Genomic DNA, 72,089 nt, shown 5'->3' with positions numbered 1-72,089 from the left:
GAAATTACACTCGGTACACAACTATTGTAATTTACTCACATAATTGGCTTTTTCAACTGGAAGCTACTGGCTGGAAAATTCAAGTGTTCCACCAGAGAAGTGCGCCAAGCGCATATTTAAAAGGATAAATATTGGATTGAACATGTTGAAGCAATTTGTTCGACAAAAACACTGCACTCGTATCAGAAATTAGCATACCGGCGCTGCTCCTATTTCCTCTGTCCTATATCATTAATTCTACATTTATCTGAAAGTCACAGAATGCTTACAAAATCAGTATCAGGATCGGACAATTAGCGGCCAGAGTATGCTGTATTTTCCTGCCGGCTACCCAGCTATGTATGTGGGTGAGGGATGTGTGTATTATAATCATTCTGCCTGGAGAAGAATGATCCCCAGCTGGGTTCCGCAATAAGGGGACGGGGGTACTTGTGTCGCATAACATCTTCTGCTCTTCATTATAGTCTGACTTTAGCAGGAGCCCACTCCCAGCCGGGGCCCACGTTGCCGCAGCCACGATGGGACCCAAGGGGCTTACGTCACGCAGCGAAAGTGGCGGATGCTGGTGTACCACGAGTGCTCCTCCTCGCCCATGATATGTACATACATATGTATGTATGTTGTATGTATGTATGTACAATGGCGGGTGTGCACCCTAAGTGTGAGGACATGTTTGTGCCTCTGCTCTGGATGTTCACTCAGTCATTAGGAGCATGTAACGAATAAATTGCGTCTAATAGCCTTCTGCATTTAAATATGGCGCTAGAACAATATCTCGTCGTCTCCTTTCCGGCGCTGTGTCGCTGTGGCTCTCGGGCAGGAAGCAAATGCCTAATTTTCGTATTTTATGTCAGCCGGCTGAAGACTGAGCACATGTCTGAAATAACCATAAAACATAACACTCTCCCCATGAAGCAGTCCTAGGCACCAGCTAGCAGACCATATAAAGCGTAGGAAAACTTACCGGAAAGTAATCGGTGGAGTTTGTCCATTTACACCCCAGCAGGGGGTAATCAAATATTGGTCAGATTTTCGCAATGCACAACCATTAAAAGAAGAATCTGGATTCTGACATTGGAATGATCGGTCGAACAACTTTTTTGACTCTAAAGGTAATTCAGGAAAGTTACAGAAACTTCAGAAACTTCTGGTTGGAAGTAACTATTACGAATCAGACATACAATAATCCAAATCGAATGAATACATTATGTATATACATATGTATGTATAACTGTAAATAGGAATCCTCGTGGCAATAGCGCTGAAGTAGTCAAATCTGGAAATATTCTAAGAGCAAGCTTCAGAGTTTAAGCAATTTTTGGTGAAAATATTTTTTGCGCAATTTTACATTTCTTCTCTTAACACAGGAAAAAACACATATGTAAAATGTACATAGTATGTACTCATAAAAAATGGCATATGAAGGTGTTTTTTCGGCAGTATGTATGTACATATGAATGTCCATATATATGTATGTAAATTCGTTGTTCCCCTATTTATTTATGCAATACCCGCATTCTGAGGGGAGGCCTAAATATGTACATATGTATGTATGTACATCTCCCAGATCGACTAATGCTCTAGTTAATTCTTTGCATCCAACGAATCTGCTCCCTCATGGATAGCCACTGTGAATGGGAATGCAACCCCAGGGCGACACCGCTCGAATTCAACCTTTCGGCTCACAAGTTTATGTATGTACATATGTATGTACATATTACACACAAACATACATACTTATGTATGTATGTAAGACTTTTTGTGTCCCTCATATGCTTATGGGTACGAGTATCTGTACATAAGTACATACATACATACATACATACATATGTACATATGAATATAAACATAGCCGTAGGAACGTGCAAAATGCTTGGGCTGGCAGGAACTGGAGTCCCGCCTAAGGGTTCAGTTCAGGATGATTGCAGGCTATTTTTGTTTTTCCCACTGGTGTTAAATTGGATTTATCGCTTGACCAACATGATTTTCCGCTTTTGCCGTTCCGGCTAGGATGCCTTAATTAAATTTCACAGTATAGTTTATTTTTAAACGAAGTTGACAACGAAAACAGGTCATTAGGAGCATTATCGCATCATAATTCTGTCAGAGCGATAACAAAGCTCTCAATTCAATTTAACTTCCACGCCGGGGCCCACAGGCGTCCGACGAGGGCTGCTCCTCGTGTGGACTTTGGGGCCAGTCTTTCTATCTAAAAGAACGAAACTGGGGAACGAACTGTATGTACATATGTGTGTACGTGTGTACGTGAGTACGTGTTCGGGTGTCCCTGCTTCTACGAGTGGCGAGATTTTTTGAAGCCGTACTACAAAGGCTGTTTCGAGATTGCCACCCCTCTGGGACTTTGGTGCGGTGCGACGAGTGATATTGGGGGATTGGATGTCCGCATTTAAATGCAGGCACAAACCTATGTACATTGTGTCGTGCTGGGACACTGTCTGGCGGTGCCACTGTTGCTGGTTGCTGTTTCTGTTTCTGTGTCTGTTGCTTTTGCTGTAATGCAATGTTAACAGAAAGAGAATCAAACATCTGTCAAGTGTTTTACTAAATTGGGGTTTTGTTCGCATTTTTATCATTGTTGCCATAAATGAACCCTCCCGACTCCCGACTGGAGAATATGTTTCTCTGCATACTCGTAAATGGCAAGTTTTGAATATATTAGTGGCATCGTTGGGAGCAATCAGTGTTGCGGCTGCCACTCACAGTGTCTGCCTGTCCGTCTGTCTGTCTTTTTTGTCTGCCCAGCCGCTCTTAGTCCACTGCCCCTGGCTGACTCTCCCTGTCACTTGGCTGTCTCCTTGCCGTCCTTCTCCGATTTCTGGTTCGTTTGCTGCGTTCACATTTCAAATGTAAACTGCCAAGTAGGCATTCGGCCCTAGGAATTTGCATAATTTACTTACGAGTATGTCGCCCCGCCTTCACCCCCTCCTGTAGACGACATCAGCACTGAGCACGATTCACTTTCAAGTTGTTTTCGAGGGTGTCTGAGGCGGCAACTATGCTGATGAAGTTGTCAAACTTTAAGTTCCGTTCTTGCCGCCAAAGTCGAAAGAGTACCTCAACTGTAAGGGTATAGTGCGCTTCTTCCTCATGTTGATGTATATATATTATTGGATAACCCAGAAAGCAGGACAATTTGTATCGTTAACCTCAAGTATTTGATGGCTAAATCAAATAAAACATACAATAAAGAAGCCAAGTTTCCATTAAGTAGAATGACATTTCCTGTCGAATAACTCATTAAGAAAGAAATCCGAGAAGCAGGTATCGAATAGTCGGAAGGGCTGCGATAGCGTCTCACTTGTTTGAATTCCCATTAAACGTGTCAACGCTCTCCCTGCCCCCTCCTGCTGGTTCTTCTCAGGGAGGTTGTTGGGGTAGTAAGTAATCACTGTGTGTGCTGTCGCTTGTCATATCAGGCTACATTGTCAGGAGTTGTCCGCTTTGTTCTCGGATAGTGCAACAATTGATTGCTACTTTTAGACACGTTGCAAACGGCCTGGCCCTGACAATGGGCGGTCTGACTGCTTTGCCTTGATAAATTTACTCTAATCACCTGCCTAATAACAAATCAATTCCCTTTCTCTGTCAGCAGGTTGGAAAATACACATGAACATATGTACATGCATATATGTATGTATGTACATATGTTTATGGGCGTTTCAGGCTTCAGATAACTGTTTCCGATCGATTGCCTATGTCCATAATAGGTGCATCAACAGTCTTTCAATGGTAGTTGATCCTCTAAGTTACAGCTCTAAACAAATAGTCGTGCGCCTTTGTTAAACCTGCCTCAAATTGTCGCCAGGCTCTCAATTGTTGTGTTGCGGCCCCCTGAAGCAACTCGAGTTTAGGTTAATGGAACCAAATGGAAATTGCCTAAACTATTGTCTACATTTTAATGTGATGCGGCGGGAGTTTTGACAGTCTTTTTGCGTTGATTTATGCCTACATAAGAACACACCATCTGCCATGGTCTATCGACCGTCCCTAATTGCTGGGGACATTCCTCATGGCCTAGTGTTTGGTCTGTCTGATGTTCCCGCCTTTGGGGTGCACTCCAGCTCGTGTGCGAACGCTTCCTGGGCTCACACTCAGATCAGTGATTGATTTTATGGACGCTCGCACGCACCCCTCCTCTGGTATTTCGCTTCCCGGAATATTTGTTTTCATGACACTTATTTCCAGTGTGCGACCGACGGACCGCCTCCCTCCAGGGCTACCTGGTGCCTTTGAATAATTTGAAAATGAAGCGTACCTAGAATTTCAAGCGATATGGATTCGAGGGAAGTTCTGTTCCGAGAGGAAGGAGCTATCCCATTCCATATGTACATACACATGTGCGTAGTCAATAAGAGCGGTGGCATTGCTGTAGCTGGCGCCTCACACCACTCGGATGTCGGAGCAGAGCTGCGACGAAGTGCTATGCGGCATTTTCCCTCTGTCTGTGTTTGCAGCACGTGAGCAGAGTCATTGTCACCATGGAACGCACGGCGCCACCCAAGCCCATAAATATTATCCAAGGCAACCGAAGACACGTGTAAATGAGGGAACGCGCCTAGCCGTACGAGGAGAGATGCAAATTGTATCTTTGAACACACAGAACTCTATTCCAAAAGGTCGAAAAAAGCGATTCGATGCTCTCACATGTTGAGTTCAAAGAAAATAAAACTAAATTAAGATTAGGAGTGACATTTAATCGAGCTTTGGGCTCAGTACTCACAGCTGAAGGAACTACTTGCAAAGTAAATTTTACCCAATAATTGTCACTATTTGTCACACAGATTGAATTTGGAAAAATTGAAAGGTAACAGTAACAGGTAACAGTCAGTAAACGGTTATTATTCTGTCGAACCCCCCACATATGAAGACTCCTGATATTTTTACTACTTCGTACTTTATTGTCCAAATTTGGCTGACCGAAGATAGAAAATTTAAGTTGTTCTTAAAGTTTCCCTCTGCGAGTATATTATAATACCTCTTGAGCTAAATCCATATCCAAATAAACACAAATGACTCCTTTATGAGCCAAATTGGAATCCCATATGGAATGGGATAGCTCCTTCCATAAGTGCCGCCACATCAGCCATTTCTATGTTTGACCTTCCTCTGGCTAACAGGATAACCGAAAAGCTTTTCTGTTCTGTTCGACTTTCATTTAAACTGTGAAGCTCACCAAGCTTTTTCTTCAACATAACGGAAAGTTTGAGCACATTTCACCACCAACACCTAAAGCTCAGCAACTTTCATTTGGGAATCAGGGCAGCCATACCCTGATTGGTACACTTGAAAAAATCAAGGAAAAAATCATTTATGTTTAGAATTGAGGAGAAATGCAACAAATATAAAATTGATTACAATTTCGTACAACTTATTTTTGATACTTGTTTCGTTGTTGAGCTTTTGTAGCGCAGCTTACGAATAAATGATCAAAGTCGATAGGATGGCCCCTGTCCTAACCGGGACTTGGGCTAGGGCGCAACAGATCGAGATAGCGATAACAAAAGAGAAAGAAAGAAAGGTGCGAGATTAAGACGCGACAGATCAGCAGAACTCATAGTACACAGAACACTGAACAGAACAAATAACTGATGTGATAATTGGAAAGGTGGCAGTCGACTACCGCCAAAGGGACAATGCCTATAGGGCACACCACGTTGAAAAAGAGTACGCCTTTAACTTTGCTTCCGCTCGTGGAGTTACAACGATACAATACACGAGCGAAACCGGAGTATATATGTACATATGTTTATAAGTTTTTCAGCAGACTGATTCACCGGTGTGCACAAACTTGTGTAAGTAAACTCCACAATTAAAAGATGTGTTAAATTGTGTAATAAGGAAATACATGTACATTTGTTCCTTGTCCTTGTTTTTAACCAACACACTTTGCAATTTCAAACAGCAATGAACTTTTGAAATGAGATACGATTTAAAGATCCAGAAATAATTCATGCTGGGCTTAAGTTAATTATGTTCAACTCACCAGTATTTTCGTGAACATATTGAAGCCCAAATGCGCTGAGTACAGAGAGTCCTCCGGTAATCCAAAGAAACAGCGACAACATAGTTCTGCAATAAGTATTTTGAATTTAATTTAACCTTTAAATTTAACGATACGCTGCCTTATTACTTACTTGTCCACAGGTAAATGGCAGGTCTGTACCGTTTGACACTGGCTGAAGAAATGAGCAGCTGCACCAGCTTTCCAGCGCTCTGAGGAGAGCAGCGACGTGTGTGTTTGCGTGCCGGCACCTGCAGCTATCTTCGTGTCCGCATTTGTGTGAAAGGACAATTGCCCCCGTGATTCGTTCGTCTAGACGAGACCAAGAGGGCCCCAGAAGGTTGTCCAACCATGGTAATGGGTGCACACGTGAGCTTTTGCATATGTTGCAAGGGTCTCGTCCTGTCCTGCCACACAACTCCCCCTATAAATGTCCGAGTCATCAAAGGATACGGCGGCAAAGAGAGACAGGAAAAGGTGCAGCAACTTTCGGCCTTTCAATCGCCAGTCCCAGTCCCAGTCCCAAACAAGCCCATATTTTTAAACGTATGCTATTTTTCGTATTTAAACCGTTTTACACGTCTTGGGTACAGTGAGTTTCATCCCTTAAGCTACATATAATTGTGCTCACAATTACTATTGTGAGTTACGAGGAGTCGAATTGTGCAAATACTAATGTCTAATTTCTGGATCAGATCACTATATAGCTGGATCAGCAATACGAACTATATCTTAAAACACAGGAAAACGTGCTTGTGTATATTATCCGTAGGAGGCTGATTGAGGTGCACCATCCTACGGCCCCACCGAGCAACAACGACAAAAATGTCGGTATAAACATAACTTTTGTTGGGATAAATATTTTAATGCGGTTTAAATTGTTTAATTCCTTAGTAACCAACCAACGTACATAAGTGTGTACTTTTGTACATATGGCAAAGTGAGTCAAGGTTCAAGGTAAATGTTATAAAATAGAATGGAATTGTTTTAATAATTTTTGTATGTCTTTTTGCTTTATCCGAAAATATTACTTTTTACAGATGTTTATGACTTAACGCATGCAGCGTTTCCTTACGTGTTCAATAGAAAGATGTTGCTCAGGAATCTTCTACGAAAACTGTCTAACTAAAGACCATTGAAATTTCAAGCAAAAAATTTATTTTTGTTTTGTTGAAAATGTTTTAAAAGTTTTGTTGATTGTTTGTCATTTTTATTCCCGGTACTTGAAGCGTAAATAGGGTATATTGGATTTGTGGTCGAAAAATGTAACAGACAGAAAGAAGGAAACGTTTCCGAGATTAACTAAATTTTGTGTGAAGACATGTAATATCACATCGCATCAAGTTTGTTTGAAAGGGCGAAAATCTCCTATACCCAAAAACGTAAAGATAAGAGAAAACTAAAAACGCAGTTCCGTAGAGAATGGCCATATCTGTCAGATTAAAGATCAGATTGTATCATTTTTATAGCCAGAATGACGAAATTCATGTCCAGTGCCCCCACCCCCCTTAGAGATTAAAGTTTGATGCTGAAAAGATGTTACAAGGGTCGGATGCAGTTTGGGGGTGTAAACACATGCTTATAACATACAATTTCTATATGGCAGCACACTGCACGAGGCAGGGTGTGCGAGAGAGATAGTATGAGCAACAAAAATAAACAAAGCTGCTGGAAGGGGTGGTGGCAGGCACTAGAAATGAATTTCATTGTAAAAATAAAATAATTCGTTTTTTAAACTCCTAAATAAAATTAACTATGTTCAAAGACTATCTAATCTCCATAACTTCTTCAATGTCTTACTCTAATTATGAGCTATTTGAACATAAAATAATAAAAAATTAAATACAATTCAGAATACAAATAATATTAAATGGTGCGATGGTGCTTGTGGATTGAGCTGCTTGTGCACCACTGCCTCTGCGGTTCGAATCGAGGCGGAAGCCTAGATCAAGGCAGATCTGTTGATGCTTTCGTTTATCCTCGTGAGAGTCGTCCATGGTGCTGCATGAGTCGATTTGCTGAAACATTCGAGTGCCATGGCATGGAATGAAAATGAAACGAGAAGGGACGTGTGAGACGCTTCTTACGCGTCTCAGTACTACATCTGCAACTTAGCGGTTATTTGTCAAATTTTACATTTTTTCTTCATCTGTCATCTACATCAACAACACTACTCACGCCAACACGCTCCTTTAGCTCGCCACCCTCCCCTAGAAACACACTTTGCAGAGTCAGGGCAGAGTCGCAGCAGAGACACGGCAGAGGCAGAGACGTGTCAGGGGCAGAGGACATAAGCTGCGCGAAGCAGAGTGTGCTGCTATAAGCTGCGGGACCGGGTGGGTTTGGCCACTGAAAATGAATTTCTCCATTGTGGCTATAATAATGATCCAATCGGATCCCAATTTGGTGATAGATATGGTCATTCCCTACGGAATGGCGTTTTTAGTTTTCTGTTATCTTCAAAATTGTAGATTTGGGAGGTTTTCGCCCTTGTGCGGGGGCGGAAGTGGGCGGGGCTCATTTTTGAAATACACTGGTTTCAGTGTGAGCATACAGCAGTCTGGTGCCAAAATTTGGAGGCTCTAGCTCTTATAGTCTCTGAGAACTAGCCGACAAACAAGACGGACGGACAGACAGACGGACAGACAGACATGGCTCAATCGACTCGACTATTGATGCTGATCAAGAATATATATACTTTATGGGGTCGGAAACGTTTCCTTCTGTGCGTTACATACAACCGTTATGTGCACAAATACAATATACCCTGTTTACTCTTCGAGTACCGGGTATAATGAAGGCCCAAGGCCCATCCAATGGCTTGTGAATGAATTGTGTCTTAGATTCTTATTGGCATCTAAATCGCACAAACACATTTATGGCAGGGCCTACCTAGACCCAAATTAGTGAGAATTTTGTGAATATTTAAAATATGTTGCACTTACTGGTTTTCTCTGATCCTTTTTATAAAATATATCTGATAAAGACATATATCTAGATAAAATATATCATCATCTGGATGCTCGAGATGTTGCTCACACTGAAGGTAGGCCATTTATAAAGTGTGTAAAAAGTGCACTAGAGATGCTTTGGAAAGATGTGTGAATCCATAATCCAACAATATTTGTACAATCGATTGGGTATTTTTTCTTCTGATGAATTCAATTGTGGGTCTTGAAAGGGAACTAGTAGGTAGTACAAATACACGCAAACAAATACGTGACTGGGTCCCAGCGACCTTTGCCGTTTCTTCTATTTACGCAAGGTTAAGACTTACACTTCTGTAGGTTCGCTTTCGGGCAAGCCTATTTCGAAAAATATTCTATCAAGATGGACATGCCAAATACTTTAAGCACGTTCTTTGCTAAGTTGGCCAGGGTGCCGATTCCCTTACCCTTTTCAAGTGTCAAAGTGACAACTGTCTTCTTTTTATCATGGGGAGCATTTTGGACGTAAAGTAAATGTCCAGACGAATAAAATTGTTTAGTGACCAGCTTATGTTTGTGTTGTTAGCCTGGTGGAATCTACAAACAGGTCTGCTGGATTATGGTCGGTCGCGGTGGTTCAATTTGTAAGCCTCGCCAAATATTAACAAAAATACCAACTGGTCATAGACACTTACTGAAGTATATTTAACATGGACCATCCGTTAATAGTATAGATAAAGCAGAAGCGTTTACCTTAGAGAAACAACAAATTAACACAAAGAACTATTTTCCTGATTATACGGTATATTTCTTTTTGTAGAGAGCGAGAGTATTTAGAAAAAAATTGGTATCAAATTCACTCTTTCTAGAAAGTGAATACAATCGTTCAACGTTAATTACAGTAACCTGCACCGAAAACCTGGTTTATCTAATTCTTATACTTACTATCTGAGACTTGAGCGTAAATGAGTTGAGTTTTTCTCGCTGTTGCATACGTTTACAAGAATTGAATATACTTCAGTACATACTCTATGAGTGAATGTTTTCTGTTCAGTCTCTGAATGCTTTAGAGTCAACAGATAAGTGATTAATGGCGGAACATCGGTAGATACAATTACTACACAATTACAAACATTTTGGAAGGAAATTCATGGACTTCAACTGTTATTGTATTCTTGTAACTCATTTTCATTGATGCTAATTTGATTGATTGACAGATTGACTGAGCTCAATAATTGGTACACTCATTAATGTGCAAACAAGTACAATGATCGGGTTCTTATATTCAAACTATTCTGCGATTTTGAGTTATTTATTTGCAATTAATAGTGACAGTTCAATTAACATTAGGCTGGGTGGAAAGCAGCCGTTTGCTTAAGTGATTTATGCTGCATCCCACACTTCCACTGCCGACCGACCCCATTCGCTGTGACCTTTGTGTGGGCGGCAAAGTATCAAAACGCAATATATTATCTCTGGTGGACCGAAACCTAATCTTGGGCCACGGGAGCAGCTTGCCTTGGGCATTCGAGTCGATTGTCGGGAGCGTCAAACAATGATGGGGAATCTCAGCACAGGAGCCACGGCCGTCATCGCAAATAAAAAATAAACTGTTATTCATGTTATTTTATCTGAAAGGCGAAAAGCGATTTCCCACACTCTCTGTGAGGTCCCGAGGCATCGCGGCGGCTGCTGTCATTCGCTGTCGGTTGGGAGACGCACTGCGAACAGAAATAGCCTTGCCTTTAACCGGGTATCCAGCACTGCGGCAAATAAATATTACTGTGAAACTCCGTATAAACCGAGTAAGAACGCTTGTGAGACGCTTTGTACGCGTCAAAACTTTTATTTTATTTCAATTTTAATTAACAATTATCTGCTAATTATGGACTAGGAATGAATTAAATATGAGTACAGGAGAGGGAGGAAAGATACAATTTAAAAATTTGCTAAACTAAGGTGATGGTAAATGTCAAATACAATTTGTTCATGGATTATTTTAAGGGAATAATCCATATAATATAAACTATATAATAGGGTAAAGTAATTATAATTATTGCAGAAACCCCGGATAGGTTCATGATGGGCATAGTTAGATCTGCACATAGGTAATATTAAAAAATTATTTTTGAACGGATTCAATAGGAATTGGTTGCTCCTTGCATTGAGGACTCCACACACAAGAACAATACTCCAGTGTCACAGTCTTTTGTCCAACGCTTAATAAACGCTAGGACTCCCTTAGCTTTGTTAACCATTGAAGCAATATGGCTGTTAAAATATATCTTGTGTTCAAAAAGGAGTCATTTGATGTGGAGATTCGATCCAGAACACGGTGTCCTAGAGAATAGGAGACCAAACGTGGAGCACGGCGGTGAAAGGGCATAAGTTTGCACTTGGAATGGTTCAATAAAAGTAGGATATGCAAACACCACATGTATAATTCATCAAGGTCAAATTTTAGGCCAGCATGCAAGTACCAGTCGGAAAAGTCGTTTGGGTTGCTTGACTGGACATCGAAATCGTAAGCGAAAAATTACTGGACCACCTTAAATTAAAAGGTATTAGCCAGTAATTTGTATTTTCCGCAGTGCTGGATACCCGGCTTTACCCTGTAACTCTGGGGTGGCTGTTTCAGGTGGCAACCCACGGGGAGCTCAAACTCCATTACCTATTATAGTCGTCATTTTTGTTGCCCCAGTCCAATTATGTTGATTAAGGCTTCGTGCTCGAAATCTGTCATCAATTAAGATATCACGTCAAAATGGCGTCGTGGGGCAGCAATAAAGCGACAGCCAAGTTGATTGTGGGGCGTTTACACCTCCATCTCGCTATGGCCAGGCCGCTGCACCCCATGCTAATGATTGTGTACTTCTTGAGCAATTCCACAACTAAGCACAGAAAGCCTCGTGTATGTATGTACAATGTTCATACGTGTGTATTTACATGTAAGTGACAAGTTATTCCGGGAGAACTTGTTCCTTTACTGCGAGAAATAAAACTTTTCAGGGCTATTTAAGCTATTTTAAGACCCAATCAACATTTCTGGTCAGAGTTGTGCAGCGATTCTTACTTCAAAACTACCGCAGCTGAGGTAGTCTCTCCATGACTTTGGCCGCGTCGCGCAAACTTGACTTGGAACGTTGCAAATTGCTATGAATTACGCCTACCGGCCATTAATTGGCTTAGACGACCATTAAATGTGACAATTAAACAGATCGCCCGTGCTAATGTGGATAACTAGCACAACAACGTTCTTCCGCAAACTTATATGAGCTTTTGATTTGCCAAAGCCAAAATTTTCCTTTATTTTCCAAAGACGTTTTACCAATTTCAAATATGGAACTATCTCTTGAACCAAATACATTTGTATTTACATATGTATGCTACACTATAGCTGCATATAAGTGACAGCTGGAATTAGATTTTAACACGTAAAGCTAAATGAAACTGGACGCATCAATAATCAGGCAGGAGTAGTACTGCATAGAATAGAGCCCATGCGTAATTCAAACAAAAGCAACGGTTTTGCCGAAAGTGCTTTCGAAAGACCACGCACTCGCTGGGGACTTGGGGTCGTACCGCTCTAACACACGACATTGACAATGAATTCCGTTAGAGAAGTGCGACACTACGCCAATGTTTTTGTGCAGAAAAAGCTACCACGGTAGCTTTTTGTTTCTCTTAAAAGCTTCAACTTCGACACAGCATCCATTCTGTCGGGTCCGACATTCATTCGGGTTTGGGCGACGTGCGTAGCCTGACTCAATGCCTGGACTGTGCGATTATTTAGTTAGTCCAGCATCGTAGGGCCCCGCAAACGGTGCAGACCGCAATCAATTGCAATCCCAAAGAGGCGTACACCGTCGACCGAACTCGCAATATTATTGAGAATCAAAGTTACTCGCGGAGCCAACGAGACTGATCCGAGAACGCACACATGAACGGAATAGAACGATTAATTGTAGTTACCTCCAAACTAAACTCTTACCTAGCTTGGTGAACATTGCAACGCGATTAATTTTCTCCAATTAAGCCAAATTCACACCATCATGTTTCGACAAACCACTCCAGTGTGCATCGCGGCATAGTGAAAATGAAAAAGTATTCCAGTCAGTGAGATAAATAATGTAATCATTTCCCATGTGTAATTAATAAAACAGAATACAATAACAGCCTGTGGAAAAAAAATGTTTATGAAATCCGACACATCCACAATAGCTATCAACGAAGCTTATCAACAAATCTACAAGCAAACAAAAATGTGAAAATTGCCACTGGAATAACTTTTCTCAAATAACTACAAACGAACTAAGTCTGTGTCGCGGCTAGTTTCCTTGGCGGCGACTATTCGAATTGGGGGGCAACTTGAGTTACCCTTTAAACGTGCCAGCCGAGCAGCTTTGCTGAAATAGTCCGTGAAAAATATAAGCAGAAATTGTCCTGAGCGAAAATAAAAGTGAGTCAAGCTAAGGAGAAGTTCTCGAGACTGTGTAAATAACTTGCGTCGACTTGTTTAGCAGTATTCAAACAGAATCGTAGGCCCAGCAAACAGCGAATCTGCAAATCCGCTAAAGTGATTGAAAATGCCATGACGGGATTGGATTTTGCACTTGCGAATTTTGGCCCTTAAATGCGACAGTTTGACAGTGAAGTGAAGGAAAATGAGTCTAGTGTGTTCTTTGGAATAAATTCAATTAAAATATTTTGATTGCGAACAGCAGAATCTGGGAAATGCGGATAATCTTTTACCCTCTTTTGGATTACCCTTACAAGAGAACTGTGAATGGTAATCAAAACTGAAACTATTTGCTAGTATTTTAAATTATTATAAGTGCTACACTTTAATTTTACACTTGAATTTTAAGTAATGTTCGTAGTGTTTTTTTAGTATTGAATTTGATCAATAGATTGGTATAAATCAATATCATTGCATCGTAGAAGATTACTTAAGGCGAAGTGAATAAGACAAAACTATTAAAATACCTGAAATTCTACAAAAGAACACTCCTAGCTATGGCGTCTGGCAGATTTATTTTTAATATTTACTAGAAATCACACACTAACCATGGTGAGCAATCCAGAAGATTTCTAAATAAAAGGCTATTTCTGTAGGATTTATGTACATATGTGTCCTTTCATTACCTGCTGAAACGAACCATTTAGGATGAAATAATATTGTAATTACTGTATGTGCTATATGTACCCGGGAACATTGAAGTGCTCCCATTTTATGGCTAGCACTTAAACGATTGATCTGCCGTCAGTTGATCTGTTGCTGCACTCGGTTTCGGCGCACCCGATGCTTCGCCAGAATAGATGAGTCTTTTTAAAGCACTTAAAAAACAGATTTGGAAGTTAAATTTGGTGAGCTAATAGAGGCTTCTGCCTATTATATAATCCAATGACTCCCTATGAAAAATACGCACTCGTTATATGTTGCGGCAACAAGTGAAGCATTTGACTCTGCAAAGGCAGAGAAAGTTAAGCCTCTCACCCCACCACCTGGTACTTATAATATATCGTTACATATAATATACAACTTTCCTATCTGACATTCAGCAAAGACCCAACTTTTTGATGCTAATATTATACATTTGTACAAATGCACAAACATAATGCGGAACCGGCCACAGTATTCCGCTAAAACCTTTAAATATACATACATACATATGTAAATTTAAATATCTATTTCTGATTTTTGAGACTTCAAAATTTGTTGAAATACAATGACAGCTAATTCAAATTTTGTTTGTGTTAAGGGTAGTTTAAAACCAAAATCTTTTTTATACCCGGTACTCGAAAAGTAAATAGGGTACATATATTCTATTGGTACGGAGTCGGTCTCTGGATCTCAGAGACTATAAAAGCTAGTGCCACCGAATTTTGCATCCAGATGGCTGTATGTTCGCACTGTTACAAGTGTATTTCAAAATCTTCCATTCTGTAGGGAAGGACCATATCTATCAGATCACCGAATTTGGATCCGATTGGATCATTATTATAGGCAGAATGAAGAAATTAATTTGCAGTGGCTGCCCCCACCCCGTCCAGCAGCTTTTTTTTATTTTTTGCACATTCTCACATTCACACTCAGCTTCGTGTAGTGTGCGGCTCTATGCGAGGGGGGAGAGCAAAAAGAGCGTGTTGGCGTAAGATGCGATGTAAATGTAGATGTAGAAAAAATGTAAAATGTAAAATTTGAAAAATACTACTAGATTCAGATGTACTACCGAGAACGGGTACGGTTCCCTTCTCGTTAAATTTGCCATTTGACCTTCAGTAATCAACTGCCATAAATTTGAACAAGCATAAAAGCATTTATACGCCACGAATAACTCGGGGACTCGCCATTTTAGTTTAATTGCAATCAAAACGGCAAACCTTCCAATGCATTCAAATGGTCGGTTCTAGTTTCTGAATCTATTCAATTTGTGAGCGCTCTTATTTTTGAGATTCTGCTGTGTTAATATTTACTCGTTGGACTTATAAACGTTTTGGCCGAAGCTTACCTCCTGGGAAATGTTAAGCTTTTAATTGCAATAGTAATTATTCCCTGCTGTATTTCTGGTTTCAAATTGTTTTCTTAAAATACTAAGAATTTGTCGAAAAATATAAGATTCTTGTGGCCGAGGTATCTCTGCCTTATTATGATTGTATTTGAGTCTTTCAACTATTATTTTGTATGTTTATTGAATTGGTGGCTGTTACCGATTTGAACAATTGATATCTGCACTCATTAGCTTTTTAGAATCGCAAAGTTTAACAGTACAAAAGTTACACATCCACTTTCATCTTTCCGCCATAGAAAACACCACCCCAACACATTTACAATAATCAGCAAAACCATATCTGTATATGTCCTTTTTTCTCAGCAAAAGTACATGTTTTCTCAATTTTCTTGGTTATATTTGTATACGCGGTACTCGAAGTATAAGTAGGGTATATTGTATTCATGGTCGGAGCAATGTCGGACCAACGCACAGAAGGAAACGTTTCCGACCCTATAGGCAACCAAGTTGTGCATCCACACTTCTGTATGCTCTCACAGTTACTACAGTTACTGTGTACTCTCCCCCAAAAAGAGCGAAAACTCCTATATCCAACATTTTGAAGATAAGAGAAAAGAAAAAACCCAATTCCGTAGAGAACGGCCATTTCTATCAGATCCCCGAAATAAGATCGGCTCAGATCATTATTATAGCCAGAATGACGAAATTCATTGTCAGTGGCTAAACACACCCCGACCAGCAGCTATTTTTTGTTTTTTTGCACATTCTCACACTCACACTCTGCTTGTGCAGTGTGCGGCGTCTGCCTCTGCCGCGCCTCTGCCTCTGCCGTGACTCTGCAGTGTGTGGCTCTAAGGGAGGGAGGCGAGTTAAAAGGGCGTGTTGGCGTGAGAAGTGATGTGGATGTAAAATGTAGAGTTTGAAAAATCATAATCAAACGTTTGTACATACTTATGGATGTGCATATTTATCATACTAAAGTGACATACATACATAAATAAATAAACATTCTATTTTTAGTGTTCGTTCGGCAAACAACTCTTTTTTGAGTTCAAAATTTTCAGTAACTTTTATATAATATTCAACACAAAACTGAAGTATCTGGTCAATGCGGACTCATCTCTGCGACCAACCAATTTCGCTGTAGCGATTAAATATCCAAAAAAAAAAATAAAATAAATAAATAAACATAAATACATAAATACTGACTGACTGAAATACTGACCAGGTATAAAAGTTGTGACGCGTACGAAGCGTGTCAAAAACGTCCCTACTCGTTTAATATTATTAAAGGAAGAAGAAATATGGTTCTTGAAGTTATTCAACGATGTCCCTTCAAAAAACGCTTCCAACATACAATATACACTAGCAAAATGTGCCCAATCTTGGTTGACGGTTTCTTTTTTATTGATCAAAAACCACTTCTGTGGTTTAACGCCAGTTTATTTTTGGCTTACACTAACCGACCCCATTTTCCCGCTTCCAACCAAACCAACGTTCTTGATGGGATTTTGGCTGTTAAAGATTAAAAAAAACGTACATTTAAAAAAAAAATGTTAAAATGCAGTGCTGCTTAAGTATCTTACAACTGGTTGTCATGAACTTTTCCATTCTTAAAAGCTGATGAATGCACCTACACAGTGAACCGAAATACTTTGTGGTCTTAGCTTAGGAATATTAAGCTTTCAAATTCAAAAATTATTATTAGTGTACGGTATTTTTTTACGACATTTTGACTTTAAGAACTCAGGAAAAGTCGAAGAAAAGTATATCCTGTGTTTTCTCATTTTTGTGATTAGATGCATTTATTTGGCGTCGTCAAGGTATTGCTCAACAAAATGTATGGAGATTCCGCTGAGTTTAAAATGGTTGACCAACCCTCCAAACCCGCAATTTTTCGTTAAATACCACACAGTTTAGACTTTTATTGAATTTTTGTATTTCTTGTTCAGTATTTTTCGAGTTCTGAAATACTGTGGTACCAACTGCCAGCCACTTTCCAAAACGTGTTTTTTATGGATTTTTTCATTTTTATAGGGTTAGTTTGAACAAGTCTTTAGTTCAAAAACAAAAAAAGGAAAAGGAAAATGATTAAAATATTAAATCAACACTAGCCTGAGTCAAAAAATAAAATTTGTTGTAAATTTGAAACATAGATCAATGTGTTATAGATCAATCCCTATACTTTAAACAAAAAACTGTAAACAAATTGTGTTATTTTAGGTACAAATATAAAACAGAATTAAAAGCGGTACTCTTTTAAAAAGCAGTTCGCAACGGCGAAATTTTACCATCCATATTTTGATAAAATTCGATTCTAAAATTTGTTGGATTATCTAACAAAAAAATATCCTCAACAGTTGCTGTTTGGTTCTGTCTGAACGCTTTAACGTCATCTGATCCAAACCATATGGTGCTAAATCTAAACGATGATGTTTCATTGTGTAAGATTGATGATTTAATTTTGTGAGTTTTTATTTTATCGCACCAGCTATATAGTCAATATATCCGTGTTTATCTCACGATTTTTTAATTTATTTTTACTTCAAGAATTTGCATCTTAATCTGAACTTTGGTTCTTGTCTTATAATTGCCATAGCACCGATCAAACAAACACACTTTATAACTGCAACCATAAGCCAAACTTCTATTCTGGTTTCGTATGATTGTAAAAATTACAAATAATAAATGTAAACATTTCTATTACAAAACAGTAGATATTTTTTTGCGAAAGACGGCATAACCTGTAATGGGGCTTATTAATATTCAAATTAGCAATAACAATTAATAAATATATATTTTACTTGTATTCCAGGTATAGCCGGACTCTTTCACCAAACATGCGAATAGAAGGCTGAATGAAGGCTGACTAAATGAATGCTCAACGACTCATAAAGAGCCTAACAGAAGCAGCATGTCTCCCCAATTGCCCTGAATTGAGGGAAAAAATATGCATATAACTTTCGTTGTGTTTGAACAACAATTACTCAGTCGCCGTGGGAGTAGCTTTGAGACCAAGCTGTAGTGTACTGGGAAGACCACAACTTGTCACAGCCTGACACGCTTGTTTAGGCTCCTTGATAAAATAAAATCTTTATATTCCGCACCGCAATTGTGGGCTGGTACTGGGTAGCGAAGCGTAAGGAAATCACTGCCAAGGAGGACGGCAATTGCAGGAGCAGAGCCCATTCGAGCAGAAGCCTCAACCCACGTCTAATTGCGACTGCGTAGACCATAGCGAACCGGGAATAAACGGAAAAATCGCACTGCGAGTAGGAGTAATAGAGGAACCCCTTGCCTGACTAGAGCATTTAGAGCCGTCTCGCTGGCCATTTCTGTGCCCCTCGGCGGCAGCTTTGAGATGGAGCCGCGCCAGAGCTGGAGGCGGCACCGCTCTCGCACCAGCTCCGGCCCCGTGCATCTTGGCGCATCACTTCTTGCGTTGGCCTTGGTGTGGTTCCACTCCCCCAGCCCCGTGCTCTGTGGCGAGAAGCTAGGTAAGTGGCTCCATCGCTCTTCTTATTTACAGCTCCTTCCATGTTGCCCTGTTGTTGTGAGTTGATGAAATCCTGCGTAAATGCTTTTCTCGCTTCTTCGGTACGGTGGCAATGCCCTTGCCTTTGTTGGGACGGTGGCTTCATGGCTCTTATCTTTTATTTATTTGCGTTGTTATTTGCCATTTTCTCTGCCGCTGGAGGGGAGAGTTCATTAAGACGGTTCCCCATTTACATTTGCCGCCAAATCGATGGAAGCGCGAAGTGTTGACTTGCCAAATTACCATTCGCCCTTCTCCTACGCAGTATTAGAATATGACATTACGCATGGCCTTCCTGCTCGACGTGGGGCTGTTTGGACGTTTGAATTGTCCAATCCCCTTCCAGGGGATGCCAAGTTAGGTTTCCACGCGTTCCTCAGAATACACATTTATCCGCCTGCATGCTACACGAATCGTTCCCAAAAAACATCCTTCACGTCTATAGACGGTCTTGCTGGCGACCTCCACCGGTCTGGCACGAGCGCACAAGGCATTTGGCGACATCCCATCCGTAAAGCACGTTATTGACAGAAGCAGAGGGGTAAATACAATTGGCCAGTTTAGAAGAGGTTTCCGTTTCCATCACCGTCACCATCATCCATTTCACCTTTAGGAATCTCGATTTTATACTCTGCCCGCGAACGTTCAATCCCCTTTGCAATCCTCATGTATTAATTGGCTGAGTTTGCGTTCCATGCTGTTAGTGACGAGGAGTTCCGAAACGAAGAAAGTGTCCTCTTCTCCCTTCTAATTGGGCGATTCTCCTGGCAACAATGCATCGCGAAGCAGCCCTCTGGCACACTCTTTGTAAGTGTGCACAACATACAATGCGAGTATATGGCTGTTTGGACGTGTGAGTTGGAATGATTGCGGATATCTGACTACTCAGTCAGTACATCTGCACCTTTTCCGAATTTTACATTTTTGAATTTTTCCACATCTGTCTACATCTACGTCACTGCGCGTACCAACTCGCCCTTTGAGCTCGCCACTGAGCTAAGATCTGAGCCGGTATTAATTCGGGGATCCGATAGAGATGGCCGTTCTCTACGGAGTTCTCTCTATATCCAGGCGCTCATCAAAACGGACGGACGGACGGGCAGACATAGACTCGGCTATTGATGCTGATCAAGAATATACATACATATGTATGTACATATACATATACTGTATGAGTTACGCACATTGCTCCGACCACAAGTACAATATACCCTGTTAACTCTTCGAGTACCCGGTATAGTAATCGTGACACTCAGAACGTTTACGTTTCGCCAAAAACGCGCTTTTGATTGCTCTGTGCCGCGGCATTAGATAAGACCAACATTTTATGTACTATGTATGTATGTATGTACATATGTACATGCACATATGAACATATGTGCATATGTATGAACATGTATGAACATGTAAATGTACTCTGAAGTCAATAGACACTCACCTTTTACCCAACCTTCATATATGTTCATATGTATGTATGTTAATCTGTACATACATACAGGCATATGTACATGCATACATATGTACATATATGCAGACAGAAGAGCCAACAAACATTTTGTATGCTGAGGAGTAAGCATTGTGAGTGCGTGAATTACAAACGCACTCTGGATGGGGCTTCCGGGCAACGGGCCGGGACGAACTGAAAGTGGAAATCATGGATCCACAGGCTATGAATAAACATGTTTCCATAATAATATGTATGTATGTACATACATCTATTACGATACGATGACGAGTGGGGGAGACAGTTTTTGTCAAACCTCAATGACCCTGTAAGGAAATTTAGGAGTCCAAATACGTAGGAGCATTATTTTTTGGCCTGAAATATGTACGATTTTAGTAGATTTTGTGATTGCATCATATGAAAGGTACAGGAAATACAGCTCTCATCTTAACACGGAGCGCAAACATGTCCGAAAGATGACAAAACCCTGATAGGACTTTTATTTAATTCTTTGATGCGAGACGATGCTGCCTGTAGTTCTTTTTGTATTCACTTATTGCGCGCTTCTACCTAGACTTTTCTTCCTCTATGTGCTCCATCTTACTCTAGTAATAATAATTATAATATATACATATTAATATTAATGCGGAACGTGCTAGGGAATGGTATGGGAATGGTTAGGGAATAGCCATTGCGGTACTGCCGCAAAGCATTGCTTCGCAAGCGCGTGGGCTCCTACTCCCTCTCTTGATTCCGCCTTCTCTTCATGCGGCCGCTTCCATTACCCTCGGCTCGGCCAACATGATCGGCACCAAGGTTTCGGTGGAGATCCTGGCCCCTCCTGCTGCCTCCAGGCGCTGACGCTCGGGGTCAAACCGGCGGCATCGAAGAGGACGTGCTGTGCATTCTCCACTAGCACTTGAGCTACCTGCGAAAGCAGCCGTTTCCACTCAGCGCCTGGGTGAGATACAAATCCACCTGGCCGTGCTTCTCTCGATCCAGGCTTGCTGCTTTGGGATGAGGGTGTGGGCCCAACGCCCTGTGGGTGCGTCGTCCCACTGGGTCTGCCATCTAAAGATGCTGCTCCTCCTGGCGGCAGCTTCCCTTCCCTGAGTGGGTCTTGCCCGGCGATGACCAGCGCGGCTTCGTCCGACACAGTCCGAAACGAGCACGTGATCCGCGATAAGGCGCACAGCCTGTACGTCGCCTCCACGCCTCGCTTATAGCTTTTACCTGCGCGGATTTCCTTCACGCGGGCGCGGCGTACAGGATCCCACGCACAGACGCCACTCGTCAGGAGCTGCCGCGTTGCTTTCTTCGGGCCTCTGGTTTTCAGAAGCATTCGCGAGAGCGCTCCTGCGGTTGCGCTGGCCTTCCTGTGCACATACTCCAAGTGCTCCTTGCAGGGGAGGCGAGTGTCGATGAGCACCCCCAGGTACTTGACCACCGACCTGCACACTAGCTGTCTCGACCGCTCTCCGGCTCGATATGAGCACCGAGGTGCTTGGCCACCACCACTATGGCGATGTCGTCTGCGCCGTCGTCCCCGCCAGGCTGGTGGCTGGCTGGTTGGCTGGCATCGGTAGTCTCAGGACTCCTTTGTACATAGAGTTCCAGAGCATGGGTCCCAAAACGAAGCCCTGGAACCCACACTGGTCTCGTATGTCAGCACCCTGTCGCCGAAGCGGCTGCTTGCAATCTTCTGCAGATGGCCAGGGATGCTAAGCCGTTGAAGGGCTCTAGCGTGCGTTGATCAATGTTTTCGTTGTCTCGAGCTGGCCCTGTCTATCTCGCCTACCCCACGGACTATTTCGCCATGCAAAACATAGATTGATAGGACACATAGGACATGGACATGTCCACATTTATCCACAGGTACGTTTCAAGCAGCCGACTAGAAAAAGAAGACATTACCGAGGACTACTCGAAGACACCTGTTGAAGAACTTACTAAAGCTTGGGCTTAAATGCAGTCTGAACATTTTTACAAAGGGACCCTCTTTCCCCGAGAGCTATTCCGGGAACTTGCAGTGGCATTTCCATGCCACATTAATGTGTTAGTTTCAAATGAAAATCTCATCAGTGTAAAAATAAACAAGCACTCCCCTCCTATGCAGTTAGTTGGAATTTTGACAGGCCATTTCCAATGAATCATCGCAGAGCATCTGATCTGGTCGGACCCGACAGAACCTCAGCATAACACGCCACGAGAGGGGAGCGCGTGCACACGAGCATTAACATATTTTGAGGTCTTTGACTTGACAACACGAAATGTCAATGTCGCCCTACACACAGCGCTCAGAGCACAGCGGAGCGCTAGTAATAATTTCCTCGTTCCGGAATCTGCTACCAATTCTGTCTGGTCTGCCGAGCGACCTACTTTACGGTACAACTTTCGGCTTTCGTCTTCCAATCGGACCGCTGAAGAAGGGTTGGTTGGCCGCCCTGGAAAAATGTGTGCGTTGCTTTGGCTTTCCCCGCGATTGAAGAAGTCGTCAACAATCATGTCAGCAAAATGTCCGATGACAGGGAGCGTCCCGTCCCACACCCTTTAGCCTTCCTCCCCCATTGTCTCCAGTTCGCTTTGCGCCAACAAATTTCGAAAAGTTGTACCTGCCGCAGCAGAGTGGGAGTGCCCGGGCACCTCAGTGGGACTAAGTGAGTGAGGCCTGCTTGACACTTCCTGTCGGTGGTACGGTGGTACGGAGGTATCGGGACGGACGGGGCGCTAAAAGTTGCAGGCACATGCTGAAGCGCCACACGCTGACAGGCAGCTCTAATGTTCCGGTTGGGAGTGGAACAAGCACATTTCTGGGAACTGCCCATCCAAAGTTTTTCTTCAGTCGCAGTCCCAGGGTCCATACGCCCTCTAACTACCTCCGTTGCTGTCAGGGCTGCAGTTTCTTGGTTCTGATTGGCACGGCCATAAGGGTCGTGGCTCAAAGGTGAATCGCCGAAGTATCGCATGTGGATTTAAGAGCCAGCAGCCTGCCAGCAACGGCAGACGGTCAACAGGACTAAATATTGCAACTTGATTCACTGACAGCGCTTCCTAAAACATATGTACATATGTACATCTTCAGTCGCAGTAAGTCGCAGTCTGCTGTTACAACGTGCGTTGTGCATGCAAACATACCCGTATGCAATTACACATACAAATGCACGTTTCACGTGTCCCTGTCCAACAAAATCGACATTTGAGCTCTGCTTTTGCGTTAGAGCCGCGCCCATCGCTGGAATTTCAATTTTACGTTCATTAGCGGCAATCAGAAACCACGAGGAGGGACGGGACCCAGCATATTGTGTGCTGAGTGTGGATGTGTACCGCACCACGAGCCCGCCATTGAAACAACGCAGAAAGAAGCAATTTTCCACCTGGGTGCAGTAATAACTTTTCAAGTTCGTGGCTCATACATCCATACATACATACATACATATGTATGTACATACATACATTCATGCATATGTAAATGTGAAGGTGGAACCGATGAAGAGACGTCGGCGAGAAGTCGAATTGATGGGTGTAATGGCTATAGGGATGGGATTCTCAGCTTCTCAGCGTTAAAAGTGCGCTGAGGTACGCGCTCGCAGACGCGTTTGTGGGGCGGATAAATAGAATGTGTCTGTGATGTATCTACGAGGTGTGGCAACCAATCGAGTACGTTCTGAGTAGATCTCGATCCTCGTCCCTGACCCTCTAGCAGAGAGGATGATGGGAGCACAGAAGGAAGCAATTTGCATGTATGCATGTATGTCTTTTTATATGCTGTTATACATCTGAGCTAAAGTCATATACCACTATTATACTCATTGAGTACTGGCTGACAAATGAAATATATTCGTTCAAATTCAACGACGTTTATTCCATAATTCTTTCTTCTTGTCATATTCTTATTATGGAAAATATAACAGTAGGTAAACTTAGTATAACGCTATTGCCATACATTGAACACCAATAGGATTCTGTTATACGGCTGGCGCCATAATGTTGCTAATTTGGTGTTGCACAGGCTGCAAGGAAGATGTTGCCGAAGAATGTTGCAACATGATTTTCACATATGAATGCTGAGAAGTAAATGCTGACAGAAAGTTGCGGAAAAATGTTGCAAGTTATGTAATATTTACGGTTGTATCAGTTATACGCCATACATTGTATCCTACTCCATACTGCATGCGCTGCTTGCTATACTGTCCCAAAACACTCTGTTAGAAATTAACTGCTTTAGCAAGCAGTACTTCTTTTTACCACGGGAAAGAAATCGAGTGCTCCTGGCCTGGTTAATACCAGTTTGCAGCCACTGATAAGCTGCGAACTCGAATTTTCCGAAATTGTGGGAAACGGACTTGCGAGCCGAATCCAGTCGAGAATCTGAAAATGAACACATCCGCAGCAACCAATTCAACCGCAAGGGGGGATAGTTTTTAAAACAGAGATACATACATACATACATACATATGTATCTATGTACATGTACATACATATGTACATATGTACATACATACACCGGACAGAGAGTGCTCTTGATTTATGGTCTGCTAAGGTCGGAGCTGTCCGGTAGCCTAAACTGATCTGAAAATGTGGAATTTTGGCCTTATTTGTTCACAGATGTACATATGTAAGTATGTACATACCTTTGTATGTGTGCATCGGCTGGGTCCTCGTTTCAAGGATTACACCTGCGGCTAGCAGTGAATATCATCATTATGTATGGATGTATAAATATTCCTTTGCCGCGGGTTGGCCGTGCCAGGACTCCGCAGATGCAGTCACCTGAATGCTTGAATGCAAATGAACCAAGTTTTTAAGGGCTTTTTTAATTGCATTTTAAATGTCATTTTCCGCCAATATCCTCGCAGTATACACCAAAGAAGACACAAATAAACGCAGCTCACAAGAAGAACAAGCTGTCTTGGCAGGGCGAAATAGGAAAGTATTTTCAAACGCGTTTGCATCGATGCACCTTCGAGTGTGTTCGGTCGGTTGGGGCAGGCGCTGCTTCGACCTCTGCACATGTGAGGTGCTGATAAAGAAGAGTGTAGGAGCAGAATGGTAAGCCATCTGCGCGTCAACCACAGCTGAGTGTGGCACTTTCTGCCACTTTCTAGTGTTCATTTCACTATACTTACCATCATTTCCCTGCTGGCAACTCCCTCACTTGCCAAATACCTCGCTGCCATTAATCAAAATTGTAATTTACTAGTAGAGAATCTCGTGAATAATATCATTAGTCTGCAGGTTCGCGGCTGCTCGCTGCTTGGGGTATCTCAATTTCAAGAGACAGCATGGCCAGCTGCGACCTTTCATGGACATTCGAGTTGGGAACTGACAATTCTCAACCTTTTTTTATCGGTGGCGCAGCAATTAGCCACCATTCTAATTAGCCATTCAAAGTGTGAAAATTGCATTTGCCTAAAAAATGTATTCCATTCAGAAATATTGATTTCTTCTAATAAGTTGGTTGGCTTTTGGCACTAATGTTTGTGGCTGGCCGTGTGGTGGCAAACCTAATTAAATGTGTACCCGCAAATTACAAGCAATAATAAATTGGCAAAATATTCGGATATTGTGGGGTATGTTTGTGTACAATGTTAATTTTCGGCTCACTCGTGTCATCACATATTCATTAGCAAAACATTTGTGTTGGCCTTATTGTGGATTACCATTACATAAATCACTTTTGTACAGCTCCGAGAGCATCACACCAGTTTGCACATGTCCAATGAAAAAGTATGCTTCTGCTCAGACATACGTTCATACTTTCGAGTATGTTTAGTGATTATGCTGGAATCGGACGTGTTATTAGATATTTCGATGGCACTGATTGTCCAACAATTCAATTACAGCCTTCTAATAACAGTGCAGTACCCCCTCCTGGAATGGAATGGAATGGAATGGAACGGGGAGTGCGACTAACAACTGAAATCGAACCATTGCTTAATGTTTCTGTGTGCTGTGTGAGAATTATGCCAGTGCCAACTAGTAGGTCGCAGTCTTCAGAAAATAGCAAGCGACGAATGGAAAAGGGTGTCCAGTGTGTTGTGTGTGCGTGTTTCGCCCAAGGTGTTGTTGTTGCGCGGTGTCAACATTAGCCAGAGATTAACCAGATTATGAGGCGAGTTACTCCCGATACGAGCTAGACGTAAATATTTGACCGAGCTGCTGGTAGGAATTAGAGTCGGCCACAGGTTTAACTGTGATATGGGGAGTCGATGTGTTAAGTTGACTGTAAACGTTACATTCGATTAAATTCGGCAGGCACGCCGCCACTTTGAGAGTCGGGTTGCGAATGCCACCGATTGTGGCAGAGACAAAACACAGGCTGGATGGGGATGGGGATGGGGATGGAGCTGAGGATGCGGCGGCCACACTGACCCAGATTCCCAGCACGTCAACCCGACGCAAGGGTCCGTCCCGACAATGTTGTCGGCGGTCCAGTCGGCTCTCTTGGCAGCCGTTCAGCCTCTCTTCGTTGTTGGCGCATGGTCGGAGCCCGAAGAGAGTATTTCCCCTCGAAGCTTGCACGAGAAGCTTCGTCGGCCGACAGCACTTCGTTCTGCACATGAAGAAACTATAAAGGAGGCCTCGTCGGTGGCAGAGTTACTCGTTGCTTTTCCTAATTCTCAGTGCTCGTTTGCTTGTCGATGCGGAAGTTTACAGCAAGAGCCCGTTCACTCGCACTTTTCACTCGCTTTACTACCTTATTTTTGCCGACGAGACCTCCCTTTATAGTTGCTTTATGGTCTGAGGCGAACTGACGCAGACTCCGCCATCCATTCGCACTAACCAAAAGACACTCGAACGGCGCGGACGTGTACAGCGGGAGTTCAACTACAGGAAAGAGCCCATCTGGCACCTCGTACGCTCGGCGGCGCTGCTCTCAGCCGAACCACAGCCGACCGCGATCCGCCGGCTCCCCCGTGGCCAACTGCGAATTTGCACGTGCTCTTTGCCAGGCCGAACGCGAGGTATTCCTTTGAGTGCGTGTGTGCTTTGCATTCCGGCGGCAGTAAAAATTCAAATGTGCATAAAAGCCACCAAAAAGTTTGATAACCCAACAAACGGCTGCCACGTAGCCATGTCCTACCCGACACACTAACAAACAGAAAAAAAGGAACTTAACGAGCGCGGAATTTCGAGCTGTTACAGTGGATAGAGCCTGATCGGTGCAGGTGGTCGAGCACCTTGTGTAATGCCTACGGAGTCCCTCTCCCCCCGGAATGTCACTCCCTCATTCCCTCATTCGCATTTGAGCTTTCTCCTTTTGAGTGCTGTTGCCAGCGTTTTCTCAAGTGTTCTCTTCACATAATGCGTGCAAATAAAGGCATTTGGAAGACCATCCCCACCCACAGCCCTCCAGGACTTTGTCCGAACAGGCCAGGCCCTAGTTCATACCGTGTTAAATGGCTGCGAAGAACTAAATACATATGTGTATCTACATATGCAGCACACATCGGAAGCAGAGAAAAGTTGGCATGGATCGCATCATTAATCAACTGTCGAGTGCGCTGGAGCGGCTGGTGCTCAAGTTCACTCACAGCGCTTTGCCCTGATAAGATAATTGAATGATACAACCAAGATACTCGGAGATACTCGTATTGCCCTCCCGGCAAAATGAAGTCATTTCATTGAGGAGCAATGATGGCGAGGAGTCAACGCTGGCAGCGAATGATTTGCAGCAAATAATTATTCCAGAATGATGTCAAACATTAAGGGATTCCTCTTGACTCATCTTGCACTCGGAGAAATCCACACCCCTGCCTTGGCAATCCGAAGAATTAAGGCTGCTTCCTTGCCAGGAGACTGGATGCATTCATTTGCTTAATGCAAGCGAATGACGACGAGTGCCACAATAATTTCAAGTAGAAGTAGAAGACGTCTCTGTGGCCCGGCAAGCCTTTGCATGGCTGCCAGTTGATGTGCCATAGCCCAAATGCTCACTAGAAGATAAAATACCCCAAATTGATTAAGCCAGAGACTCAGAGACACATTTGGTGCCCTCGATGGGGCCTGTGCAACTGTTACCTAATACCTTATAGCATTTTCGAGCGCCCCGCAACTCCTCCATGCCTTTGGCAATCAGAGCGCCACTGGGCAGCTGTCAGTTGTCGTCCGGGTGACAAGTACATGTGTCATCCAGCGTTAATTAAACATTCCAATTCTGAATGGGCATAAACTGCACAGCTCGCTCCCCATGCAGTTTAGTCCCGAGTGCCCTTTATCCTCCTCGAACGCCCTGGTCGTCCTGGTCCAGCTTCGACCCTATTCCCAACTGGGAGCCGTTCGTTGCAGTCGGACCATAGACGTACTCGCCCAAACAAGAAACAAGAAAGGAAAGTGGCAGCAGTTCTCAGTTCGCATGTCAAACGGCATTTTAATTAAAAGTTCAGTTGGACTCGTAATCTCTCCAGATGCTGCTGCCCGTCGGCGAGTTACATAATTGCCCTTGATCCGCCGTATGATTGATGCTGCTCGGAGTTCGGATGAGAGATGAGAAATGAGAAATGAGATGAGAGCATTTGAGCGCATCATTAGCCGTGTCGTCCACTCTTAAGATGATACGTGGCTCCTTTTCATTCACTGAATGATAAGGGTATGCGCTCATGAGGCGTACGCTATGAAGTGCCAGGAGAGCGAAAGTGGAACTGGTATTGCCCGTACATTGCGTACAGCATTTCGTACAAGATAGAAGCGAAACTTAAATGTGTGAAAAATGGCAGCTATCTTGAACTGTCGCCAGTCGACAATTGCGAACAGTTTTTCCGTCGGCGATTTTGCTGACACTTTTTATTGCTCGCCAATTGTATGCCGCTCATTTGCATATGCGTGAGCATGAATTTTGATGGCCGTGCCGATGGGTCCATAGAGGAGAGTGAAGAGTGGAGAGTGGAGAGTGGAGAGAGGAGAGGAGTGGTGTCCCAAGGTAAATCGATTCAGTCGATGCTGCTGCTCGCTGGCAGGGGAATGGGAGGGCAAAGGCTTTAGGTCCATTCGATTACCTGCACCGGAATCAGTGTGGAACGAGACGGGACGGGACCGCGAATTGGCGAGGTTGCTGGCCTCGGGCCACGCCTTGCAGTGCCATTACTAAAGAGAGTCGAGTCCTTTGCCTTTTTAGCACAGAGAAAGTTAAAAAACGAATGTTAAAAGTTGAAAAATTGAAAAGAAAATCTGAAAGAGTGCAGAGTGAATAAAACCAATCGACTTGCGATCTCCTACACGAGCCCATGCGAGATCGAGTGGTCGGCAGCCATCAGGGAGCTTGCTGGACGACCGACTGTGATGCGACTGCTCCCCTCGTGAACCGCTGACGCCGGCTAACGCTTCTCCAGTCGCCCGCCGATCTGCCCCCGCGCTCTGCTCGCCACTCCGCCGGAGCATGGATTACTCGCAGGCCCAGAGCTTGATGCTGTCCTTTCTGTTCATTCTCAGCGCGGGTGCCAATGCCAACGCCAATGGGGAGGTCATATTCCGCATTGATCCGCTGGGTAAGAGTTATTTTGTTTCAAATTCACATTCATTTCATGGTACATTTAGTAGGTTTGTTGAATATCAATTTACCTGTCCAACAGCTGCACGACGCTGAGTATTTGGTAGTAAACTCGGTATCAGCTGAGATAATCCGGGTAGCATTCGTTTAATATTTGGGCTGGGTAAGAGGCGCTTCGCTCTGCTCGGAGTCCACAAACAGCAACAGGACGGGACGGTTGGCTGCTGATTTTTGGTCAGAGGAAAAGCTTGGGAGGACGCCGACTAATCCCAGCTGTTCACAAGAGCTCTGCTGACGTGTCAAGCATTCACAGTCATCAGCGCAGACCTGCGGCATACACATATTCCTAGGCGCCAGCAGCGGGAAGTGCTTATGAGTCCTTCGGTGGCAGATAGCCAAAAACTTTGCGTCCGAGTGTGCGCGTTTAGGCGTGGAGGTATACGGGCTCCTATATTTGCACAGGACAAAACACGCTCATAAATTTTGTGCTGGCTCCTACAAGTTCCGAGCACAAAGATGGATAAGTATCTGCAGCGACTGTGCATGGTGGTGGGACCACAGCGCAACAGCGGCCAGCGCAAAGTTTCAACAAAGTATTAAAAAAGCTCGTAAAATGTCATAAGCTTTGTATCGTAGAATAAAAACAGTCAGCCAGCACAGCACAGCACAAAAGGACAAGTAATGCCACAGTCCTGACTACATTTACATCCCTCTGCCTTTCCCTTTTCCCTTTGTGTTCCTCTCGCATTTAGTGTACGAACTCGACACTCGGCGGTGCGCTTTCTTTCCCACGAAGTTCACAGCTCTCGAAACATATCCATTGTGCAGAGAAGGAGTTTGCATGGGAACAGCATGGGTATCCGTTCACAAACGAACCAAAAGAACGCGCGTTGATGATAATTATCTAACTGCCACTGGGGCATGGGGCGTAAAGTGTGTCCCCCAACCTTTAATAACAATAATCTGTGGCTGCCCCACGCTGACATACGAAATGCGCAGAAATGAATTGATTCCATTTGTCGATGGCCGAAAGCCTGAACATAGGTATTAAATTTCCTTTAATTAGATTTGTTGGGCCACCGAACAGAACTGGGCAGGAGAGCCGGCATATCAGTGACATATCAAGTTTTATTGGCTGAAATGGGATGAAATGGGCAGCCAGCACGGCTGTGTCAACAGAAGCGAATTGCCATTTATTGTTCGGGGCAAAATGGGTCAATAAAATCCGGAAGCGACGCATTCTGTCGAACGCTTTAGTCGAACGGCGACAGCGACGGGTGGGGCCGAATAGATCATGGGGCCGAGAGGAGAGCGACAGGAGCAGCCCCAGAAGAAATCAGACGAACTCAGAGTGAACGGCAATGGCGCAGAGGGCACAAAGTACATGGGGATAAATCAAAACATATTAATTTCTTCTACGCCATTGACTCGGGAACGCCCGATGACAGTTGCTTGCTCGTAGCGTAGTTTGCCCCGTTGCTCTGGTCGGTTGATTGCTGAACATAGAATTGAACATCGGGGCCCACAGCCCACAGCCCCGTCCCAGCGGCTCTGTTGTGTGCTGCCAGCAGACCAAGAGCAAATCGCAGTGACAGTCAAAATGGGGCTAAGTGGGTCCACTGACGCGGAGACCAACTAGTTCCCAGAAACTAGTTTGGCTTAGGAGCAAGTTCCGCTCGGAACTCATTGAAGATTGAAAGGAGTTTCGCTCGGAAGGCGCTCGGCGTGGGCTCTATCCGAATGTAGTCCCACGACTACTGCCCGCGTATATCGGCTCGTTTATTGGCACTCAAGTCAATGCGAGGGGGAGTACAGCTAAGCTGGCTCCGGGCCCCGATTGCACTTACTGCTCATCAAATATTTACTTTTCGCTCGCCGTTTCGCTCGAAAAGTGTGCTGCTGCTCCGCTTGATGTATGTATCTAAATTTCCGGCAACTGCAGTTTGCGTTGCTCGTACTCTGGCCCTGGCATTTGGCTGAGAATCAGCATGGTTCCGCTTATTTGTAGCACTTACACTTGCTGAATGGCAACGGAATGTATTTGAGATTCATTTTTTAAATCATGTAAACATGATTTACTTCGCTTTCCACTCCTACTACATGGAGCTGGGGCTGAGCTATAAATAATTCAAGTACGAGCACAACGGCCCGAGATCCCTCCCCTTCCAGTCTGCAACCCTCTTTGGGGCTTTGTACCGCCGCAGACATCCATTTTTCATATAGTCGTATATGTTAAGATACAGATGGCAACTTCAGAGTGTAATGCCATCGCTTACACAAATTTCATGCCCTGACAGTTCGAAACGTAAATGAGGAGTCCCCTCCCAGCCACAGCCACATCATCGTTGACACCGCTACCCGCAATGAGTGCGGTTCGAGGAGAAGACCCCATTCCCGTGGCTTGGCGAGGGACTCCTTCTGCGTCGCTTTCAATTTCAAATCAAATAAAAAGTTTTGCACAACCGCCCAAAAGCTTCACGTGCTTGTACGTACTTCCGAACAACAGGCAGACCCACCCACATTCACATTCACATCCCACATGGGTGGGTGGTGTGTGGCTAGGGGTGGGTAGCAGCAAGGTCACAGGGACTTTTCGTTATTCTTATTGTTTTTCGTTTCAGTTGAAACCTCCGGCGGCAAACACTGTCGCTTTAAAATGTGCACCTCTCCGGCGGCAGCTGCGGCACGTGATCTCTGGGAGTTGAGGCACCAACAGCACACAGCACACAGCACACAGATTTTATGGCCAAGCGAAGCCAAAAGTTTATGGCGCTTCGAACCAGAGCGACTCGATTACTTTGCTGAAACGGCTTCAATAAAAACTTTGGGGATTTCTACAATGCTGGCGACCACCAAGACCTTTAGGAAACTAGTTCAAGGACGAGAAAGTTAACTCAAGCATTTCTCTTTCCCTCTGATTAGTTGTTGATATCATCGAGGTATCAACCTCTGCCTGCAAAACCATTCACACAATGCACGAGGACCATAGTCCTGATTGTCCCTGTGCCCATTGCCGCATTTACCCGAAGAAATAATTACGAACGGCCCCAAAACTGTGGGTGGCTGGACAAGTGCCCAGCCTCCGGCCCACAGAAACGTCCGTCCCGCCTTTAACGGGTGGGGGGAGATCGGCATTTGAATATAATTTACGACTCACCATATAAATCACACAGACTCCCACAACCCTTACTCGGGCCACAGTCGTTGCCGGCACGGCACCCATACGCCCGGGGCAGGACAGTCGTCAGGAATAAACCAAATCGTTCGCGCACTCACCGAACTCATTAGGGATAAAGCGCTGGACACGAAGCGAACGGCTACATTATTCTGGCATGTCCGCCGCCCCGCGGTCCAGCCCCACAGCTGATGGATGTGTGTTTTACGCCATTTCGTGTGCTCTTGTAATGCAGCAGCCTTTTCCGCAACCCTTTCAATTAGGTGGACATTGGCGATGCTTTAAATGGGAATCCTGCTGCAGGGTCTTAGCGGTTCAAAGACACCAGTATGCGATGCAGCAGATGAGTCTGCAGCGATAAATATCCTCATGCTGTCCGAATTAACAGGAGACTTCACCCGACACCTTTCTTGGGGCGAAAACGCTTTTAAAGTTCTGTTTTCAACTCGACTGACGTGCCCAGGAAGAAGGGGCTTTCCAAAGCTTGGGTGTTGGGTCCTAGAGGACCGTTCTTTGCATCTACGTACACCATCCGCGCTGTATTCGACAGCACCATAATTAAGACCCAGGCCTCCCATTCCGGCGGATACGGTTAAGGAAACATCAGACACTCGCGCAAACTTAAAGATTAAATTCAAATTAAAGATTCGCCCACACGGACTTTCTTAGAATTTTTGCTGGTTGATAACTTTAAGGCGAGGGAACCCTCAGCCCCTACTTACTTTTAATTGCGAAAATGTGTTTCCCTCTTACTGTTTCTTACAATGGCATTGGCCCTCGGTCGGTTCACTCTCCTCGTTCGACATGCCAGACCGGAAGAAGGCATGGCGGTGGCCCTCTGTATAAAGCTATCTTCATTTCCCCTGCTCCAATACGAGCCTCCACACCTCCCACACCTACGAGTGCTCCGCGTTGTTTGCTCAGGTGGAGAGCTTTGGCTCGGGAGTGCGGGTTTATTACGGGCCAGGACCAGGAGCAGGGCCAGGGCCAGGACGCTTGCTTTCATTGTAATTGGGGGAAAGTTCTGGCATGCAAGGACGGGTGGTCCTTTTCAATTTAGTCCTTTGTTTTTCATATCATCAGACTAACAATGAAGGACAAGGAACCAACCCCCTGCAAAAGGCCCTTCTGCTCTCCCAAATGAAGCTGACTTGCACTTGTTTGGCTATATATATTTCTCTTCCATACCCCCATCAGATGATGGGGCCTTTAAAATTATGCCACAGCGATATTTCATATCATACATCACTTGTTCCACAGCGCTACTCTCAGCCACGCTGCGCACATATCAGAAGGCGTCGTGTGACTCGGACCAGGTGGCCATTGCCTGCCCACGAGGCACCAGCATTTCAATTGAATTTGCCCAGTACAACAAGTTCGTGGCGAAAGGTAAGTCAACATTGTTCTACACCTTTTCGACGCATTTACTCAACGTAGTGCACATGTCCGTGTGACTCCTAAATTTCTTCCAGATGGCTATACCATTGAGGAGCTGTGTCCCATTTCTGGAGCCGCCGCCTCCGAGATTCGTGGCAAGGCAAGGCACCTGCTCCGGGGATCCATCTTTGGCTCATCCTCACAGAAAGTTCCTGCCAATCGCTACGTAAACGGCGGCTATGGCGGCTATGGTTACGGAATGGTCATGGCCGTGCCGTCCGCACTGGATGCGCTCACCAGCACTGGGACAAGTGCGAGTGCAAGTGCAAGTGGCTCTGAGCTGGAGCACTCCAGGAGCACTGTCAACTCTGCAAATCCCGGCAAGTCCTCCACTGGAGGCGAGCTGCCAAGCCCCGCTGATACGGGTGATGATTCGCCAGAAAATTGCATGTGGCCGAATGCTCTGCAGGTACGAGTCAACAAGAAACTACAGCTCTCCCATTCAGTTTGGTTTATTCATGATCTGAGATGTAATTACTTAGTTACTTTCCCCATTTATCACATTCAAGAATCTTTGAAAACGACGCCGCATCTTGGCGGGACCCGATTATCCAGGTCGCCTCAGATACGGTTACGCCTCCTTTGTGTGCTGCACGTGTCAATGCGCCAGTCTAGCTGGTCTGTCGAGGCAATTTTCTACATTCCGAATTTCACTTCCAATTCATTAAACATTTCGGCTTCCATTTCCCTTGTTCGATTGGGTTGGCTGCTGATTCGCTGACTAGGCAGCAGACAATACGAATTTAAGTTCAGGGCAAATTCCACAATAGAAAGAACAATGGAGGAAAGCTTGAAACTCTTTTGGTTTAATTTTAGTTAGCTGCCCAAGATGGCAAGATGGCAAGATGGCAGAGGGGTTGGGACTGTACACTGCTTCCATACTGACGTAGGCCAAAGGTTGCCTTTCTGTCGAGCCAAGCCAAGGACCTCAGGACCTCCCACGTCATCTCCCGCTGTGCCTGCAGGAATGCCAACATGTCGTTTGGTTGTCATTAGACGGACAACCATAAACAGAAGTTTTCCAGTGCAGAGCTCGGATTGATTTGAGTACCACAGCACATCATTTGTCGCATCTTTTCTGTTTCATGGCGACCATTGTTTGTGACGTGCTGACGTGATGATGTTTTTCCCAAATTTTGTACTCTTCTCCTCTTGCTTTTTATTGACTTTCAATGGCAGCAGTCGAAATTCCAATGTACTTACCCGTTTGCAGCTAGGGCAGTATATTTCCATTCACCTATTTTAATCGTGAATTTTATGTACTTTCAAGAACAATATCCAAGTATACCCGTTTGAAACGCAAGCATTGATCTATAATCTCTTTGCGACTGTTGAAGGTTTGCTTACCGATTTGCACCAAGAGCAGCAATTGGGAAAATTTGTGCGTGTTACAATACACAATGCCAGCAAGGGTCGACCAATTTGTTCGACGAACGAACAATGCAAGAAGCGTAAATATTAGCGGAAAAGAACCTACAAATAAGTGCGAATCCTAATCGCTAAATTCATAAGTTTAACAAAACAGTTGAACACAAAATGATAACGGAGAGAATTGCCACGGTTCGTTTATGAAACTTGCAGGCAAGTTAACATCCGTTATCCATAGCATCCGCTTTGTCTCTTCATCTCTAGTATTCGAGTGCCAGCCGAATATTGAATATTACGCTCATGCGATTGGTCTGATTGGCGAAGAATGTCTCCAATGTTCCAGTGCGTTTTCAAACATATGTTTCGCGTAGGGAAGTGCTCCTACCAGGCGCGGGTTCAACAAAAATTGCATAAGAATCGGTCGAGCCGTTTAGGAGGATATAGATGCATATTCAGATACTTTAGTACCAGGGAAATTCAAGTGGCTTTGGCTAGACTGAAGCTCGTTTGTGGCACGTTTTATTTCATTGTAAGTTTCCGCTAAGGGCGAGCGGAACGAGGAGGAAAAAACGAAATGGAACACAAACGGTAACACTTCCATTACGTTTCTGGGGCAAATATTTTATTTCAATTTGCAAAGTTTGCAATTCAGCGCAGAGTTCTGCAGAACTCGTTGACTTTTCGGCGTCTTCTGTTTGCACCTTAACGTGGAGCAGACAGAGCCTGGGAGGTGAAGAAGTGAAGGGGGAAGGCAACTAATGCACGGATTGGTCTGGCTCCTTACTTTCAGTACTCCCTGCTCCAGACGGTGGTCGAGGCATGCCAAAAGAAGAAGCACTGCAAGTTTCACGGATCCCCGCAGTTCTACGGACTGGGAGCCAGCGGAGTGGGCGACTCGTCCGGCACCAGCAGCTATCACAGCAGCACGGCCAGCTCCAATGCAATCAGCAACGACCCCTGCCCCAAGCGTCGCAAAATCGTCGAAGTCGCCTACAAATGCCGCCCATGTAAGTCAGCCACCACACACACACACACCCTCGAAACCATCCCTCCCAAGTTTTGTTAAATTCTCCCGAATTTATTTGCGCCCGAGGGGGGATCCAGGCGAGAAAGGGGGACACGTCAATGGGCAGAAAATGCGAACCAAACACGATACACCGATACACCGATATCCATGTAGCCGGGGGTTTCTGGGCTACCTATTGATTCCAGGGGCGGCGGTGGGGGAATACCCTCGACAGCCGGAATCGACACATAAACGTCCAACCGAAAAAGTTAAATAAAAGTTCGCCGGGGCCAGGCTTCGGGCTGCGCCCTGAGCAGAGCTTCCCCTACACGCCAGCTGACAGCGAGGACCGGAGGTAGGAATGGGGAGCAGGTAGCGGGAGCGGGAGCGGGTGCCCGGAGTCGGGTGCTGTTGTCCCGTCGCTGAAAGTCGGGGGGAGCACAGCATGCATGTTGGCTCCTATGTACGGGTGTACGAACTCGTACATGTACGAGTATAACAAGTTTAGCGCTCTGTCGTGCGTTCCAAAAATCCAGTGAGGCGAAAGGGCGTCCTGGGTTGGTGGTGTGTTTGGGGGCTTTGTTAGAGCGGAGCGGAAGAGACGGGCCAGGACGGGGATTGGGACTGGAACTGGGACTGGGACTGGGACTGGGACCTGGCAGTCCATTCGTCTTTGGACGTGCTTCGTGGAACACAGAAGAACTTCGATGACACAAAATTAACTTCCATCGGTGAGCAGGGCCCTGAGGAAGCAGGGAAGCAGGGCGCAGGGCGCTCGCAATTGCAGTGAATGTTGCGCTCTTATTGTACGAACATTTGAATTTCAGACCTATTATCGGATGGCTGGGTGGAGCGGCAGGCATATTTAAGTCAGATGCAGCACGAGCACCGTGTCTTTCAATTACAAAATCGTCGAAATCGTTGATTGCTCTACAGGGGTTGGCATTGTCGTTACCTCCTGTCCCCCTTCCCTATCCCTGTCCCTGTCCCCCTTCCCTATTCCTGTCCCCGTCCCTGTTCCCTTGAATGGCGTTACGTCAAGTGACTAAAGAGAAATTCGCTGAGTCCATTTAATGAGTTCGCAAAGAAATTGAACACTCCCCATTCCCCATTCCCCATCCTCGGTGTATTTATAAGTAATTTGTTCTATGAGTATCTGCAATTCGCACTTCTGTACCGGTTTTCAGATGAGTTCCGCAGCAAAGTTGCCTGCCACAACGACGTTGCCCAGCTGGAGTGCAACCCGTACTCTCGCATAGCAGTGTACAGCGCCAGTTTCGGGAGGACCGAGTACGAGAGCATCCAGTGCCCCCAGCCGCAGGGGGTTCGCGAGGAAAGTAAGTTCTAGCTTGGGAGTTCTAGCTCTGAACCCCATTGCCTTTCATCAATCATGGCTCCGACAGCACACTGACACTGATTCCTGCCTCTTGCACTTTACTTCCCTGCTGCTATTCCCGTATGTAGCGTGCCTCGCCTCATACGCGACAGAGACCGTCATGCAAATTTGCCACGGACGACGACGATGCAATCTGGCAGCTGACGCGAATACCTTCGGTACTCCGTGCCAGCCCAACTCGCGAATGTATCTGAAGGTTGTTTACACATGTGGTAAGTAGGACACTAGCACAAAAGAGGGCGCAGGGGCCTGATCTGGGAGCTTGGGGCGTCCCATCGCATCACATGGAATCTGGGCAAAAGATTGATGCCTGGGGCTGCTCGTTCGATGCCGCCCCGACTTGGCCGCTTGATTTATGTACATCACTTAAGCCACTGCCTTCCCTCCCTGTTGTCCTGTTGTCTAGTGCCAAAGCAAGTGCTCAAGGAGAGCAACGACTCTGAGGTCGAGCCGGACGAGTCCGACGACTTTGAAGGCGACATCAACGACCTCTACGATGACGAGCTGATCTACAAGGAGTCGGAGGCGATACCAAAGCTGTACGGCAATACCACAGCACTCGGCAGGCGCAACAGCACCACCGGGTCTGGGCCTGGACCTGGGCCTGGGAATGGACCAGGAACCAGTACTAATCCTGCTGCCAACCAGACCATGACGAACGGCACCCTGGTCGCAGATGTGGATGGCAGTGGCGTGAACCCTGTAATGACACACAGTGCCGACTTGAGTCTAGAGGGTAAGCCATTTTTTAACAGCAAGACAATACACAGCACTGCCCACAAGTCAGGCCCTATTCTCCAAAATGCAAAGCGTAAATACGAGTAAAATCAGCCTCAGATATCCTTCGGACAGACATCCACCAACCAGCATGAACCTAATCCCACCCTAATCCCTTTTACCCACCCGCGTGGGTCACAAACTGTCACTAAAAGCGTCGCAGACATTCCTAATGGCGAAATCTGATTTTCAAATAATATCCAACGTCGGGGAACCTCCATGCCATTGTGCTTCTTTTTGTGGGCATATAGCCTGAGCGAGAACTTGTGACCCTAAGACCTTAAAGCACCCTTAATGGACGGAGGCATTCCCAGCTTTCTGTTTAAAATTGTGTCTTCCATCCCATCCGCAGATGACCAGGAGCGGCTGTACTTTTACCTGCTTATCATTGGGTCTCTTGGGGTGCTCTTCTGCATCGTTATCGTTGCCACTAGACTCGTGTTGCAGAAGCGCCGGGGCCTAGGCCTTGCAACCAACACGCACTCCAACTCTTCGAGCAAAGGAGGCGGCGGCGGTGGCGCAGGAGGCCTTGTCGAAGAGACGACAATCCCGAGCGGCTTTAACGACACCATCTCCGAAATAGATGCAGACATCGACCTGAGTACCCCAATACCTGTGCCAAGTGTGTCCAAGAACGAGGTGAGTGACCAGCAATTAATGTGATGGCTCGTTCCTCACGCTCCTCCGATGCTCCTGCAGAACTATTTGACCTACGCGCCGGCCAGCAGCTTGTATGCCAGCCTCGGTCCTGGCTCTGGGCCTGCCACTGGGTTGATAGCAAATCCCCTCCTGGTGGGAGCGCGGCAGTCGCCCGACCTCATCGGCATATCCCCAAGCACCTTCGGGGCGACGAGCAGCGCCAGCGGCGGCCAAGGCCCAGTCGCGGGAATTCTGACGCCAGCCATTGTGATTGGAGCCAATGGACCAGGAGCTGGCATTCCCGGCAGCAGCTCCATAAGTAAGTATGCCCCCATCCACCTTACACCACAGAAATCTCCATATATTCACACTCGGAAGGCACAATGGTACCAATCACTTCGCTGGCTCAGTACACGACGGCGCCGACAATCAGGGGCGGCTATATCATAAACACTGAAGGCATGCCCATGGGCATGGGCATGGGCATGGGCATGGGCATGGGCATGGGCGTTCTACAGCGTCAAACGAATACGCCCACGCCGCCAGCCTCGCTGGCAGGAGGTTCGCCGGCGCATCCTGCGTCACAGCAGCATCAGTCGCCGCTAAGTATGACGCCGCTCAGCCATGTGCCCGGGCCAGCCAACTCCACGCTGCGCCGCTCCAAGCCGCCCATGCTGCAGCCACAACTCTCCTACGACGGCACAGCCCCGCGCACCTTGTCCACCGGCGTTGCCGTCGGATCACAGTTCTACTACGGATGACAGAGCACGCTGGACTGCGAGCCCCATGTGTACACCACATCAGTGAGCGTCGCTGTCGCTCCTCCCATTGTCAGCACTCAGGCGAGTAAGGACCTGCCCGGCCATCAGTCGCTCGGAACCCTCGAGCGTGCAAAAGCTGTGCCCTAGCCACCCGGGCCCGGGGACACGGGCATTTCTGTGCGAGGCATCAACGACAATACGAACAAAATCCTAGCCAGCTCCTCACGTTTGCCACAGAACGATGCGGATGCAGACCAAGGAGTGCTCTCCTGCCCGGCGTTTTTGGAATTTTGTGGAGAGAACTGAGGCGAGAAGGCGTGTTTTTTGTATTTAAATATGGACGAGCTTCCGGTAACTGTAAATACCTAATGAATGAATGAATTTCGAGATTATAGCCCATAGCCCATAGCAAAGTTACATTTAGCAAGAGATGGAAAAGGTCTGGGTGGTGGGTATGTGTGTGTGTTCAATTCGTGTCCGTGTTCCTGTCCTCTGTGCTCCTGCAAAGAGAAGGATGGTATTTGATCGGTCCTGCTTCTGTGGGGTGCCGCCAAAATTCCCTTAACTTTCCACGCTTTCACGCATCAAATTATTTGCACCGAATAAGTGAAAGTAAATTGTGCGGCGTTCATTTGGTGTTATCAATAATGTAGGGACACACATAAGCATAAACATATTGCCTACAAACAGGCAGACACGGCCGCACCACCCCACCCATATCACATCCGTCAAGCCAGCGGGAGCGGAGGCGGCGTACGTGAGGCAGGACCGAGAACTAATGGCTGGCGCTTAGGAGCAGCAAAATACTGCCACACACTCGCACTCGCACTCGCACTCGGACTCGTAAACCGTCGCACACCCGGACAGATAACGACACAGCTCCCCGCAGATTTGCGGAAACAAAACACGACTCCTCATAAATGTCGAGGCCTATGCCTGTGCCTGTGCAGCCAGAGACAGAGTCGAGTATGCAAAGTTGAGGAGTGGAAGCTGGCTCTACGCCCGAGTCTGTACAGCTTGTGCGTGCGTGTGGCTCATTGTGAGTCTCAGATTAATGCGATCCAAGTGTATGAGCGTAATTAATATCCGGCATTACTGACCGACCTTAGACGAGTCTGGGAGCCGGGCAAACGAGCTAATGGATTGCTCATACGTGCCAAGGTGAGTCGGCGTCTGCACGTGGGTCATATGTGCGCACCCGGAAGTAGCGTGGATTCCATGAATGGTGTGCCGCACTAGTAGTGGTTAGAGGGTAGAGGGTAGCGGTATAGACAGCATTATAGCCCATAGTCGTAGACTTTTATTTAAAGATAGATCTATACCGTAGGCAATTTGCTTCACTGCATTGTCCGAACGTTGCTGGCATGCACCCTCAACGACGAAACACTGCCGTATCTTGCACCCTCTGGTGTATGGCTGAGGGGTCTAGCACTTACGAGTGGACCGTTCGTCAGCCGTTCGTTAATCTCCTCGCAGTCGTGCGTATCTCATCGTGTTGTTCGGTTTGGGGGTTTTAGTTTCGAATGTCAAGTGCCTTCCTAATTAGCATTTAAGTGTGTACTCACCATGCACGAGTACTGTAATTCGTAGGTCGAAAACGAAGGAGCCTGCATTTAGTAAAATGTACATACATACAAACATAGCCTGCAGCCTGCAACGGAAATAACTAACCGAATGGATGGATAGATGAATGGATGGGGATGGTCCCATTAAGGTAGCTCAGTTTAGCCAATATGTAAATAACACTATCACTAGAGCAGTAGGCATAGAAATGGGAAACACAAATACAAACGTTAAGTATGGTGGATTCGAACATCCAACAGATTCCATTAAGTATGTAACACCCAAGGGACGTGGTTCTCAATGGGACAGCAATTAATCAAATCAAATCAAATCACATGTAAATAAATTATTCGTGTCAGTCCAGCCCAGAAGTACATGCATACAAAAATATAGATGTACATGTGTTGTATGTACACAGGCTAAGCCACAATGAATAACTCGTATTCGTGTATGGAAATGTTCAAAGGGAAAAATAATACACATGGTACATACATACATGCAGGCACACTATTGACCATTGAATGTGGGGATAATTTGCGTAAATATCTAATTAAAGTTGAGAAGAAATAAATGAACGAACACACACAAAAATATGTATAGTCATACGAGTACAATTGTAGGTAAACTGTGAAAAGATTTTGGTTCCCATTTCTTCTTATGTACTGTACATTTTGTATGTTTCTTTTTAACAAAATAAATAAATGAAATACTAACTTAACCAAGTGTACCTTCAATCGCGGGAAAAGATCAATTTGATTTCAGGGGCATAACATGCTCACACTGGTCCTATATCTTAGCTATCAGAAATCCTAGTGTATGAAACTGACTGCTCTATTTATACCAAATTGGATCCATTCTCTGGACAGACTAGGGCTAGATTTGCCCATGAAATATTGGTGCTAGAATTTGGGTTCCAATTCATGAGCTGGAGGTGAGTATACAATAATAATTTTCTTCTTGGCAACTCCATGGGTGTACAGGAAAGGGGAGTTAGACAGCACAAAATCTGTTTGAGCGCTGCAGAGAGAAGAAGAGTTTCCCAAACTATTTGATTAAATTTGTTGGGAGCGAATATTTATGGGCATTGCATGAGCTTCGGCTGCTAATTGGTTTATAAATTAGATTTTCAACGCAAAATTAAGGCAGCCATCTCAACCAAATAAACACACAGAACTTTCGAACAGCGGGGTAATCAATATTTATTGCGGGCCAAACAAAGCAGTCAATGGGCGAGGGCTCTAGCGTCCCTTCGTTACAATGAAAAATCCAAACAATTAAATGTTTAAAAGAAGACTAGTATTTACGTAAGCTCCAACAAATTGGATGGGTAAGAAAATGCTTCTATGAATGAACTACGGTCGTAAATAGAAATTAATACACACATGGAACGAGGGCTGGCTTGCCTAAGACCGAATCGTTCGATCGAGCTGCGACTCAAATAGAGATAATGTTACAAGTATTATTAATTAATTTGCCACAAAGTCTTGCTCCTTTCTGACTCACGTTTTCTGTCAGCAGAGGTTTTTCCTAGCGCAAGCTCTCTCAGCCACCGGCCACATGTGGATGTAATTACTGTCGAGTGGCAAGTTCTCTGATTGCACCTTGTGAATGGGATTTCCAGTGGGTGGCATCAGCACGCAATCAGGGAGAAGACTGTGGCGTGTGCTTATGACGTCAGAGGTCCTTCAAATTGGCCAAGCTCATGTTCAAGGCCATGGGCATGCACTGACCACACGCAACTTTCGACTCAGTACGACAACTTTTTCAGCTTCAAACTTGCAACACGCCAACACGCTTCGTTAATTACATTAGTTCGCTTTTGGCACCTTTGCTAGTGCGGTTTCATCTGCTCATGGCAACTGATGGCGGATGGGGGATGGCTGATGGCTGATGGCTTTAGGTGAGCATATTTTGGCACTCAGCTGAGGGGACCGAATTCATATCAGTAATTTCATTACGCCAAGAGGGTCGAGGTCGAGTAGTTTTGTCTATGGCCTCATCTCAGGAACAAGCCGTCTCTCCTGTCTTTCCTTAGCAATGTCCGTAGCTTAGTTGTCGCTCGCTTTAATATGTTCCTAAATGAAAATCGATAATTCAGAAGACACTTTTCGCATGGATCCCACTGTGCATACTCCCACGCGTGTTTGTCGTGTTTTTCTCGTCATTCTTTGCCTTCCAACAAAATTTATGATAATTTCCGTTCCTTTGTCAAACTTTCGGGTAATGCAGCAGCAAAACTCTTGGCTGGGCATGCACGGAAGTGGCGGCAAAATTCTTCCCATTCTCTCCTACATGGCCGAGTTGGTAAATTGATTATTTTCCCTGTGACCTTCTCTAGCCTAAAGCGATAAAGATTGTAGATGTACCACTACCAGATGTGCTAGTTGAGTCTTCCTAGTACTAGTCCTAGCACACTATCATATATTATTGTGCTCTCCGAGCTCTGAGTTAGCCAACATCCATGGAGGTTGGCGTTTATTTAAGACAAACAAATACTCCTGCAGTGCGAAATGTGTCAAATATGAACAGATAACTTCAAAACTGATGGGTGAATAGTGAATGCACAGTATTGGGCATGCAAATTAAAATCGCAATGGTTTTATAGCCATCTTACAATTAGAGCAATTCTCAAGGGACTTGATATTAATTAGGACAAGGAGTAATCCGCATAAGCCTGCGGCCAGGCGGGGCGTTTTGTATACGCAGGGTTTTATGCAAATAATATTCTACCGGGCAGTACGGGGCTGTAAATTTGCACTTTATTCTCATCATTTTTTCACTCTCGCCAGTGTTCTACGTGGGCAAATCTTGGCGAAAAAAACAAGAGAAATGATGGGAGCTCAGCTGCAGAAGTTCGTCCGTCTGGGCTGCGACAGATCTACTTTAGACCCCGAGTACTCTTGTGTTGTCCCTTGGACCTGCTGAATAAAATATGAGCTCAAGCCAAAGTTCTGAGCGCTCTTTTCGTGCTGCCCATCGCTGGCCAGGTACTACCTCGACTGCAGCAGACTTGGCTGCTTGCTCTTGCTCCCGGGTAAAAGTCCTAGATTTACTGTTTGGGTTTCTGTGAGCACCTCCCACTCCCGCTCAACCTCCCCCTGCCGCAAATTGAATGCTGTTCAAATAATTTATCTAATTTTGACCACCGCCCTCCCTTTGGCACGAACTTGACGTGTGGGTTGGACCACTGTTGGCTTCGTCCAAGAGTCCCACATTCCCACTTACTGCTGACGGTACGATGTGCTTTTTGCTTCCCTTTCACTTTTAATACCCTACGAAATGCTGCACTCGCAGTCCGAGAACAAAGCGAACTGTACGAATACCCTTTTAGCACCTTCCGAGCGAGTTTCGGCCAAAGGAGGAGGCAAAAGGAGCCAAAAGCGACCTTTGTGCTCCGTTTTGCCCGCCTCCAATTTTCAAAGGATGCTGCTACCAGGTCGGTGGAAGTGGATTTTGATGAGGGTCGGGTCACAATATGTGCCATTTACGTATTTTCAGATGATTAGGGAAATAATGCGGACAGCAACTCTATAGGGCAGGTCGGGTAATTAAAATATATTTGATTTGAACGATATTTTTTACGACTCTGAAGTCTTCACCCAAACCATTCATCCATGCACCAGCTCTAGGATATTTGTGTTTCAAGGAACCGACTCGGGCTATTCACCGAAGATGTTGCAAAGACAGCCGACATGTCACTACCACTGCGATTGATGCCAAATCAATTCCATTGGTCAACTGACTCGTCTAGTCGGATTTTCTAATCTATTTCCATATGCTATCATTATAGTAAATTTGATAGTCCTTCTTTTACAAACTCGTTACAAAGATTCTCATTAAAAAACATAGAGAATCCAAAATACACATAAATACATACTTATGTTAATGAATATATGTATGTATGTATGTACAAAGGCCATGAGGCATGTACGTTGTGTTTGCGACTCGAAGGCATTATTCCTTTGACATTGTTCTGTTCTCCCTGTTTGTGCAAGAGTCACAAAAGCCAAAGAGAGGGGGATGCCGGGAACCACTTTCCTTGTGAAGCGAAACAAAAGACAAAGCCAACTGAATGAAATAAACGACTTTGTTTATCTGGATAGGATCTGGATGCCCGTGGGGTTTTGGTAGTGGAGGCACCCGCTAGCTTCTGCAAACACTTCTTGAGCGGGGATTCGCCATAAATTAACGCACTCCTTTCTTTATTATCTGCGTAAAAATACTCGCAATAATTTGTACATACATACATACACATGTATGTATACATATATGCACTATACATATGAGTACGAGTATGATGGATGATATCAGCAGTAGATCCCGGTTCATCTAAGGAGCCATCAATAACGAAATTTATTCGTTTATGCACAACTTTCCAATTGAAACGAGAAGGGATGTGTGAGACGCTTCTAACGCGACACAACTTTTATACCCGGTACTTAGTTAGTATATCTGTAACTTATTGTTTTTTTTTCCAATTTTACATTTTACATTTTACATTTTTTCTACATATGGCATCTACATCTACTCCTAAATCTACATAACTTCTTACGCCAACACGCTCTTTTAGCTCGCCCCCCACGCCTAGAGCCGCACACTACTCGAAGAAGAGTGAGAGAGAATTTGCAAAACATAAGAAAAAACTTTTGGTATTGTTTTATCTTCACAATTGTGGCTGTTGGAAGATTTTCGCATTTTGCGAGGGCGAGGCCAAATTTTGAAATACACTTGTAACAGTGTGAGCATACGGAAGTCGGGGTGCAAAACTTGGTTGCCCCGTCTTTGATAATGTCTGAACACTAGGCGCTTATAATGACAAACAGACGGACAAACAGACGGACGGACAGACAGACATATCTGTATCCACACGGCTATTGATGCTGATCCAGAATATATATACTTTATGGGGTCGGAACCGTTTCCTTCTGTGTTACATACATATGTACATCCACTTTTCCACACAAAAACATTATACCCTATTTACTCTTCGAGTACCGGGTATAAAAACCGAACCATCAGTGCATCTCTTGTGGAGAGAAACTAAAAGTATGATGAAGGGAGAGCACAACTAAGACACAAGCCCAGTAGCAGCTTTCCTCATCGCCATTCCATATGGTTCACATGGTTGCTGCCTATTTCTGAAATTTAGCTACTCAGAAAGTGTGTGTGCCCGTCGAATGGATTACTTTAGCAATTAGAAGATGGGGGAAATAGTTTACACCGGCTCACAATGTATTCTTTGGTGCACAAACGTCAAGTTTGTCTTTACCAATTAGAAGGGGAATACAAAGGAAATGTCTGGGCAGTTGTCTTAGTTCTACAACAAGCGAAGGGCTCGTCAGATGGACCTTCACTTCCAGAGGAGTGTAGGAATGGGGGGAATTATGTAGCTCCATGATGATTCTTTCCATCTGCAAAGAACAACGAAACTCAGCTCCTGTGCGGAGGGCCCCTGATATTACGCCCTTTTGAGTTTTCGCTCTCGTTCGTGGCTCGGCTCTGCGCGCTTTGATGGACTTCTCGGTCGAGCACACCCTTCGATTTCTTTACCGCAGTCAGAGGCCCCTTTTGGCAAGGGCACTAACATTGGCCAAAGCCGAAAGTGTGCCACCAAATGCATGTTTGGACGAGATGCGGTCACAGCTTCTAAATGTAAGCTCTACCCGAACCGGATAGGAATCTGCTACAAGAAAGTTTCTTAAGCGCTGTGCAATCTGCCGCCTGCAATGCAACTTCATGTATAACTGCAACGCTTGACTGCAGCAAGGTTTCAGCAACGACAGTAGGAGGATATGAGGGCACAAGTGCTTTTAATTTGTTTTCCGGCATAATTGGGCAACTTCTGAGCAACCAGCAGACGCACACACAGACATACATACACACATTAGCCCCACAACAACATATGGCGACCGGCACTTGCCACCCGGCACACTTCCTCGAGTTAGACTTGAGCGGCAGATACGTTCTGCCCCTTCCATGGCACGTCTTCATCATCCAGTCCCACGCCCACTGGATGTGCTTACCCTCGGATAATTACTTCAAATGCCACAATAAGATCCACGCTTGGCTGCTACCCTTAGCATAATTAATAATACAGGCGTGACCCGACAGAACCGTCCAGCAGTCTGCCGCTCTCCGGGACCTTCTCCACTGGGCTGGGCTTGGTCTCGGAGTTCGGAGCTCATGCGTGTGTGTTTGGCGCCACTGCATTATTTATGAACTGTCTGGCGTCCGAGGTCGCCATTGACAACTTGTCGTCTCTTCATCCATGACTTTGATGGGTTGCTAATGGGGCTGCGGCTGCACGACGGTTGGGTGGAGGTGTAAGAGGCATGGCATGTCCATGGGCCATTCGACACTTCAGTTCGCATTAGCTGTGGCAAACGCAGATTGGGTCAATCATCGGTAGACCGCAGACTCCACGCCCATCAGCAGCATGAAGAACTGGTGGCTGCCCGTTGGCCAGCGGGCCAGACCTTATGGCAGTCCGTTGAGGTCATCAATCAAGTTTGCTACGGCCAGGAGCTGCGCCTGCGATGGAGCAACAAATGTCCCGAATGTTATGGCCGACGATACGTTGAAACTGCTACAAGGCAATAAACACAGAATTGCGCATACGACATGTTGCACCAGAATCACCATCAGGAATGTGCCGAGCACCGAACAGAACAGGAAGAAAGCGAAATGGTCACACGGCTACTGTAAGTCTGCCCTGAAATTTAACAATAAAAAATGTTTATTTTACATTATGCTGGCTGCGAAGGAGGCTGCGTCTGCGACTGGGCCGGGCTGGACTTGGCCGGGAAAGAGGTCATTTCGCTTAGCTTTTATTAGTGTTTTTGTTCATGTTTTATTGGATTTATTTTTTATTTTTTTTTATGTCTGCAGTGCAAGAGCCAGGCCAGACCAGGCAAGACTCCCAGTAAAGGTCAAAGCGGTCAAAACATTCGCGTTTCCGGACTCTCAGCCCCTCCCCAACTAATTTTGAGGATTGTATTCGCCTTTTAAAGTGAGCTTCGGTGTATGTTTTTATATTGGATCTGGATCTTGCACTGCATCTGTCCAAGCGGTGGTCGAGTTCTTTCGAATTGACCAGAGACATATGTACATTTGTATACACATTTATGTATGTATGTACATAAAGATATGCATCCTGAAATGTGCACTACAACTTTGTTATGCAACAAATGAAACTTTGATTTGTTGCCGGGAGCTCTGGTTTATGCAATTGTGTGTTGGGGGAGGAGCAGCTTGGCCACGTAATCCCTGTAGGGGGGCTTTGTGTGCCTTCATTCGGTGGACAGCCAGTATATTCCAACCACGATGCAGCTTATGCACAAACAATTGTTCGAGTATATTCCATAAATTCTAGATTTCTCCTAATAACAACTAAGGTCAGAATCAACGTTCTGTGCTACTTAGGAGCTGTGGTAATTCTGAGTGCTTGAGCCACTTGCAAAAGTTGTAACATTCTGAATCATCAATCAGGATCAATGCGAAATTTCAGCAGTGTAATTAACCACATAGAGGTCTCCCCGGGGCCGTAATTAAATTGTCGTGTTTTGAACTGGCTGAGGGCAGAGCAGGGCAGATACTCGTACAATGATCGCTGGCCAATGCACTAGTGAATGTGACCATAATGTGTCATCAGGGAAACTTTTCTGCTGGCCAACTTTCGGGCAAGTTTCTTGTACACTTAAGGCCGAACAAAGCGGTGAGTCTGGGCGGAGCTGGAATTAAATTAACACAGAACTGTTGGCAAACTTTGTCCAGAGCCGCAGCTCTCGAGGACCAGCAACGAATTCTGGCTGGTTGAGCGTGACAGTGGACTGTGGACTCCAATGTATTGCCAAGAACCTGAATCATACCCGACTCGCAAGACGACAAAAAACTTTTGAAACCTTTTCTCGGCACTGTCTTTTGCTCTGTTGGCGCTGCAAGTAAAGCACATCCAAAGGACTACTTCGAATATCTGCAGTCTTGATATATTCTATTGTCTGGTCAGGCAGGAACAGCAGCATTGATTCATATTCTCCGAGGGTTACAACTTAATGTAGGTTTTGGAGCTGAATGAATAATGCCGCACTCGTACTTCATAAGGACCTTGTACTTGTGCCTTCTCCCCTTTGGGATGGTATGCAATGATCTAGAGGGCCAGAAGATCACTCGCTTGTAATAAAATCAGAAATTTACTCGCCTGGCACTTAGCATAACAAAGCCCGCCCTCGAGGGCTGCCACACTCGGATGGGTGGTCTGTGGGGTGCCCGCATATTGTTTTGCACACTGTGCGAGCATTTGCATATTTTGTGTGGCGCATTCTCATATATTGGCTCAGAATCCTGCAGCCTTCATTTAGCTCATCCCCAAGCCCTGCACGAATAAATTAAATTCTCAATGCAATTCGAGCGCTCGTCCATTCCATCCGGTGTGTCCACAAAGTTGCGTTATTTTAATGAAATCGATTTCTGTGAAATCACAAAAAAGAACAAAACCCCAGGCCAGACATGTTCGACACTGACTTTGCTTTGCATGCAGATGGGCAGTGTATTTTTTAATGAATTTTAATAAAATGTTGCTCGAATATGTTTGAGTAGGGCAAATCGCAAGGTGACATCGACAAGCAAAAGGGGACAGGAGGCAGGCCCATGGTCCATGGTCAGGGCAGGGACCGTGGCCATTAAAGTGATTCACGAATATAAAAATCCTGCTTCGGAAATCATTTTTGGTTTTATTTTGTTCGAGATAAGCAAAATGCCATCTCCAATAAAAAAGAATATAAAATTGTCATAAAGAGCATGGCGGGATGATGCCAGAATTCGTGAAGGTGCGCACAGGAGCCCCAGTAGCCCCACAGCAACGCAAAATCAAATCAATAACGGCGTCTCGGCGATGTCGCTGCTGCTTTTATGATGCTTTTTACAGCGAGCACGCGTGCCACAATTTGAGCATAATGCCCCACACGCCGTATACGCAATATTTCAATAACCTTCTGTCCCTTAATTGCTCTGTGTCGGACACAAGTTGGCCCACTCCACTGTCTCTCCTCTCCTTGCAGGAAATATACCAAAACCAACATCCTGAGTGCTTCACTTCACTTCACCCAAAGAACAACCACATAGAAAGAGCTCTCGGCCTAGAGCCAAATGACCAGCCGGTGGCACATGTACATAGATGCACATGCCACACACGACGACATTCATTTCCAGGGAACCCTTCTACGTGACAGGTCTGTAGGGAACTGCAGGGGCTTATCACAGCTGTCGACTTAAAGCGTGGAAGAAACTGTTTAGTTTATGAGCTGGCACTCCGCTGGGTTCCGTGGGTTCTGTCAGAGCGAAACCTTAATAAATTACAAAATGTATGCGCACTTCACAAGCGGGACAGCGGAAGCGGGAGTCTGAGAGGATCTGGCACCTTCACCCAAAACATTCGCCCGTGAGAAAATAGTCATTTACATGCTGAAGTTTTCGCTCCGATAAACACTGAACACAAACAAGGGGTTAGGGATTTGCTGTGGTGTGGGACGAGGTACGAGGGGCGTGCGAGCAAATGCGCAGCGTTGCAACCGCTAAAAATGGCTAAAAATATTCGTTTGCATATGCAAAAATGCTTTTGAAGGACCTGGTTCTTGAACACCCGCCCTCTGCCACCACCTCAGCGACTCGGCCTGCACCGTACTGCACAGCCAAGGCACCCAAAGACCGCTGCCAGCTCTGAGGTGTGGCCTTTGTATGGATGATGCCACTGTTGCTGGGGAGGACTCGCACACACGAATCTGCATATCTCTGGGCCAGCAATTAGCACTACCCGTGCACTGGTGTAGAACTCGCAAATAATCACAAGATAACTCAAACCCCTCTTATATGTACACACTTACCAGTATGCAGTCATATTTACTAATATTTTATCACAGACCCAGCACTCGAGTCCCCCTGATTCACCCGATTCTCGTTCAAGAAGATTCATCCAAAAAAATGAACTACATACAATACACATAGGAATATGTTGGACAGAGATTTGCTTTCCATTGAGATTGGTGTCTGTGCCACAGGGCAAGGAACACTATCAACAATAACTGAATTCTCGTATTAGACTATCTACTTGGATGGATACCACTCTCAATCCAACTCGCAGCCACAGCTGGGCGGGCTGAGTATGTGATTTATATAAAGTGAGTGGGTGTTGTTGTCATGCTCTGGCACTTCGGTGGATATGGATGCATCTGCTTCTGTCGTTATGATGGAGCTGTCGATGATGGCTGATGATGTTCCAGACAGGGTGCAGGCACTCTCCGCCAGTGGATGGATGCCATCAACTGCACGCCCGCATCTGCACACATGCCAGTGGGAAAGTGCTTCATAAAGGCGCATCCACAAGATGTCGTTAGTTTGCAAATAATGTTTTTGGCATCCGCAGTGTTGCCTTTGACGCTGCAGTTGTCAATGCCACTCGGTGAGCCCGGGGACTTGCTTGACGATGATGGCGGCGGGGGCGACGAAGGGATGACCAAGTCCCGATGCATGATGAGTGATGAGCGGTTTTCCCTGTGTTATACTATGTGTCCTGTGTTGTGTTTACTTTGTGCTTTCCTCCACCAATTAGGGCGATCAATACGCCTTCCACATAGGGACACAGGGCGACTCACCAACTTAACTTGAGCTGAGGCATGTCCCTAGTAAGTTAACATTAAGTATAATGCATCATAAATACGATTAAACAGCCGAATTCTTGCTGACTCTATGCAAACTGCTTTCTTTCTGTGATGTCAAACGCTCGCCTGAGTGGGACTGAGCGAGAAGGAAGCAACAGAAGCGAAGCCTTGGGCTGGACTCAAAGGCTTGGCGAAGATAGCCCCCGCCCCAGCCCGCGGAATGCGGGCGCGCATATAGCTTGCAGGCATTCAAGGCTCAAAACGAGGATCCAGTGGGGCCTGTTGGCAGGATGTGGGGATGTGCATCGTTTTCTGTGTGAAGTCGCCATAAAAAGCACAAAACAGACGGTCCCAAGGCAGCCACAGTTGGCCAAGTTCGCCAGTTGTCTGATTACCGCTTGGGGTTGGCGGGGTGCATGAGCATGGCATGGCGTGGCAGGGCCCGCGTCTTGCGTCCTGCCCCTGGGCGAGTGTCCGTGTCTGTGTCGTCGACGGAATTCGCGCCGCGAAGTTGTCACTGCATATGGCTGCATTTCCTTAAACACATAAAACTGTTTTAGCGGCTTCCTTTCAGCCGTCCTTGAGAGGCGTTAATGGGCATAAAAAACCCATACAGAACATATATACAGGAGCTCAGAGCGAGAAATACGCCAGTCACGAACCGCACTTGCAGCACCAGCACAAAAACCAGATACGGAGCATTGTCTCTGCTACTTCTGCCTTTGCCTTTCTGCTCCTGCTCTTTCTGCTTCTCCTCATCAGGTTGGGCCAGTGGCCGTGGACGAGCTCGCGTTGGCGCCTGCACCCGACAACTGCAACACTTACGCAAGCGAGGAGCATTATCGTGCCACCCAGGCTCCTCATTTGCAGTCATTTGTAGTCCTTGCAATTGGCCCGGGGGACAGTGCTGGGACTGTAACAGGGCATGCGACGGAGGACAGAGGGCGGAAGACGGCAACCTCTTTCCCGCGAAAAGTGGCAGCAAGAAGTGGCAATTCACTTCACTCCACTGGTGGTCTCTTTTTGTGCCTTTATGTGGTGGCCGTCTTTTAGGGCGCCCCGCTTTTGTGGCCATGCACGTGGCACGATGGCGACAGTGGCTGTTCCTGCCTTTGTTCAGCTCTAGGCTTGCCACGCGATAACTCAAGGCGTCAAAGCAAAGAGCGGCGCGCCGAACAACACCCCAGAAGAGAAGAATAGCCGCATACTCGCAGTGTGTCTCCTTGGCTGTAGTACTCATACTCGTACGCATGTTAATGTGCTTCGGAATTGTTTAGTGTCACCAGATTTGAGCGGGATTGACGAGAAGGAGTGAAATAGGGAATATCTCGGTACCTTTTGTAGGTGTTTAACCGGTGGTCGCTCCCTTATTAACTTTTTCTACAGCTCGTGGCCGCGAAATGAACGGCTCTCAAAAGTTCAAACGCCCACGATTCGAATCGAATTTCATTTAATAATTGCTTTCATAAATTACTTAGCATTCACTTCATTATTTCTGCAGCAATAAACTTCATGCCGGCTCCACACCCCGCCCACAAGGACCGCTAGCATTGGAGGAGACAAATTGCCAAGAACAACTCGGTGCAGAAATTTCGAGTTTGTCGTGCTGCACAGCCCTGGTTCGCCGTATCCGGCTTCGTCTCCGTCTCCGTCTCTACCCTCTCCAGTCCTCGTCCTGGTCTTTGTTATTACTGCTTTCTGTGTCGAACAATTGCTGGAAATTAATTTCGTATTTGACTCCTGGTGCCAATGCAGCTCCAGGACGGGCACTGGGACGATCTCGACGACGGACTGCACTTATGTATGTACAAAGGCACTTATCGTGAGTGGGGTACTTGCATCCGCTTCCGCGTTCGTTTTCCTAATGCACACCCCATCGTGAGTGTCTCAACGTATACCGGCTCCGAATGGGGTGTCTAGGTAATAAAGGGGCGGGGGCTCCGGCTCTGCCGTATGTTGGCGCAGGGTGCCCTGCCGGGAAATGAGCTGCAAGCAGTTCCGATGCCTGGATAACGATAAGGTCTTACTCTCCTTACGGAACATCTTCATTGGCAATTACGTCACAATTCGATTCGTGTACAGTTTATAAGGTCGTTATTTAAACAAGGAAGAACGCTGCAGACTTTTAAAATACAGGACAAAAAGCTTTTTCTCTATTTATATCTGGTACTCAAAGAAGAAAAGAATGGTAGATGAGTACGTATACTCGTATGTTTTTATACGTTGTTTTCATCAGTACTGCGGAATGAAGAAATTAATTAGCAGTGGCCAAACCCACCCCGTCCCTCAGCTTATATTTGTTTTTTGCATATTCTCCCATTCACACTCTGCTTCGCGTAGTGTGTGGCGTCTGCCCCTGCCGTTCCTCCGCCTCTGCCTCAGCCGTGGGGGGGTCGAGCTAAAGGAGCGTGTTGGTGTGAGAAGTGTTGTAGATGTAGATGACAGATGAAGAAAATATGTAAAATTTGACCAAAAAAACCTCTAAGGTACATATGTAGTACTGAGTGCAGGGTATAACAGTTGTGACGCGTAAGAAGCGTCTCACACGTCCCTTCTCGTTTATTTTTTGCACATTCTCACATTCAGACTCTGCTTCGTGTAGTGTGTGGCACGCGGGTGGGGTGTGAGATAAAAAACGCGTTAGAAGTGATGTAGATGCAGATGACAGATGTAGAAAAAATGTAAAATTTGGAGAAGAAAAACTAAGGTTCAGATGTACCGGGTATATGTGACCCTTCTCGTTATATTTTTCAGTCAGTTGCTGGTACTTTTCCCGTCTATTATACCTATCTGGGCCCTGCCTATGCCAATCCAATTGCAGAGCTCGCCCAAGAATCAACAAGAAAAGCGAGAAACTTCAGCATTAAATTAAAATGTTTGCTTTTGGCATTTATGTGAGCCCACGAAATCCTAACATCTGAAACGAGCCATTTCGGAAAATGTAGGAAGCCTCCGCACCACCCTCTCACCATCCTGAGCAGCTTTTAGTTGAGCGATAAAGTGCTGCCGCAGACGTTTCCAGCGCCATGTTGGTCGCTATTACAAAGTCGATCTAATTATATGCCAGAGCGTGTTATTGTTGCCTAAGCCAGGCAAACACACAACGAAAGAGGAGGGGAAATGCTAAGTAAATCTATTTGTATGCGAGTTTTTGTGGTTTGTTTTTGTCCCGAAAGTCCGCCGGAGCGAATCGAAGCGGCGACTAAGACGACCGACACCAATTGCCTGCCTTGGGGAAATGGAATTTGCATTTTGAGCTGAATCTTCCAATGACACCGATGCTCGAACGCCCTCGCCTCGCCTCGTCCCGGTGTCCAGTCGCATCCCACGTGGGCGTAAATGGAGGAATACTTGGGCGTACTGCCAAAGGGCAAAGCGAGCGAAAAAGTGGCAGAGCAACATACATACGTTCCGGGCCCGTAGACGTTGACGGTTCTACTTCCGGGGGGCCCACACCTGATTCCCATGCACATGCAACAGTTTTGTCTGCGACTTTCAGTAAAAGGGCTCCTGGCAGGAAACTGGAAAGTAGCGACTAGTCTCCGTGTCATGTGGCACTCGATTTGCCTTTGAGGCGGCCTGTGGATCCATTGTTGGCCTCAATCAGAGCAGCGCCAGTGCTGCCATGTGCCACAGTCAAAGGAAAAATCCATGCACACAGCTGACTCTGATTGAGAGTGTGTGTGCCTTGCATCTGTTTTTATGAAGCCATCTCCGTCAGCAGCCCCCATCTACCCGCCAGGCAGACGAAGTCAGCCCGTAACAGCCAGATTAATGCGTAGCATTCATCACTCTGTCGGAGACAGCCAGTGACGTATGACGGCGGCGGGGGAGCTAAAATGAAATTGCGAATGCCGAGCATCAGAAGTGCAGTTAAATTGAATTCTGAACTTGGCCCCGGCCAGGTCGGCACCCCCCACTCCATCCCACCAAAGGGGATGGATCCGTAAACACAAAATTCAATAAGTGTATGCGCCCCTCGTAGAGATGGGTGCGTGCATCCAGCGATATCATCAGAGAACATTATTCGCTCCTCGAATTGGATGGGATAGTTTTCGGCCATTCGATTTCAACACATTTTCCAATATTGGATCAGATATGTAACGATCCCAGCTCAAACCAATTGATGACTGAAAAATAATGACATCTTTCGTGTGTGTTCATCGTCCTCTTCTCTGCTCTTCTCTCATCCGAGTCTGATGGACAAGGTGGAGCCTTGGGTCATATGTGCAAACATACATACACATGTATACCAGTATGTATGCTGACGGTAAATGAGAGGAGCTCATCGTTCAGCAGCTTACTGGATTCAAACTTGATGTTAAATAATATATATCTTGTGCTGTCCCACACAGTTTGCGTAATGGCACAATTAAAACGGAATCGAGCACTTTCGTTTATTTGCTCAAATAACCAGAATATATGTATGCACTCGGGCACGGACCTAGCCCTTGTGCAAATGCACACGCCACGCCCAGTCCCGTTCCCCACCCGGCACGACTCCCGTCGCGACTGTTTGCACTAACTTTTGCATTGTTACAGTCGTAAATATTTGCAAACCGTTTAATGCTCGTTAAGCGATGCCAATAACTGCACACATAGTCCCAGCCAGTCCCTCCTAGACGAGCATGGACATCTCCAATGGCACAGCCCCACGCCCACAGCTTGCCTGTGACCACATCTCCGCTGCATACACGAGGATGGCCAGATTGTGCGAGTTCCGAGCCACCGCGTGCGCCGTACTCCGAGTACTCTTGCCACGTCTACTGCTGCGGCAGCGTTACATTGCTTTGCGGCCTTTAAATGTGGCCGCCAACAGGCCAATTTAACAACATTTCGTCTCGTTTAACTTTTTACTTGGCTAATACCTGACCACGAGAGGTTCCAGCCAACCCATCCAAAATTCTCTCGTATCAGTCATGTGTAATGACGTATGTACAAATGCCAGTATAAATACATAAATACATATGTATGTACATATGTACATATATAAAGGCGTGCAAAAGTACAATGTCAAAAATCCAAACTATGAAACAAAATGTTACTAGAGAAAATGGAATAGTTTAACGGCTTGCAAGCTACTTCGGCACACAAGAAACTGCAGCTTTGGATTCACAAAAACAGAGTTTTTTGTTTATGTAATTAAAGATTTATACGTTCAGCATTATTATGGCATTATTCCAGGGCTTACATATGTATGTACATAATTTTTCTCTTTTCGACACCAGTAATTGAGTGTATCGAGGTCTCCTTTTAACCTTTTTATCTACATTAATTACAATACAATAAAGTTACGATTCGTATCAAACAAGAGAATACAAATTTTGACGGACATTGCAAGACAAAAAATAAAACCCGAATGTGCATTTAGAAATGAAAACACGGGGGATGTCTTCAATTAAATGCATGCTTGAATATTCGAATTTTCTGATAAGATCTGTAAGTTATGTGTGTAAATAGTTCCTTCCTCAATATAATGTAAGTTAAAATTAACCCTTTTGGCAGATGAGTTGACTAACAAAATTAGGAGAACAAATTATCACAGCAAGAGGTAGAAATTCAGAAGTGATGCATTCTTGGATATACAAGATATAGAAACAAAGTGCTCCTTCTACTTCCTCTACATGAGCATGTGTACGGTGAGGCGTGTAGATGTTTTGGGAGAAAACTTTGGGCATTGCCAAGAAAACATTTTGAGTAAATATCTCTTGACAAGTTTTATGAGGGGACAAGGTAGAAAAGATTTGGAAAGGAAAAAGAGCAGAACTAAAAGAACGTGTTGGCATGGGAAGTGATGTACATAGATGTAGATATCATATGTAGAAAACATGTAAAATTTAAAATGTTTGAAAACCACTAAGGTACAGATGTACTACTGAGTACCGGGTATAAATATTCTGACGCGTAAGAAGCGTCTCACACGTCCCGTCTCGTTTTTAATGGGTAGACCTTAGTTTGCGACAAAAACAAAAGAACACCACACTCGTAGACGACGAGCCAGCAGCCGGAACAAATATAAGCGTGCAGATTTATTGCCAAGAAAAATATCTTTATACACAGGGGTTACACATGCTTAAAGGGGATTCGGTTTTATGGGCTTAAATAATACCTACATATGTACTTATATGTATATAATATAATTTAATTGAGCTGACTCCAATCCTACAAGCCTACAAGAAGGGACTCTTCCAGGCATCTAGCAAGTTTCCTAGTACGGGAAAGAAGTAAGCCGAAGGCACAATGCAAGTTTCCAATGCCATTCCTCGTGGGAAATAGCAAGTCTTCACCCAGGTGCGTGCCTTTGCTGGCAGGGAGAAAGTTCGCCGTCACCGTCGAGCAACTAAGCCCTTTGCTGAATTTTGAGGAGGCGTTGCAGAGGAGAGGACGGTGCTAATGCGTCGATGAGTATTATCAGTTTTCAAATTTCGCGGTGTTAATAAATTTTGCTTAAATTATTTTGAAACTTTGGTGGGGCGAAAACAAAGTTCAAAGCTAACGCGAAATGAACAGCTTTCCGAACTTGTCCCTGCTCTCTGTGACTTAAATCGCTTAAATCGAGGCTTAGGCTTCTGTTTAATGCCAGCAAGGCCTTCCAAGTAAGTGGAATTACAGTACTGCAAAGTAACATAGTTAGAATTATGTTCGCAAGAACATAAGCGAATAACTATTATCACCTGAATTGATATGTATGTATGTATGTCCTATGTTTATCTGCTGGAAGTTATGAGCTTTTCTTGAACAATACCATCCCGAATCTCTAAAACGAGTATCAGAAAATTCAACAACTCGCCACAAAGGGGGATTTGTGTGCATATAAGCCTTGGCTGCCAAATAATTTACACATATGTATGTAGGTACTTGTAGCCGTGGGTTGGGAATTAAAGTAACATACGACGAGGTGAGGACCGCTCTTGAAGCGACTATGAAAAATAATCTGACGCTGTAAAAACGGAAGCCGTCCTGCATATAAATTACAGCTAGATACTCACCCGTCCTGCACGAGTACCCAAAAAAAGAGTGTGGACGTTTAAAAGGTAGTGCAAGGGGGGTAGAAGAGTAAGAGACCATGGCCGCACTCCAGACAGCGTTAATATTTTGGTAATGTCCAGCAAGTTCTTACATATATTTTTGCAGGTTTGGCCCTTTTTAGGTTTAATTAAAATAAAATACGTTTGTGGTAAAATGGAAGTAGATCAGACTTCCCATTCCCTCCCCGTTGAAGTGGCCTTTATGGGTCAACTGTTAAATTTGGCGCTTTTAATTACTGATAGCAATACGAAAATAGCTGTTAAAAAATTAAATAAATCAAATATTAAAGAAGGTTGGCAATGGGTAAGGCACGCGTGACGAAGGCGCCAACACTTTTTTTTGTACGCTGAGCCATTGCAAATAAGTCCTTTCCCTGAATATCACATTTGGGTGCATTCGATGGTCGCCCAGTCACGGCTCTCCCGTGATGTTATCCCTTGTCCTTGTGGGCTCATAAAATGCCGCCACTCACTGTGCCGTTGAGAGGCGGTTGCCCCTGGGGAATGAGATGTTTGCTATCAGATTATCACTTCATCGTGCTCGTTTCTCTGCACCAACAAAGATTGCTTTGTACAATTATTAGGTCTTGTTATTGTTCTCGTAGTGATATGCACTCAAATTAGTTATCTGTATGAAATGAAAGTACTTTAAAACGTATCTTAATTTAATTTATAATAATCAGTAACAAACATGTTGAAGTTGCACCCGAATGAATACCTTACTAATCGTCATACTGGGCTAAAAGTAAGTGATGTTCGATGGCCAACTAAATGGGAGCCTAAATACTGCTGGTCCGTACTGATATTTGATTCTCTCTCTCGTGGGAGATTTCCCACGAGTATTTTTATTCATGTAGCTGATTTCCACATCAGAACACTGCTCTTGGTGATTTCTATCCGTCTATTGACCTATTCACCCTGTGGTCGGGCCTTCAGTTGGATGATTCTGGGAATGGGAAGGTGTTCGTTTATCCATCAAGGACTGAAACCATTCTTCTTCCTCCATCCTCCTGCTCAAGAGAACTTTGCATATGGTCGGCTTTTGAAGGCCATCAGTTGACGACCCCGGCCCACGTACACCCTCGCCCTCGCCCACGACCTGCCCTAGTTGTCGTTGAGTATTTTTGTCTGCTTTCCTCTCTTTTTCTGTATTTTCTTATCGGCTCATTTGGTGTGAGAGTGAGGGCGTGCGGGAGTGTGGAGGGGAGCCGAGTAGTGAAAGGTTGCTTAAGTCAATGTTATTGACTCTGAGTCTTAATGGAAAAATGAATGGTGGGACGTGCTTCGGCATTAAGAGCTTTGTTCCGATTTCCTTAACGGCATTTGCATTCAAATTTCGGCATGGCATTGGGGTGCAGAGTGTTCCTGGGCGTAATGGCAGGCTCAGATTGGCTCTGCTCTGTAGCCGTTCGCAATCAACACACAGTTTGAATGGATTAACAGTAGTTGTGAGCTCCTTCTTGGCAATAGAAGGGCGGATCTTGCCGCTTCTAGCTCTCCCCACTCGATCATTCATATCCATGAATACTCTTAATGAAGGCTCTGTAATTTAGTGTACGCCTTAGACATAGGGGGTTTATGTCCTCAGAGCACAAACACTCGAGAAATACGAGAAAGTATAGAGTAGCCGGCTGACAGTAGTCCTTATACTCGTATGTGTAATGGGTTGTCGGGTGGGGGTAACAATACATTTTCATGAATTCTCTTTCAAAAAACAATGGATGGTATTTATTTTGTGATTTATTTGGTTAAGTGGTTGCCAGTGCTGCGGCCCATCCCATATTCCAACCCCAACCCCAACTCCTACACTCTGCAGTTTTACTTTCACTCTGTAGACTGGTCTGGGTGGGCTCCAGCAAAGGGAGTGGAGCAGACGCAGCTGCGGCTGCCATTATTATTATTCCCGCAGCACGCCTGAGAAAATCCTTGGAAAGCAGTAGCGAGGGGCATGGGCATTTCAGCATCTATCTGCCACAAACGGCGGCGGTCTCTATCTGTGCCTCCAACTTTCTTATTTCGCCAAGTATGTATGTGCGAGCCCTTCTCTCTTTCTCTCTACATACGAGTATGTATGTATGTATATATGTACATACGTATACTATGTGTGTCTATATCTATATCTGTCTCGCTTTTCTCAAGACTGCGTACGAGTATACATGTTCATTCGAAGCTTTTGTGCGGAAGAATCAAGCTTTATTTCAAATTCATGCATATCTTGCTTAGCAGCTTCTTCTGAATTCAAGCCGTGGCCACACATTCACTTGCCAGCCCTTGCCATTATTCCCCTTGCATCACAGATCGCACTCCCATAGGGGTAAGAAGTACGCACGAAAATACATACATATATACATATGTACCTACATATATATGTACATACATGTCTGCGTAAATGTATGTCAGTTCAGTAAACAATTTGATACATATACAATGTAGATACCTATTTATACACGGTACTCGGAGAGTAAATGGGGTATATTGTGTTTGTGCACAAAAGTGGATGTACATAAATATGTATGTAACACACAGAAGGAAACGTTTTTGACCCCATAAAGTATATATACTGGATCAGCATCAATAGCCGAGGTAACCGCTCAGGTACAGATGTACAGTACCGGGTATAAAAGTTGTGAGGCGTAGGAAGCGCCTCACACGTCCTTCCTCGTTTTATATTCGTCAGTAGGAGATATTTACATATCTAATATTACATGAACGACTCTGAGATGATTTATCTACAGTTGTGTGACGGGTTTAAAAGTTGTGACGCGTAAGAAGCGTCTCACACGTCCCTTCTCGTTTCGCTTAAAAAATTAATTTTCTGGGCTCTCTTCTTGTTGAAATGGTTAATTACAATAGTAAGAGTACTTCGAACTCAGTTTTCAATTCCATATACATATATCTCTTGGGTTTGGTTTTTAGTCTAACTCTTATCCTCTTCTGGACCGAGCAATGATTTCTTCAATAAATTCTTCATAAAACGAGAAGGGACGTGTGAGACGCTTCTTACGCGTCACAACTTTTATACCCGTCACTCAGTACTACATCTACACCTTAGCGGTTATTTGTCAAATTTTACATTTTTTCTTCATCTGTCATCTACATCAACAACACTACTCACGCCAACACGCTCCTTTAGCTCGCCACCCTCCCCTAGAGCAACACACTGCAGAGTCAGGGCAGAGACGCGGCAGAGACGCGGCAGAGACGCGGCAGAGGCCGAGGCAGAGACGTGTCAGAGGCAGAGGCCTCTGCCACTGCGCGAAGCAAAGTGTGAATGAGAGAATGTGCAAAAAACAAATATAAGCTGCGGGACGGGGTGGGTTATGCCACTGCAAATTAATTTCTTCATTGTGGCCATAATAATGCTCCAATCGGATCCCAGTTTAATGATCTAATAGATATGGTCATTCCCTACGGAATGGCGTTCTTAGTTTTCTTTTATCTTCAAAATAGGATTGTAGGATTGCATACAGAAGTCTAGATAAGAAATTTGGTGGCTCCAGCTCTTATAGTCTCTGAGTACTACGCACTCATCAGGACGGACGGACGGACGGACGGACGGACGGACAGACAGACATAGACTCGGCTATTGATGCTGATCAAGAATATATATACTTTATGGGGTCGGAAACGCTTCCTTCTGTGCGTTACATACAACCGTTATCCGCACAAATACAATATACCCTATTTACTCTTCGAGTACCGGGTATAAAAATTGTCTTTTAGAAGATGGTCGAGGAAGGTTGAAGGTGAAGGTCTTCAATATCCTCAAAACTTATGAAAACAATTTTACATCGCTCTGAAAGTGCTGTGACAGTTCGAAGACGACTGATTACACGTTACTTAAATGCAAGAAGTCCCCGAAAGCAACTAGCGTAAGCACTATATATCACATTGGAACATGAATCATGTTTGGAAAAACGCATAAGGGCTAACCTGTGGCACAGTGCCAAAAAATACTTTTGACTGATTAGTGTACAGTTGAATTATATGGTAAGAAATACCCACAATAATATGTTTGGCGTTCACAGAAATCCGATTAATACCCAAATTCTTGAAAGAAACACTGTCAGACATGCTGGGTAGAGCCTTATGAGCTCGAGCCCATGTGAAGTGATACTTCCTAGCCTGGCGTTGACGTATTTCATAAAATACAATAAAGTCATATTACTATTGAAAAATGCCTTTTAAAAGGATCTTTCAACAGGATAATGATGTGAAACACGCAAGAAAGCTCGCTAGGAATTAAATTTCATCCGAAAAGGTCGCCACTTTTCCATGTCCAGCTCAGTTTCTAGACCAAAATCCAATCGAAATCTTATGGTGGAATGTTAAATGCGTTATTTCAACTTCAAATCCGTCAACCAGAACACATTTTCGCCAAGTGGCTTAAGAATTATATACTCAGGACCTTATGTACACATGCCAGGCGGGAGTTAGGACGCAGTGAAAGCTAAATTGATTAAAAACTAAATGTTAAACCTAAAGAAAAGCATAAAGAACAGATTTCAAAACAAGAAGATGGAATGCAAGAATTACTTGATTTCTTCGGTTTTATAATGCACACATGTCAGGCTTTCTGCAGTGGTAGTTCGGATGACTGAAAATATCGGAAAAATAGTTTTGAAAGTTGTGAAGCTCGGTACTACTATTTCATTGAAAAAAAGGACATTAATTATTGTTTAATTGATGTTTCGTTATGGATATCGGTGCTCACACCAGATGGAGCGAACTCCAAAAGTAATTTCCTCCAGCTCTGATAATCGCTTTGAGCAGAGCAGCCTCATACTTGATTCCATTTTTATCAAAGTTAACTGTGCACAGCTTTGCCAAGGAATGTCACTGGGTCAGTGTCTGGTCGCTGGCAGGAAGCGAGATTGAGTCCGGGGCCTAACCGTCCGGACATCTGCGCATGCACTTGTGGTATTATATTATCGTGAAAAGGAAATAAGCCAACAATTGAATAACTTCAAAGGCGCACTCGCTGTTGTGGTTCCCAGTAATTGTGGCCTAATCTCTGGCCTTTGCGGCAGAAGTTTCCTTTAAGTAATTTGGCGCTTACTCCTTTGGTTTTAGAAAATAGAAAGCCGGCTGTCTGACTGTCTTACTGTCAGCTGAGCTGGAGGCGGGCTCATTTGGTTATTCATTCATCATTGTAGAGTCTTATTGTGAATAATAAATGTTGTTTTGTCAAGGCCGACGCTTTAATTTGTTGACGCTGGTTTCTGGTTCGCCGGTTTGTTGATTTTGTAATTTGTCAATAATTACATCGAGTTTGGTTTTGCGGTTTGTTTGCATTTTAATTCATTTAAATGTTCTCAAAGCAAGGGAAGGGTGTTTTTGGGGCAGTTCACTCTTGATTTGATACGCTCCGAGTACTCAGGGTTATTCGATAAATTCAACTTTAACATTAACTTATACATACATATGTATACGAAAACATACATATATATGTACATATGTGCCATGTACATACATATATGTATAGCCGAATTTGTCTTTGCTATATTCACCTTTCAACTACCATTCGGAAGCCCAAATTTCACAGTCAGGCGAAACTACTTTCGCTACAGCCACCATCCAAAGCAAAGCCTTTCGGGGAATCCTATTGGAAACCGAAGGGATAAGGGAGGCTGTGGTTCTGCTGTAACCGCTGCACTAAATGGCCTGGCCCCCCAGCCATAGAGTCACTTCTGTGGGGCCATTGAAATAATTTATTTAAAATGATTTAGTCGGGAGGTGCTGCGACTGCCTGCAATCGGGAATTTAATTAAAATCCCTGATATTAAAATTGCATTAAAGCGCCAGCCAAAGATGAGGAGCGTCAGGCTCTGCCAGCACTTCGTATGTCAAATTAAATCCGAGATTTAATTACAGGTGGCTAGGAGGGTGCCCGTGGGGGAGGGGTGTGGAGGGAAGGGTCTTCAGAGCCCAACCCCAAATACGTCTAGGAGAATGTGCGGCCTGAGCCCAGACAACAGCAGCACCTAAGCCAAAGGATATTAATAAGCGCAAAGTGTTCACAATCTGGTGTAAATATTTAATTTATAATTTACGAGAGACTTTACAGGCGTTTGGTCGAGCAGTGGCAGGGGCAGCCGTGGAGTGGCAGGGGAACGGGTGCAGAGTGCCGAGTGCCAAGTGACGTCCTCGGGTGGGCTTGTAGGCACGTGCTTAATGTCATTGCGGATGTTGACGATTACATTTAAATTATTTACGAGCGCCATCGCCGTCACATTTGTTATTCGCTTAACTTTTATGACGATGGCGCGCAACACGGATTTCCTCTAACCACTCCGCTCTCGCCACATGCCCCTAACCGGCTCCCGACTCACGGCTCGCGGCTCCAGGCAATGGAAGCCAACTACAGCTCAAAGGCGTCACATGCCCCATTTTGACGATGCCGATTTACGAGTTTCATTTAAAATTCGCGTTAACTTTTATTAAAGCTTCCGAACGAAGGCGAGTATGAAGCGTTATTGTTCCTGGATGTTATCCTTATTCTTAGCCTCCTTATCTCCCCGCCGACATTCCCAACCTTTCAATGCCAAATTAGCCCGGAATAGTCACTCTTTGTTCCATCCATCGTTTCCTAAGTACCACTATCACCGGGGAATGCGAAGGATTCGCGCCCTTGTAATTTGGCTAATGAAAATTAAACATAAATAACTCGTAAAATTATTATGTATTTGGCCAATGGGTTTGGTTGGGCTCTCCCGAAACTCTGCCTTAAGATTTTATCTCACTTGTTAGTTTACATTTTTGCACAAGACGCTCCGCCACAACAAAACATTTGTGTATATTTATTTAGCAAAGATAAAACTTTCTGCGATAGCTTAAAAGTGGAAAGTCAACAAATTTCTTTCGTCGGATAAGTCTAGAGATCTGATTAATTAAATAATAGACTCGTATAGATGGAGTAAAAAGGATGTAAGAAAGGATCGGAGCTCAGAGTTTTTGAAGAACCGAGAACTATACCCAAACTGGGTTGTGTCCAACTATTCAAGTATAAATCAAAATATTGATCGAAAACAAACATAATTCGATCATTTCACGGACGCAGCTGTAATCACATTTTATTGTTAGTTGTAGCTGAAAATGCGAGGAGAGCATGGAAATGCAGCAAACCACCCACATAAACATATTCGGGAGTGGCTTGAAGAGTGCTCAAGGAGGGCGTAGACGAATGAGCAAGCGATATTGGGGCCAATGAATTGAAAAGACTCGCCGATTGTTATGCAGCGGTCGGCAATGAGAGCAGAGCGGAGCGGAGCAGAATATTGTTGCATATTTTCGGGTCGCGAACGGGTAATAATAATTTATTCCGACGGAAACGGCGCCGCCAGTGCCGTGACTGAGTACGCAAAATTAAAGCGCTTTTATTAAATTCACAAACGAACTGCAGCACTCTGGTGCGCCACTGGACCGCTGGTCTTACCCGGCATTTTAATTCGCATTAACATATTCATTTGGTCGGCGCTTGGCTAGGCGCAACATTTTGTTTACCCAGCAATCCAATTTCTAGACAAAATTCGAAATTAGTTTATAATTTCATTCTGATTTGCGCCCGGATGCCCGCCCGCAAAACCTGCAGTAACGCCGGAAATTTGCGAGTGCAAATTGCAGAGCGCACAAAAACTGAAATAAATCAAAAGTTGGGCTGCTTCTTGTGGAGCGGACAGCTTTAGCCAGAGCAAGAACTCCAGCTGGAGCTGTCCCCGTCTGTGAGAAGCGGCCTGAGAGGTGGACCTTGCACTCTGCACCTAGCTCGGTGCGGCGTCCTGTGAGAACTTTCAATTATTTTTGCCACAACTAATATTTGGCTATTTCGTAGATATAGAGGCTGTGTACACCTAATATATACATACATACATACATACGTGTATATTCGTTCGAGGCTGCCAGATTTCACTTTATTGTTTCACCCTAGTACATAAATACAAAGAGCCTGCACCCACATGGGCCATTCCCATAAAAAACGATGAGGAACGTGTAAGACGCTTCGTACGCGTCACAACTTATATACCCGGTACTCGGTACCCGGTATATTTTACATTTTAAATTTTTCTACATATGTCATCTACATCTACATTACTGCTCCCGCCAACTCGCCCTTTCAGCTCGCCACCCTCTCGCAGCGCAACACACTGCATGAGGCAGAGTGTGCCAGTGAGAAAAAATGACAACAACAAGCAAGCAAATCTGTTGGAAGGTGTCGGGGAAATTAATTTCTTCATTCTGGCTTTAATAATGATCTAAGCCGATCTTTGTTCGGGGATCTTTTAGATATGTATGGCCATTCTCTAATGAATTGCGTTGGCTTGAAAATTGTGGGTGCTGCAGTTTTTCCTCCTTTGTGGAGGTGGAAGGGGGAAATACAATTTGAAATACACTTGTATCACAGCACTCTGGATGCAACATTTGGTGGCTCTAGCTTTTATAGTCTCTGAGATAGACAGACATGATCGACTCGGCAATTGATGCTGATCAAGAATATATGTATGTATGTATATACTTTTTGAGGTCGGAAACGTTTCCTTCTATGCGGTACATACATAGACACATCCATTTTCGAGAACAAATACAATACACAAATATACTCTCGGAGCACCGGGTATAAAAAAACAAAAGCACAAATGCTAAAATGGGAATTTACTGCAGTGGAAGGCATAAATAGTTTATAAACTAAGTGACATCGAAAACAACTGACCCAAGCACTAAAAACACTGAAAATAAGGCAGAAAAAGCAGACGCCATCAGGTCCTGGAAGCAGTATCCGTTCCCGGGCAGGCATGAACGGCAGAAGGAACGGATTGCCGTTGCCTGCACGCACACTATAAACACTAGATTTTCTTTACAGCAATAATAAAAAATAATAAATTTTACTGCCATAATTGGTGCCGCCACAGGCAGCCCGGTTTCGTCTTGGTATTGGGCGAGCCTGTCAAGCATCCATACCACCTACGCCACACAAGTCGCACAGAACACAGAACACAGAGTCCAGAACGCAGGACAGAATGTTCGAGGCGGCCAGACGAATTATGTGAAATATTTCCATGCTTAATATTTTACTCGGTGTCGGTGCTTTGTTTTTCCTGCTGTCGTTCTGGGCTGTTCTGCTTTTGTGTGCCGCCGGCCAGTGTGGCAGCGTGTGCGCTTGGGCAGGACACAGCTTCTCTTCCCGCATCCGAATCCCGGATCAGCCAGCGCCTTTCAGCGACTGGTCGTGCTGTGGGCGCTTCCCCAGCGGAAGCGTCCGCCTCGCTGCTTCTTTCTACGTTTCAGCTAGACTGCGATGGTAGTGCATAAATTTAATTAATCGCTGCAGTGAATGCGCCGTTAGTTCTGTTGGTTTGTCCTAGTATTATTTTTAAATTTCGCATAAATAACGAAAGAAACGCGCTCACACAAGAGCCACCAGTGCCACCAGTCCTATCGGCAACCAACGACATCGGCAAGGATGTTGTCAGCAACCCACACACATCGCCAGACGTTATGAAGGGAACGTGGAATCGCCTGCGTTTGTATTCAAGCATAACAGTGGTCTGGAGATCTTCTTTCTTTACTCCGCGACACTGAAAATACAAAACTAAATGCAAGAACAAAAGATTCTGACACTTGCAGAACTCTTAATTTGTTGGCAGTGCAGGTAACTGCCAGTGAAAGCCGTCCACACACTTTGAGGAAAACAATTTGTGTTGTTTGAAGGGTTGGGGATCTGCAACTTCACTCTCGGTATATTAAACCAACCAACCAACCAACACAAACAATTTGTTCGGGGAAAACTTTTTGTTTTTTGATTTCTGTGCAAAGATCAAATTGTTCCGTCCAGTACAACATTTAGCAACTCGTACTCACAGTAGGACTGGTATTTGTTTTTTATTGCCCGCCGCAGTGGAACTTTATTTGGCAAATGCGTCTAGACGTGAATCTCGGTTGTGCTGCCATTTGCTGCCACTGAACAATCGTGGGGGCCAACATCGCTTCAATGTCCTCATTCTCATCATCGTCCCGTGTCATGATGGGGTGGCGGCAATTTGTCGTGGCTAAAAGCGGACTGATTTTTTATGTCGGTTCTCCTTGATTTATTCATATTTAATTTTAATTTGCAAATTTCCTCTGGACTCGCTGTCACGCGTGTGATTGACAGTTGCGCATTTCAAACTAAGAATGCCTTAAAATATAGGAAATGGCCAGAGGACCGCTTGGGAACAAATGTGTCAAATCTATTTATCACACAGTATACTGTCAGTTTGAAGATTTACGAGTATACATATGTACACACATATATAGCATAGTGAGACCATTTTATCAACCAAATAAACACGGACGTGCTGATAGTTTAAACAATCGATTTTGGGACAGATAAGTTCAGTCCGTGGATTCTTCTAACATATTTCTATAAAACGCATAGTAGAATTGTTCATATTATCTATGCGGGTTCAAAATGCACCTATTGAAACTACAACAGACACTTGTCTATAAATTAATATTTGTTGTTTTCTTATTACCCATTTCTTTTTTTGCATTATGTCACCCATCTACGAGTAATGTACACTTGGTCTTTTTATTTCCGATACGAAGCACAGGGAGGTGTTCGTTTTTTGTGGGATGTGGAGTCGTGTAGGACCCAGAAGGATCATTTTCCGACCGATATTCCTAATCATCCAGATGCACGGAGGCAAAGTGAATAAGTTAATTGTAAAAGCTACAATCTTTAAACATTTTTCTCAGATCGGATTGCTATGGAAATGCCACGTATCCAACATGGAACAATTCTGCATCTCTTCAATTTTTGGTGCGGAAACGCGTGTTTCTCAGAATGTTTTCTCTCTTATCGGAGATCTGATAAGCAGTACAACTAACGGCACAGCACTAGGAAACTTGTTTGTTTTTGTTCTTTTCTTTTCTTTTCTTTCGTACGGGTGTCTGACGTAGCCCACACGTCAGTGGATGAAATCAGAAAACTATAAAATGAAAAGAACAGAAAATAGAAGGGGTATCTTGATTAGCCAACTGGAAATCGCTAAGCATTGCAGTTGTTGCCAAATACAAAGCAGTTGGGGCTCGCAGCTCTTCCGTGTTCAATTAATTCAGCATTGTACATGTCAAAACTTCTCAACCGACAACCGACAACCGAACCCCAATCCCCGATCACAGTAGCCAGTTGCCAGACCTCTACCGACAAAGTTGAGTGCAAGTAAAAGGCAAGAGGTAAGAGGCCGATCCAGTTGCAAGGCCGCCCAGACGGGGTCGAGTCTAGACTTCTGGTTACCAACACCAACAGCAACACCAGCACACCACATCTCTTCTCCTTCCATTAGCCCCACAAAACATAATTTTTTCATTACCAGCTACCTTATCAGACCCTTAAGCTCTTACAGCACACTTCCAAGAGCGTAAGACGGTGCCCGAGAAGCTCCACAATGTCTAAGCCTTTGTTTTGGGCATCAGTCTTTCGGAATTTCCAAGAACATATTGAGACAAGTGGAGCAAACATCGCTGACGTATACCCCCATTGTTAAAATAGTTGTGCTTGAACAGAGTTCGATTCAACAACAATACATCCGAGAACGAAAAATGCTTTTTTCGTGTCAGTTACAGCCAAGAGCTATTGGGAAAGGTTCGAGCTGGCCGCTGCCACATTCCAACTGGATGGCGGACTGGTTTCAGATCATTGAGAGTGGCCCTACCGTAGGCATCACTTCTCCTTTCGAATGGAAGTCAAGGTCAGCGAATTACGCACGAAACTGCCATCTGGAAGATCAAGTCAAGTCAACAACATACGAGTAGTGGCATCGGCGAAAATAACGTGTTTGACCGATCCGATCGGCTGATTGTATGCTGGTGCCAGCGTTAGCGTTAGAAAAGAAATCATAAATATTTATACTGTCCCGTTGAGACTACTGACGGTCCAAAAACCGGTGGCTGGGCATGGTTCGGGTCCACATCGGAGTCAGCGCATAATTTTCCCGTTTCGAACCGGTTTCATTTGGCAACATTTCGTCCGGCACGCACGGCACGGATCGGAACGGGCTAACGTCTCGCCATTGTCCGTACTAGTAGTTGGTCGCGTTTATTTTTACTCATTTCTTTATCAGTGTCGATTCGGTCTCTTTGTGTGGTTAACGAAACAATCGATTACACGGCCGTTTGCGCTTTCCTGCACTCTACTCTACTCTGGAAAATGCATTGTGCGGGGCCCCTCACATTGTATATTCAATATATGAGAGTATGCATGTACATGGTACATGCCTGCCGCTGCCTAGGAGTGCAGAGGCTGTGACTTTCCAAGTTTTTTTGTGACAATTGTGAATCAATTAATTGCTTATTGTTCAGATTAATCATCTGTAAAGCATGCAA

The 72,089-nt window shown here is 44.9% G+C and overlaps 1 protein-coding gene across 2 annotated transcripts; it reads left to right on the top strand.

The window, feature by feature from the left end:
* Window positions 1–12,745: 12,745 nt before the first annotated feature.
* LOC117897796 lies at window positions 12,746–40,887 on the top strand. Of its 2 annotated transcripts, XM_034806845.1 has the most exons (11): window positions 12,746–13,738; window positions 18,277–18,958; window positions 34,363–34,491; window positions 34,575–34,948; window positions 36,698–36,914; window positions 38,101–38,250; window positions 38,378–38,521; window positions 38,716–39,045; window positions 39,439–39,725; window positions 39,786–40,044; window positions 40,104–40,887. In XM_034806845.1, the coding sequence occupies exons 2-11, from the start codon at window positions 18,823–18,825 to the stop codon at window positions 40,484–40,486; spliced, it is 2,409 nt and encodes an 802-aa protein (XP_034662736.1). In that variant the 5' UTR covers window positions 12,746–13,738; window positions 18,277–18,822; the 3' UTR covers window positions 40,487–40,887. The 2 variants fall into 2 exon arrangements, with proteins under 2 accessions (XP_034662736.1, XP_034662737.1); XM_034806846.1 differs by lacking the exons at window positions 12,746–13,738; window positions 18,277–18,958 and adding an exon at window positions 29,593–29,925.
* Window positions 40,888–72,089: the final 31,202 nt, after the last annotated feature.

The sequence above is a fragment of the Drosophila subobscura genome, chromosome O (assembly GCF_008121235.1).
Source record: "Drosophila subobscura isolate 14011-0131.10 chromosome O, UCBerk_Dsub_1.0, whole genome shotgun sequence".
Taxonomy (NCBI): Eukaryota; Metazoa; Arthropoda; class Insecta; order Diptera; family Drosophilidae; genus Drosophila; species Drosophila subobscura.
The sequence above is the reverse complement of the archived record's forward strand: the minus strand, read 5'-3'. Positions and strand labels throughout refer to the sequence as shown.

Coding starts and splice junctions, on each gene's coding strand:
- LOC117897796 (XM_034806845.1), top strand. CDS start 18,823: ATGGAGCCGCGCCAGAGCTGGAGGCGGCACCGCTCTCGCACCAGCTCC. Junction 34,492..34,574: donor CAACAAGTTCGTGGCGAAAG/GTAAGTCAACAT, acceptor AATTTCTTCCAG/ATGGCTATACCATTGAGGAG. Junction 38,251..38,377: donor GCAGGGGGTTCGCGAGGAAA/GTAAGTTCTAGC, acceptor TCCCGTATGTAG/CGTGCCTCGCCTCATACGCG.